Genomic DNA, 72,089 nt, shown 5'->3' on the forward strand with positions numbered 1-72,089 from the left:
ATTTTTCCTTGTTGAAACTAGCAGAAATTAAATTATGTATGAGATATTTTCCTTACTTTCTCAGTAATCTTATTTAACTTTCAGGTTTCTGCCTTCGACTGCCAAATTCAGATGATGTCATCTCCAGCTGAATCCATTGAGAAACATCAAAAAATAACCACCTATGTCATCCTAAAGAACCCTAGAATAATCAGAAAAACGTACAAGTGGAACAAAAATTCATTGGCAAACTTAACTTCAGAGAGATTCGCCTGTTCCAGCAAAGATGATCGTACTTCAAAAGGAATTCGTCAGAGAAGGAGGGAAGAGAAACATTTTCTTGTAAAAGAGATCTATTAATAAGGAAAAGTCTCCGGAGCCTTCCAAAACATTATGTTAAAACCTAGAATATTAATATTGTTCTTTGAGTTATTATGTTGTTTATATTTATGTAATCCAAATGCATACATACAAACAAAGTTAAGAACAAACGAAGAATAAATTTAAAATTATTCTTTGTCTGTTCTAATCTTTCAGACTTCCCTTCCTCGCTAAAGCGGTGTTGAAGTCGAGGAAGAAACTTCGAGAATAAAACTACGTTGATTGGAAGAATAATCGAAGTTCATTTGATTGGGGTTTGTTGGACTGGTCCACGAACGAAATGTAATTAATGCGAGGGTGTTATGCAGAATTACATAGTGAGCATCGCTCTTCATTTACCCTCCTAGCTGCTGGTTGCGAGAGCGGGTTGTCTCGTGCTGACTGGGGTGAAACATTCACTTGGTTGAATGGACGTCTCACCGTTATAAGTTGAATTCCGCTGTGGAATGGAAGTTTGTGAACTCCGTGATGATGTGTTGATTTTCGTCGTCTCGTTGTGAGATTTTTGCCACTGCTCATCCGATTACAGTCATGAAATGGATTGAGAAAGTTCTATATTCGATTTTTTGAGAGTCATCGTATTAGTTAACCCTGAACCTGCCTAGAGTACTAATGCATTCGATGTTTACACTTTTCCGAGGATCGGGGTTAACATAAAGTATTAACATCTCCTACTAGCGCTTTATTCCAAATCACATTATTTTTTATTGAACTATTTTCGGTTTTTTACATAGGATTGTTATTTCCGGTGTTCCTTTTTTGTTATTTATTAACCATTTTCTAATCGTTTAAATAAAATGTTATAATTAGAGCGCATTAAAAATGTGTCTTATTTTGTGCTTGAAGTGAGTTTCTTGTATTTAATGTCTAAAAACGGGAAAAACTGCAGAATTCAAGATGTTCAATGGATACAAAATTTATTCCTCCGAAAATAGCCACTCCCTTAGAATATGCATTAATCGAATTCCATTGGATACTCGCGCTGATAAATGTCATGTGATTGTGGATGATATTAACACACGATCGGAGAAACATCCGGAGGAGACAACGAACACGTACCTCTCTCTCTCTCTCTCTCTTTCCACTCCCTCTTCCTCCCCCCTGACCCCAACACACAACCAAGAACCACTGGCGGGCAACGAACACTTCACCGAAACAACATCACCTGACCTCCTCAGGCAAAACAGCTGTGGACCAGAAGAGCTCTTCTGAGAGGACATGTTTGAACATATCTCGTCAGAAGTGTCCACATCTCCTTAAATTAAGGAAACCTCCGCCGACAGGGAGCCTAAGCTCTGAATCAATCAAGAGTTTTCAGGAAGAGAGGGGGAGAGAGAATATAGCAAGACAACTGCCACTATCTCTGATCACTAACGCTTAACACTTTATTATTATCTGAAATAGTGTGAGTTCTACGACCGATTTTCTTGCCTATAAATACGAGTTTTTCGGAGAGAGGAATACCCTACTTACTCATACTAGCGATCGGCCAACTCTGGAAGCAGTCACAGAAAGTTTGAAAAGTGATCATCTGCTAATTCTTTGCTGTCCTACTACATACGGGAAGACTGCTTTGAAAAAAATATTGACTAACATTTACCAAATCGTAGAATGACCGAAGTATATGAACGTATCCTTCCATCCTCCTCGGAGATGTGTGTGTGATGAATTCGGCGGGTGATTCCACCAATATACAAAAAATTGTCAAAAACGGTAGAGGGAGTTGAAGCATTAGAGGATATTTCATCATATCCTCTAATGTAGTCAGCATATTCTGACGCAGCGTACTCGGAAAGTGGCAACTTGATTCACATGTGGCGGAGCGAGCTGATCTGCGGGTTTGGAATAAATATACTCCTAATCAATGATTTCTAACCATACTAAGAATATGATTTCTTCATTGCTCCCAATTTTTATTCATCTTACTAATCAAAATACTTTTATAATTTCATATTCTTCTTACTTTCCTATATTCTCTCATCATATATTAGCACGTGATGCTAGTAATCATATTTCCCAATTTCATCTGTCTACTAAATTACATCCAAACATATTGCTCAGAGGCACTGTTCATTAAAGAATATTGAGTATGCACTATATATTGCATTAAATAATATATATTCAAGAACATTCCTGCAGAAATAATCACACAAATCACGAGGGTAATTCTTCCACTTACTCTGTTATGCCTACGGATAAATTCTGTCCAGAATATTGTGATTCTCGAATTCTTACAATAAAAAGTATTTTTTTAAGAACAAATGGATCGGGATATGTTCGTAGAGTGATGATATCAAATAATTAAAAAATCAGTTGCTATCAATTTTAATGGAAAATGTATTTAATAAATGAATTATCGTAAATCCATAATTATATATATATATCCACTTGAGTTTTACATAGCTTACTGTTAGATTTAAGAAAAAAACATTGAAAATGATATACAAATCTGATATTGAAAAAACTCTGAGATCATCCGCATGTTTCCATAAAGGAAAACGAAAACTTAAATTTGTTGTCCAGTGATCCATTATAGCAAAGCAACAGTTGACTGCGAAGGAAAAACAAACCTTCTGCAATAAATTTGAATCAATTTCTACAATGAACCGGTTTTATAGGTGATGTTAAGAAAACTTGTTCCAGGTGAATTCTCCAGACGTGTAAAACTCTCAGTGGCTTTTCTTTTTAATAGTGTGTTGCATTTTATCCAGAAACTGATATTAAATCCATCACTTCGTTAACACCACGAATCAACAAAGAAACGGTGTGGTTTAGGTAAGCGATTTTGTCTTAATTTTCATCTGTGGAGTCATTTTTCAATTGGTATCTTCGATCATTTTCATTATGCCACGTGTTAGTGCGGAAGATTAATAATGTTGCTCTTTCTTCTTTTTTTCAGATGCCCATTTAGATTTCAGTCGAGTTTATATCTGCAAAAACCAACCTCAAACATCATTCTTGAAGTGACCACAGATCTCCCCACCAAAGTATCTGCAAACAGTAACCGAAATAGTTTATGAAGATTCTTGTGCAGCTTGCTACTTACGAACTTGAATTCCTGTTTCCCGTAATGTAATCTCACACGGAAGCAAACATGTAAGAGAGTGAAAGAAATATTTCTTGGCGGCACAGGAACTGTGACAAGAAAAATGAGTTCCGGAAGAGACCTCTTCTCATATTAAACTATTAATAATAATACTTAAAAATTAAGTAAATGTACATAATTTGTAAGTATATTTACTTCGTGTCAAGAATGAAGTATCATTTTACGTGAGTCTTTTCCTTTTAAAGCGTTTAGTCATTGTTTTAATTTACGCTCTTTACCAACCCCATCCATTTATTGCTTTTAATTTGTCTTGCACAATATTCATACCAGAGACTACAAATCCTTGAATCCCCGCTGTTTGATCTTCTTTGGCTCAAAATTTCTCTACCACATCAACCTGCCCTTTTCATGTGCTCCCTCAGTCGCTCTCCAAAGTCCGTCAACCACTCTGACTTCACCTCTCTCTCTAAAGCTTGACTTTTTGCAGTCTAAATACCCAAATAGCGAGGTCATTCTTCGGAAATTTAATGTCCACAACTCATATTAGATCCCCCTTCTCCAGTTTCGCCGATCAAGCAGGCAGGGAAGCGCTGAGGTGTTCATCATCAATATTGACCTGTCTCAGATTATTAGTCTTTCCACCAGAATATCAAACAACCCCCTCCAGTTTGCCAATAAACTTGACCTCTATCAATACAATACAATAAGCCAAGAGCAACTATGAAGCCAGGTAAAGCTTCATAGTTGCTCTTGGCTTAAATCTCAAAAACAGCCGAGCAACCCAATTAATGTTCATCCTACTGAGGCTGAAAACTTGTTTTGTGACAAGACGATTCTTATAAGTGCCTAATCACTCTGGTAAAAACAGTGACAAAAAAAATTAAGACAGTTCTTTGAACGATGCATGTTTCATTTTACTTCAAAATGCTTTATATTTCTTAATGTAGTGATGAGGAGTTTTGGACTGTTATAAGAAAATCTGCTGTCTTTTGCAGTAAGCAACGGGTATGGATCTTGTTAACTGTTTGTGTTTTGTCGACAGGCTACAGTATTAACTTTATAGCAGATTTTTTTCTCCCGGAAACTCGGGATTTTCAGCCCGTATGCAGACAAATCTGCTCTTCAGAACACACGAAATTTACAGACAAAAAATACTAGCTGTGATGGTGGTGGGTAGCAGAAGACGATGACGTTGATGATTAGTAGTAGAGGTTCAGTGTCGTGGTGGAGACAGAGAGTTGTACAATAGGTGTCCTCCTGCGATGATTCTTCGGACTGCTTGGAGGTGTCACGAGAATATTGCAAGCTATGGAAGATCCCGCGAAATGTTCGTTAAACGATAAATCCATTCAATAATTACGTCAAACATCATCTATGAGCTCTTGTAAAAAAAAATAAGCTAATGCCTTTTTATTCCCTTATGGGAGTAGGTGAGGCCTTTATACTCTATCTAGGTTTTGGAGACTGAGTGGGCAGTTCAATCTCCACCAGTAGCCAATCAGAGATAGCTGGCCCATGCCTGTCACTAATTATAGGCGAATCAATGAACAGACGAGCAAACAAGTGCTGCCATCTCTTGGTATCTAACCCTAACAGGATATGTTACTGTCTGAAATAATGTCGGTTCTGCGGTTGATTATCTTGAGTTTACGGGATGAAACACCCGAGTTTTCGGGAGAAACAAAACGCTCGCCCCTGCCAGAGATCGACTAACTCGATAAAAACGCTTAGAAGAAAGTTCCTCCAGTCGGCGACTAGACTCGACCTTATGGGTCTATTTTCGTGGCCAAGCGCAGAGGATGCAAGCACCACTTCCACTGAGCTACCTTGAACTCTTGTAAGGATGTATTAATTTACGTCTCACTTCTGTCGATTTATGTCGGTAACAAATTACTTTTTTTAGCTTTTTTTTTTAAATATCTCATGCACATAACCATATAATTTTGAACAAGCTCTATGAAAATATTATAACCATGTTTCATTGATAGGGGATGGTCCAGTTTCCTCCAATAAGCAATTCAGTCTATTTCGTCGTCGGCAGACGCCTTGGGCAAAGCATCGCTGTAATATCTGTCAACGACTTTACACCCAAAAGGACAGTCTGAAAGAACACTTAAAACTGCATAAGAGTGACAGAAAAGTATTTCTTTGCAAAGTTTGCCAGCGAGATTTCTCCACTGCTGGTAACCTCAAGGCCCACATGAAACTACATGAGAAAGTACGTGAAACGTTTCGTTGTAGCACGTGCTGTAAAGAATTTACTACCAAGGGTAATCTTGTCCGCCATCGGAAGATATTTCACGGTAAGTTAGGAAATTTGTTCGTTTATTTTATTTCAAAAATTGTTTCATTGCCTTTCTGCTCTGATTTTATCCTTCCCTAGATTGGTCAGAAAGTTCATAGACTTCGTGTTTTCCCCCTGAAATATAACCCCATAAATGATTTTCTCTTTGCTTTCGAGATCGCCTCTGAAATATTTATTATTTAGACGCACTGCAGTGGAAAGTTTGTTATTTTTTTTTCTTTTTAGCGTTTAGGTTGTTGATTGATACGAATTGTTTAATTCTTTTTTGGAAATAATATACAGTATATCATTCAGAGCTTGCAATCATAATGTTGCAATGAAAAAGTCATAAATGTCACTCACTAATGACTCTGAATAATACATTTAAAACAGTTCCGTGGAACGACCATAATGACAACATAAAAAAAAATCAGTAAAAACTATTTGTTGAATTTTTTTTTTTTTAATCTACTGCAGACCTTCAAGAAGGCTTCATCTGGCAATGGAATTAAGTTCCTGTCCACGTAATAACATTCGCAAATATCCGTGCAATCTCTTGAATTTAAACTTAACGGCCTGTTGTTTGGAGAATGGATACAAAACGATGCGACCAACCTGACGAAAAACATCATTCGACTTACGTGTGCGGCATTTTTTCATCAAGCTCTTCAGAGATGTTAAGAAAAAAGAAAAGTTCTTAGTGCTTAACAAAGGATTAGTGACCAAGCTTTCTTATTTACATAGCAAGACGCGATAGAGCAAATTGGCCTTTGTGGGTGAAGGATAAAGCAGCGCAATCCGCTATTTTTTTTTCTGCAGTCAAAACTAACTACAGGAGATTTGAGGCTTTATCTTATGCTTCTTGATGTTTTCATTTTTATCCTGCGGAAGGAGCGTTTTTTTTTTTTTTTTTTACAAAGACACAGAAATTATGAGCATCATAATTTTCAAACCGTAAAAAGAAATAAAAAAAATCAAACATAACCAGTGGATTATTCGTGTTATTTAAATGTCCACAATTTTCTTACGTTTATTTCAGTGGTATTTTGGTTCTGTGCATTACGCTAACTAATCACAGATGCCCTTCGTGAGGATCCGATTAAGAACAAAAAAGAAAGGGGAAAACAGAACGGAATGAAAATAACAAAAGACATTTAAAGGTCCATATTCATACATTCCTCATTCACTTTTGAGAACCGGTATCTTGATACCGTTTCTCAAAAGTGAATGCAGTATCTTGACACCTGACCAGTATGTAACTTACCAGCTAATATTTCATTCTCTTAATGTAGCGTTGAATGATCTCTAACCATTCCATTGTCTTCTCTTTTGCGGTATAAATGGGTCTCTATCAACTCCGAGCATATTCCTAAATCTTCTTTCGATATCTCTTTCACATTTGAAATCTCCCGTAATAACGTTTGGTTTTTCTCACAGTAGAAACAGTAATTCGTAGTTCTGTCGATTTCGACGATGTCCTTTGGTCGGAATCGCTTAAGGTATGAATCACGTCTATGATTCAAGGAACAATTCTTAGTGATTATCAACAGGAAGGAGTTGGTTAATGTGGTACGGAGGTGGGGATTTTTCCTCCAGAAAATTGTAATGTTTATCGCACACTCAGATAAACGGTACAGTAGAATGCATTCGTGGAATTCTTATAGGCATATGATTGACCTCTTCATCCTATAATAATGGTTACCAAATTTAGGAATACTAAGAGGTCAGGGGCTTTTAATGATAATAATAATTATTATGAGAACCAAATATTGCTGAATTTCATCAAAAAAGGTCGTTTTAAGTTTACTTTTAAAATTCAAGGAAGTGTCTGAAGAAAACCGATATTCATACCACAATTACCGAGGCAATTCATTTATAGGATGAAAGCTGATGGTACTCGTATAAGTGGACCAATAAATGAGAAAGCCTCTGTTTTACTACAGAAATGAAGTGTTATTTGATAATAAGAAACTTGAATAATTCTCACGAAATTTTATTTATTTATTTATTTTTATCTTTTAGGTTCCGATTCTGTACTTTCGATAACTCCAGGCACAACAACCGATCCCCAGCCGAGGTTGCGAAAGAGCTTTCGCTGTGAAATTTGTCCTCGAAGATACTCAAGGAAGGATGGACTCAGACAGCACTTGCAGTTACATGTGAAGAAAGATCTTTTCCGTTGCAAAGCTTGTCAAAGAGATTTCTCAACTGCTGGTAGCCTTAAACTTCACATGGAAACCCACAAGGATGTGCGGAAAATATTTCGCTGCAACACATGTTCCAGTGAATTTTTGTCCAAGCAAGGTCTTTCATACCACCAAAGAACATTTTCTCACTGTTAGTTATGAAAGTGATGAAGACGTTACTTATGTTAAGTTCAATTTATGTTTGAAATTTTTTACTGTTTGTTAAAATAACTTTCTGTATTGTCACATAAAATTCAATGCATAACCCATTTCAGTTATATAATTTAAAACGTATATTATTGTTTGTTTACTTGCACGTTGGTTTAACTGCATGTTCGAGCTGAAATAAACTAGAAAGGAAGTGATCAGTGAGAATCACAAATCATGTAGTACGTATTCACTTTTTTGTTTATCTCATTTACGAGAGAGATAAAAACAATATATCAAATATCAAATAGTGTGGGTTATAATTTTTAACGATGCGCACGAAGTAAACACTGAATTAAACAACTACAGTTTATGGGATGTAATCTTTCTTCTCTGTTTTAGCAGAACCTTATCGAGTATGCTTTCCAGGTGATTCTACTCCGTCATCTATGCGAGAGGAGAAAACACGGCGGAAAAGAGGAAATCAAGGGGAGGGAAGGAATATCGAATCGCGATGTGAAAAGTGGTTTTGTGTACGAAAACGAACAGCTGAAGCAGTAGGTGAGACAATTCCACTGTCATCATTTTGAAAGAAAAGAAGATTTCAGTACACATTCGACTGTTCACTATGCAGGGATAAATAGCGAAAAATTCTGTAACTTTTAGGACATTTCAAAGAAAAATATCAGTAATTCCTGTACTCGCTTGTAAGTCATAGGGTTCCCATAATGTTTTACTAAAATCTGGGACATTCTGAAATTTTTACTTAAAACCCCGGGACATTTTGTAAAAAAACGAGACGTTAAAATTAAGAAAACCCAAAATAAAACTATTATATATGTTACACTTTAAATTAAATACTGCTATAAACATATATTAACATTAAATCCACTTTTAAAAAAGGATTACTAATCACAAACATTTAATTAGGAAACTATTTATCAGATTTATGGACCTGTTCAAGAATTTTGTTTCTTTTGATATATGATCATAGAACTCAACACAAGAGAAATTCTTAAAATATGTGTTTACAATGATTAAAGCTTTTACAGTCTCAATGTTAAGTCTGTTTTTTTTTTTTTTTCATCTGTCTAGAGCGCATTTATTAATGAAAAAACACATTCAACAGCTGCATTATTTTCTGTCAGTGCTAAACAAAAACTAACTAGGCATTTAATACTCTTACAATTTATACCCTGCTTTGTAAAATGAGCAAACATTTCACACCATTTATCACTGACACTTTGATCTTCCTGTTCACTCCACACTTCAAATTTGCTTTCACGATATTTTTTCAAACAAAGTCATAAAATAAGTCCTCTTCATTCACGGTAAAACTTGGTGATACTGTCTGAAGAAGATGAACATACTTCTTCCAACTCACAGGATCCATTCCCTTAAAATTAATCCAATCCATAGACTGAAGAGGTGTGAGAAATGGTGTACACCACTCCTGAAGATATTCAATACAGGTGCAGTGGAAATCTACTGCATAGCTTTAAAACATTTCAACTGTTGTGTGTCCTTCTTTTTCTAATTCTTGCAACTGGTTTCTCACAGTAGTTGTAAGAAACGTTTCTGCCTTCCTACAATTTAACCTTTCCACCAGTTTGTTTGTTTCATCCTTCACTTCAATTACTGTTATATCTTGCTTTTGAATACATTTAATGGTATTAAAAAGGTTTTTAACTGACTAGCAAGGAAATGCAAGAGTGTAATTAAAAGTGGATTTTCAAAGAAATTTTTGAGACTGATAGGACATTTGTAAAGAGAAAGAAAATATGACTTCAATGAAGGGAACAGGTCAATAACCTCTGGATTGCAGGCAAAAGAGAGAGTCATCTTGCCTTGCTGCTACCAAAAACAGTTTATTATTATTATTATTATTATTATTATTATTATTATCCGTGACACCTCCAAGGAGTCCGAGGACTCATCGCGGGGGGACACCCAGTATACAACTGTCTCCACCAATACTCTGTGTTTGTGAATTCACAAAATGATTTAAGTTCCTCAACTCGTACACAATATATGTGGAAATGTTGAAAAATCTTGTTAATTATTAACTGAAGATCGATAGGTAAACAATCTGAAGCAGTCTGCACAGCATTATATATCAGATGTGCAGGGCAACCAATTCCAATTAAATTGTTCACAGTGTTTTCTTGCATTTTGAAGTACAGATTATTCCTTTCCTTTCTCTTCTTTCCACCAAAGTTTGTATTTGTGTTATCTTTTAATATAGCAATGACCTTTTTTAGGAGATCTAACTTCCGTAACACTTCCAGCACATAAAATAAAAGATCGAAAGTTTCACCACCTAAATTAACGAACTCCAACACATTCACACCTTTTTTCTGGATGAGTATCTAATGACCAGAGGCACTTATTTCATGCCAAAGTGGTTTGATGAATCGACTAGTACTGATATACATTTTTTAAATGTTGGGCCCATATACGAGAGATTGGCTGGTCAACCTATAGTACTTTAGTACCTTATATGGGTAGTGGGATGGGAAAGGAGGAACTTGTTAACATTCGATTTGAAAGCCTGTCTATTGTATTCCTTGGGAAATACCTCATGGGGAAGACTGCTCCACAGTACAGCAGCAGCAGCGATGAAGGAGGAAGAAAAGAAATTTGTTCTGTGGGTTTCAAGGTGTACTATGAAGGGATGTTGGGAGGTGGCTGTACATGTTCCGATGGGTTTAGTACAGAGTGGGGGAATTATTGATGTTGTTTCAGATGAGACCTTTCCATGAAAATATTTGTAGAATATACAAATTGCAGAGACTAAACGTCTATGTGAAAGTTGGGGAGGAGTGAGTCAGTAAGAGATGGAGCATTTATCAGTCTAATTACTCTCATCTGTATTGAGGCGAGCATTTTGATGGAGCTTTTAGGAGCCCCACTCCAAATGTGAGAACAGTATTCGATAGCTGGACGGATTTACGATTTGTATAAGGCTAACAGCTGTTTTGAAGTGAAGTAACGTCTTGAGGAAAAAGAGAAAGCCTAGATTTTGGAAGCTGATGATGCATACCAGTATTCATCTGTTTCTTGAAGACTTTAATTCCATTAAAGAGTCAACAACCTAGTGATTAGAAGGTTATGTTTTTCTACTAGAAGATTTTTTACACCTTTCATCACAAACCGAGAACCATTTGTCATTAATTTAGAAACATGCTTACAGTTTTAGTTCCTCCTCCACCATATTGGCTTGCTGTTAATGACATTTTGCTGTAACTCTTCCATCTCCTCATATATTGAACAGCATCTAGACTACATCCAGCATCCTGTGGAGCAGCAGCATACTGGTCCACTTCTACCTCTGTCATTGAAGGATTACATATAAAAATAATGAGGAATAATCTTAATTTATCTACTGAAGTTCCAGCTTCAGAATCGGTTATCAGACTGTTAAAATCTGTTAAAAGACTTTTCCAAAGTTGTTTTGCCTAATATGTTGTCTTCTATTTCAAAATAAATATCTAACGTTCGACTTTTTATATGATCCAATATAGCTGTGGAGATAGTCATTATGCATGGCAGTCTTTTTTTCTCTAATAATTCTGGAAGTGAACTAACAGCAGATGTCACCTTTACAGTATTATCAGATACCATACTGATTACCTCATCTGTATTGTCCCCTTACCCATAGCAGCTTTCAATCTCTTAAATTCCTCTACTGATGTTCGATCTGATTCTAGTTCTTCTTGTACAGCTTCTGCAACTGTAGGAAAGGGACTTCCTTTATGCTGTTGCCAGAATTTATCAGAAGCGCTAAGATCAAACATTTTAGTTCTTTTCCTAGGTTTTGTTCCAACATGACCAGGTTTGTCTGCTTCTTTAATAATTACTCTGTTCAACTACAGATCTAAAACATCATGGGCTAAAGCTTGATAGGTCCATGTATGGTGAAGGGGAGTAGCCATAACCAGATTTCTATCTAGGATCACCAAACGTGGACGCTGAAAACTGATCTGTCCTGTTTGTAGGGTATCTGAAGTAAATAAACTGTTTCTGGAATCTGTTAAATTTTCTGCTGCATTTTCTCTTGGACTTCTAATTATAGGAACACTTCCTAATGTGACAAACTCTGAAAATAAGCTGTCTACTACTATATCAATAACAGATTCCATTTCTGTATCCTTTACATCACCTCTATTGATAGAATAGTAAGAAATAGAATCTTTATCTTGATGCTTTAAAATAAAGAGATCTTTCTCTAGTGTGATAAAGTTCAAATACTGGTCAAACACCTTACTAATACTGGATACACAGTTAGCTTGCAGAGCAGCACTTGCTAAATCCTCAAGTATTTGTCTTGATACAGGAGAAATGAAATTTAAATAGTAATTGTCATAAAGCTGATTTCTGAAATCCTGTGATATCCTTGTAACATTTTCTTCTGTAGCCATCACAAATTACACAGCCCGCACATTTGGAATTGGCTCTCTATCTGAATGAAGAAGCTTTCCATACAGGCTCCATTACAGATGACTTTGTAGGAGTACCGTTAAAATTCAACATACGCTTCAGGGCCAGTGTCTGCTTTTCACGTAGTGTAATGCCCATTTTTAATTTTTTTCAGGTAAATAAATATAAATAATTGTATATGTACAATATGATCTTAATTAATACATATCTTAATTAATACAATCTGATCTTAATATATATATATATTTCTCGTTTCTCATCGTGGAAGACCCAAATTAGCTATTATAAACACAAAACCTATCATACCTCTCCTAAAAAGTCATTCATTATCAGGGTACTCACAATTATTTCTGGCAATCCATTCCCCTCAATCACCACTCTCGGTGTAAAAAATCTGATCTGCACACCTCTACTAAACAAACTCTTACTCAACTTCCATGACGGCCATCTACTTCTCTGACTACTTGTGATTTATTGAAATTTTTTTTTCTGCAGCAAACCTTCAACCTATCCTCATAGGAAGTATTCCACAGACCTGTTACAGCATTGCCACTTGTCTCAGAATCTTCTCTACTAATTCCTAGTGCCCAAAAAATCCAGGTTGAATAAATCTGTGCGCAGTAGTCAAGACGTGGTCGAAATCATAGTCTTATAAAAATGGATAATCACTTCATAATTTTTAGTTGTTAGCATGTTATCCAACACCCAAGTAAACCTTTGGGGCATTTTTACCAACTTCTGCAATATGCTCTGACTTCAATTCTACATTATCCCCAAGTCCTTAGCCTCATAAGTTTCCTGCAATCCAGTACCATCAATATGATACAACGTTTTAATCAATAGATTCAAATGGTTGCAATCAATATGCACCCTGTTGAATCCAACCTTACATTTTTTAATTTACATTTTTTTTTACATTTAATGCAACATTAAATTGACAATCATTATCCTTCGCCCACAATGTCAATTTGTTTAAATCATCCTGCAGGATATCTATATCACCTTTATCAACTATTGTTCTCGTAAGTTTTGCATCATCAGCAATCAACTGAATATTCCACTCCTTAAATCTTTCCCTATGTCATTGATATACAAATTAATTAGTACTGGCCCTAGTACAGAACCCCGAAGTATTCCACTAGTCACCCTCATTCTCCTAGATTCAACTCTACCATATACTACTCTCTGGTATCTGTCTGTCATCCATGCCTATCCATCTATATCCAGCTTTTGTAATAGACTTCAACATGGTATTCTGTCAAATGTCTTTGAAAAGTCGAGCAGTATCATGGTGTATTCGTTTCCTTTATGCAATTCTGCATAAAGGAAATTTATAATAAGGTTATAAAATGTGAATAAATTATTAATACAGGACCAGCCTTTTGCAGAACTGTGCTGTCAACTATAGAGTAGCATATCCCTATCCACTTAATGTTAGATTTTACCTTTAACCAACTTTTCAAATACATTAACAACCACTCCCAGCATATTAATTAATTGGTCTCTAATTTGCTGCTTCTGTCTTGGAGCCACCCTTATGCTGCGGTGCAATAATTATCATCATTACATATTCCCAATATTTAATTCAATTGATCTCTCAAAAAAGAATCAGCACCAATTCTGATTTTTAAAAATGATTATAATTTTTTTTTTCATTCTCATTGCAAATTTAAAAAGAAATGATCATTTCATAAAAAATACATTCAGTTATATGTGTTTATAAAAAAAAATTCCAACAGTTATATGTGTATTTAGTGCGCATTATGTATAAGGCTCAGGGCCGCATTTATGCTTTTGGAGGCCCGAGGCGCAACATCATTATGAAGCCTCAAAAATCAGCATTTTTTTTAGTTTATTGAAAATAAAAGTCAACATTTCCATAATAACTCATTTTAAAGCTCAGTGGATGTGGCGTTTGCACACCACGCACTTGACCGCTCGAAGGAACACTTTGTTTCGAATCTAGTCGTCGACTAGAGGAAATTTTTCTAAATCTTTTTTCGACCGGTTCCCGAGTTAGTCGATCTCTGGCACGAAAAATGTTTTTTTTCTCCCGGAAACTTTTCGTGTTTCGTTTTTCGGGTTTTTCGTCCCGTAAACTCAAGAAAATCGACCGTAGAACCCACATTATTTCAGAAATTAAATATATTGTGGTAGGGTTAGGGACACGAGATGGCGGCACTTGTTGAGCCATTCTCTTCAATGCTTGCCGCTTAATTAGTGATAGCCTTGGGCCATCTCTGATTGGGTACCAGTGGAGATGTATTGAACTGCCCACTCGGTCTCCAAAAAGTTAGATAGGGATAAACGGCCTCGCCTACTCCCTATACGGGAATAAAAAGGAGTCAGCTGATTTTTTTATTTATTTTTATTTTTTATTTTTTTTTACAACATTGGTATACATATATATTTTAAACATTTAAAAAAAGTTTAAATTAAAAAAAAATTAATAACTAAAAGTTTTGATTTTCTGGCTTTGGTTTTAGCAAATATATATATAATGTCATCATAATTAATCGAGTCCATTACATCTGATTCTATGCATAATAACAGGTCACTTGTTTTATTTTGGTGCAAGTTGCTTCTTAAATAATTTTTTATTCGTTTCAACACTGAAAATGAGCGTTCAACACTTGCATTTGAAATAGGCATCGTCAAAAATATTTTTAAAATTGTTTCTACGTTCGGAAAAGTAGACCTTAACCCATCGTTTATAAATTAGTACATATTTTTAATTGAAGAATTTTCTTCCTTTATCATTATTAAAAATTGCTTAACTTCATCAGTAAAATATTCTGGATCAATATCAGTTGCATAAATTTGTAAAAGTTTATTAATACTAGTCTTGTACTTGTCTTAATCTATATCTTTCTTCAAAAAAATGTCAAACATATTTAATATGTCGAAATAGCTTTTTGTTCTTTCATTAATTTCCAAAATTAGCTTATCACAAATGACATTAAAAGTGTTCACAGCGAAATTTTCTTTCTCGTGTAATATAATCTCATTGTTAGATTGTGAAACTTCGTCACTCATTTTTTTCGTTATTAACGCTTTCCTTTTCATCTTTAAATTTTGTCTCATCTGTTAATAAATTCGCTACTTCATTTACAGTAGCAAAACTATTTCTTATATCTAAAATAAAACCAGCTAAAGAGTGTAACAAATTATTAGCTAAAAACAAATCCATATCGGGATCTTGAAGAGATTTACTAGTAGCATGTATTCGTTGTAAAATTTTGTCCCACACAATTGTTAAAATTGCTCTTTCTGGTTTGTCAAAATGTTCAGCCAATGATGAGCTCTCTAATTTAGAAATTGGATAGGACAAATGGATAGTTCAAGTAATCCGTCTTTAATTTTTTTATATCGTTTCAAAGCCAATATATTGTCAACTCTTGCAGACCACCTCGTTTCACTTAGTCTTTTAGCTGTTAAAATTTTTTTTTCTAAATGTTTAAGGAGTATACCCCATCTTCTTGTTGAAGATGAAAAGTAATTATATACATTTTGAATAAAGCAAAAATATTGCACTGCTTCTGGACAAGATTCCGCGGCATAATTGCCAATTAAATTTAAGGAATAACTACAGAACGGTATATAATGTGCAGAGAGACAATGTTTTTTCAGCGTAGCTTGTAAACCTGTATAGATACCTTTCATATTGGCCGCGTTATCATAGCTTTGCCCTCTGCACATTTTTATATCCAAAGATCATCATCATCATCATACGTATCAAGGATTTAGGTCTGGCATGGCCTGTTCCGGCCTTAGAAGTCATCGTTGAATCGTTTAAGAGAGCGTCCTGGTTTTCTTTTTCCTAATGGCTTGTACTTTAAGGCTTGTTTTGGTAATCTTTCTGTTTTCATTCTTTGAACGTGTTCCATCCATTTATGTTTATATTTTTTAAATATTAAATAAAATAAAATAAGAATTAAATTTCGACTGTGAGATGCGGTGATTAATACCATTGGAGGGTAATGGATGGCAATGCTGCACCAATGAAGTTTAACTGAAGTTCGGCTGTTACTGTTACCCCGCCAGGGCGTTGAGATTCCAGTTTTTTAAGCGCCTCCGTAGCGCAATTGGAAGAACGACGGTACATTGCGCCCTTCGATTGGAATAGGCCTAAGTTCGATTCTCGTCGCGACGGGAGGAATCTTTATCTGGTCGATTTCAATCGATGGTGAGTTAGCCGATCTCATACGGAGGTAGCAGGGTTTTTTCTCCCGGAAACTCGGGTTTTTCATCCCGCATACATACAAATCGGCCCTTCAGAACACACGCAATTTACAGACAAAAATTACTAGTTGTGGTGGTGTTGGAGGTGGGCGGTAGATGGCGTTGATTCGTAGTAGAGGTAAGGTGTAGAGACAGTTGAAGATGTCCTCCCGCGATGAGTCTTCGGACTCCTTGGAGGTATCAGGAATAATAATAATAATAATAATAATATCTTCGTTTCTTTTGTGATCAAATAGGGTATACTTTGCAGTTTTTCTCATAAACTTCATTTCTGCTTTTGTTAATCTTTGTTTGTCTTTTTGTTTTATTGTCCAGATTTCGCTTATTGTATACTTTTAGCCTGGTTTGTTTTTGAATTAGGTTTGGTTTAAATATAGAGTTAATTACACCTGTTATTTTTAAATATTTTGCAATTTTTACGTTTATATCTTTTTCATTTTCATATGTGATCATACATCCTAGGTAGTTAAATGAATTCACCTGTTCTAAGATCTTGTTATCTATTACTATTCCAAAGATAATTCTTCTAATTTTTTTTAACACTACCTCTTCTAAATATAAGGAATTATGTTGTGTAATTCTGATGAACCCGATAAATGTTTCTCTAATGTCAGAATTTGTGGCAACATACCTAAATATCATAGCTAGTTGGTCATTATGGGCAATGTCTGGCACTGAATCGAGTATTATTGCAAAATAAGCAGCTTCCTTAATTTCTGATATTAATATTTCTCGTGTTTTTTTTAGCTGTTAACGCCATGAATTCATCACAAGTGTGGTAAGAAAGATGTGCCAGAACCACATAATTTATACTTTTTTTTCAATAAGTTGAAGGTAATAACTCCGATTTTTTTTTTATTCATTGGCTTATCCAAATGGACACACTTAAAAAATTACGCGACCAAAAACCATTCGTTCTGCTTTTATTTTTTATCTTACGGCACGCGAAAACTAATTACAAAATTCTACGGCACACCATTCAAGTATTAAGAAATATATCGATTGTTTCAAATAACGATGAAACCCATCGTAACCCTCTTTATGAATTAACCTTCTGGAGGAAAGAGGAAACCTTACACACACACAACAATGCATATCTATAAAAACAGGTATAATAAATATATAATTATACCAATATAATCATAAATTTTATTCCTTCTTAACAATTCCGTTCGATGCAATATAAACATTACGACTCCTCATATACTTTGTAGGTAAAATGCGCAAAAAAAAAAAAAAAATTCTTTACATGAATTTTTATTCCTTTATATCAAAATATTACGGCACACTTATTAACCTATCGCAGCGAACCGGTTGAAAATCGCTGATTTATATGATAAAGAATCTTAATAATATTAAAAATAAAAAAAAAACTGTTGAAATTCGAATAGTGATCTTTCGAAATTACTTTGAAATTAACCAGATAATGTATATATATATATTATATTATTATTACGTGCACCTGCAAGGAATCCAAGGTATTAACGCGAGAGGACACTCTACTCCATTCCTCAAATTCTCTATATGCAACTAGTATCAGCGCCATCTACTGCCCACCACCAACAACAAAAGCAATTTTGTCTGTGAATTGGGGGGTTTTATGAATATGAAAAAAAAAATCCAAAAAACTGTAGATCCTATTTTCTTAATTTCACTTTTTTAGTCTGAAGGTATGACACCACACAAAGTATAGTATAAACTACTGGAATTGATAAACCCATAAGTTAATAGGTTTATTTGTCCAATGAATATCAGAAAGAGAAAGGAGTAGACATAAGCAGATGTCAAAATTATTATATATTCATGTATAATTTCAGTCATTATACTTGAAAAGTTTAAAAAATATGTGGCTAACAGCAGATTTAATGCTGGAAATGAAATAGTTTTGGATATAATTCCTTTCTGATAAGCAACTCCAATCCTTTCCATGAGTAGTCTACCCCCTCCCCTCCCCCACAAACACACATACATATCCAGGAAACACTTCAATCTCTCCAGCACATACCGGCAGTATGTCTGTCAGGAATGAATAGAAACCAGCTATGATTTTGTTGATTTTCACTTTACTAATCGAATTAAAGCATTCGACAAATAAAAAGAAAATTCTTCAGCCTTTGTAATAATTAATGAAAGTCAAATACATTTGCACCACTGATTGACAAAACTTTATTGAAGCTTTTTCTCTCTCTCTCTTTGGTGCATTTTTTTCTCAATAGTTAATCTATGTGTGTTTTTTTACATTTGGATTTTCTTCCATCATTATGTGAAATAGCATTAAAGGAAAAAAAAAAAGAAAGAAATATCTTGCAGAGTGCTAAAGTAGGCAGTGCTCTCTTTAAGAACTACTACTACAATAAAATGAATAAAAGTATATCCTAAAAATAAAGAAAGGAATTGTACTATCCCTTTCAGGGCTCTTTGAAATTTGGGGATCCAGAGTTTAGATATTTGAGAATATTTTGCATAAGAGAATTGCAAGTGCATTGAGAGTGAATGAGTTTAAGGAGAGGTGTGGCAGGTACTATGAACTACAGTGGCCTTCCACTACTGAGTCTTAACTCCGTGGAAGTTACCAAGTAATAACAGTAATACAGTCCAATTTTATAACAGAGTTAAGAATTTGATTACATATGAAAAAACTTAATGTGGGATGCTTAAGGGTCAAAGCTGTATAACTGAGAGGAGACATCCACATAGCCTTTATAGGAATGCAGAGAACCAACTAGGGCTTCTGACTTAATGTCCATTGCTGGAACAAATCCTAAAACCCACCCCAACCCAATATCACCAGAGTTCAAGATCGGTACTATCAACATAAGAAGCCCGAATGGCAAAGAAATGTAACTTGGGCTTCTGACTTAATGTCCATTGCTGGAACAAATCCTAAAACCCACCCCAACCCAATATCACCAGAGTTCAAGATCGGTACTATCAACATAAGAAGCCCGAATGGCAAAGAAATGTAACTTGCTTAGGAACTTGGATAAGTACCAGATCAACGTAATAGGGTGACTGAAACAATAAAAGACAAAAAATCTGGTAAGATCTTTCTGATCAATAAATACAACATGTTATATTCAGGCAATGACATTCAAGGAAAAGGAGTAGCCATAGTATTCAACACTAAATACGAGGCTAATCTTCTTGAATGACAAGCCATATCATGAAGAGTGATGTGGACAAATATCAAAATGGCAAGATAGTTGTGCCGATGGTCCCATAGAAGGTTCTTCTAAGGTAGAAGTGGGGGAATTTTTTGAGGCTTTAGAGAAAGCAACTGATACAATGAAATATTAAAAGTTGGTCCTTGTTGGGGATCTACATAGCAGAGTAGGAAATGATTGTCGATCCCTAACAAGGACCAGATTTTCATTTTTCATTGCATAAGTTGCTGAAATATTCCTAAAAATATTTTGGGAAAATTTCTAGAAAAGAGCAAAGCTAATAATAATGGCAAATACCTGTTGGATTTCTGCTCATGACTGGTTATTACTAATACAATGTTCCAACATAAAAATGTGCACAAATTCACATGGAGAGAAGAAGCAAGGAATAAAAAAAGTCTCATTGACTATGTTATTGTTCAGATGCTTTCTCCCTGGTGCAGACACTAGAATATACAGAGGATTTGCAATTGGAAGTGACCACCATTTAGTCTTGAGTAGGATTAAATTGAATTTCTTATTGAAAAGAAGAATATGTAAGAAAGCTTTAAAGTGATTAAAAGTTGAGCAACTCTCAGATGTAAACTGTAGACTAAAATACATAAACATTATTCAAAAAAAAAAAAGTTTGAGAACAGGAAACAAACCATGGAGTTTCAGTTGCAAGCCCTGAAAAAAAAAAAAAAAACATTGATCGATTCAGCCAGAGAAGCTTGTGGTGAGGTTGTCTGAAAGGATAGAAAAATCAGAACTCCACGGTGGACACAGGATGTTAAAGAAGCAGTGAAGGAAAGAAGAAAGCATATCAAAAGTTCCTATCAAATAAGTCAGCTTGTGCTCTTAGAGAATACAGAGACAAATGTAAGAAAGCTAAACACTGTGTAAAACTAGTCACGGGAGGACTTTAGTAAGAACATAGAAATTAAATATCAAGAAGGTTGCAAGATATTCTGGAGGTTATTAAAGAAGCTCAGAAATGGAGGAAAGAGTGTTGTAAAAGGAATTAGAGATAATTTTATGGTATTTACATACTTCCAGTAAGGATGATCTTCCTACAGCTAGTGATGAAAATCATTTATCTGTTTCCACCTCCCTTAGAAAATTCTAATAAATAAGGTGTGCACTATACTTTGAATGTAACAAACACCTAATAGAACTTATAGGTTAGAAAATAAACAATAAAAAGTATGAAAATATGCAACAAGTACAAGTTTGCTAGTCTATGACAGGTTTTCTTTTGTTTTTAATCTAAGTTTATGTAAAATAATAATAATATATTAAATTTAAAAAAAAATGAAAAGGATAACCAGATTTTAATTCTTTTGTGTCTTAATACTTCAGAGTCAATTTAGATATATTTCTGTACTTATTGGATTGGTTTGATTTGAGAAACCCAAAAATTATTTTCTTAGCAGACAGAATCAGAAGTGTTATGATTGAGACATAAATTAATGAGGGTTTTTCACCAAATTAATGTAGAGGATTTCTCACAGCTTTAGAACAAGAGGTTTTCTATGTAGTTGTAGCTATGTAAGGGGGGGGGGGAATGCAAGCAAGAGAGAGAGTGAAATGTAGGCTTTTTGGTTTGTGTGAGGTGAAATATATTGTTGTGTTGTGGTGAATGCAGAAATAATGAAATGAATAGATTTAATGTATTTTTTTTTAAGCATTGTATTTGGCACTGTGGACTTCCCAGTATGATTTCACTCTGTTATTATTACTCTGATTATTATTATTATTAATAATGTACGATATATATATATATATATATATATATATATATATATATATATATATATATGATTAATAATGATAATGTATGGGTGTAATAGACATATTAATCTAGCATTTAATATTTATTAATATTTAAGTATACTTAATTAAAATTTCACATCTAAAGGAATGCAATTTGCACAATACTTCCAAAAAAATTCCAACAATTTAATGACCTGTACCTACTTCTATTATTATTTCTATTATTACTATTATATCATATGGTCATCTCCATGGAGTCCAAATATCAACAATTGAAGTGCATGCTAAACATCAAGAATGCAGTGCCCATCAGTCCTTTTCTAAAATTCATTCATTGATAGTGCACTCACATCCACCTACAACAAATCCATTCCACTCATTTACCACTCTCCAAAGCAAAAAGGTGTAATTGTTACCCTTTGTTAACATACTCTCTTATACAACCCTTTGTTCTCTTATTTCTCATGTTTTGAAAATTTTATTCTGCATTAATCTTATAACACCTGTTTAGTAACTTATAAGTGTGTATCGTGTCTCCTACTATTTGTTTGTCAATTAAACCTTTCAGCCCACCACCTTCAATCTGTCCTCATTAAGAACATTCCACAGAACTGTTCTATCTTGGTTACTCACTCTCTTGGTTATCCTCTCTACCATTTCTTCATACCCAATAAATCTAGGTGATACCCTCTACAGTGTACTAAAGATATTATCCTGTCACATCTTTACTCCTATTAACTGATTGACTACTATGCAGAATGTTGGTCACCTGGTTTTCTATCCAAGTGACCAACATTATGCATGTCTCTACTTCTCAGTGTGTTCTTATCTCTGCCTACCATTACTCACTCAATCCCTAGTCTCATAAGTTTCTTGCAGTCCAGTGCTATTAATATAATACCCAGCAGGTAATAGTTTTCATTGCAAAGTGAAGAACTGTTTCCATGGAGAACTGATAACCATTATACTTTCCCATCCTGCCAATATATTTATCATTAATTATTCCCTTCCCAGCTTGACGCTGTTAGCAAACAAGTTAATATTCTCCCTTTCATCATTTAAACTTCAAACTGTTTCATTTATGGTCCTAGTAGAAAGTGATGTGGCAATCCCCTAGTTACTCTTATTCTCTTGAGCTATACTAAATCATATAATGCTCTGTAATATTTGTCTGCCAGATATTACAGTTCTATCAATTCCACCAGCTTCATATTCATTCCTATTTGTTCCAGTTTAAATAACAGATTTCTGTCTGGTTTGTTGTTTAGATATTTTAACAAATTCCTTCGAAAAATACAGCACTATCATGAAGTAACCATTTCCTTTATCCAACTTTGCAGTCAGCAAAAATAAGCTGAATAAATTACTAAGTCAGGACCAAATATAGACAAAGCTGTACAAACTCCCATAGAGCATTATGTTCCTGTGTACCCATTCTTCAATTCAATCTATATTATATAGTAAAATATCAAGATTCATTTTAAATAAAATCTAAATTAATATTGATCTTTTGATTAATTTGAAAACACAGTCTCATAAAGTAGATATTATTATTATTATTATACGACACCTCTAGGGAGTCCAAGGAATCATCGTGGGAGGGCACACTACTCTACTTCGCTAAATATATCCCATCCTCTCCACTACTACTTAATTCTCCAACTACAACACTACTGCCATCAACGCCATCTAACACCCATCATCACCAACAACAGTATTTTTTGTCTAAATAAATATTTATTTTTGATATTTTTTTTCAAATTAATGAACAAGAATGTGCATAAGGAAATATGAGCTGGAAAAAAATTAAAAAAGAAAGAAAGTAAAAAGGAAATTGTGTTGTTGTTGTATGGTTAGGTTATCTTTTAGCATACAATATATTATTTACAAATGTGACTTGTGTTTTGTCATATCTAGATAGCAAGTTAATCCTAAGCAGATCACCATTGGGCATAGTTAATCAGAAATACTCTATAATTTATCATTCAAAACTGCATTCACCCCACCTTTTTTTTTGCTAGTACATGTATACGTCAATTCTTCCATTCACTCCCCACATGTATAAATATCTGCTCCATGACTTACAGTTTCTTAACCCTTACCAGGGCCGCATTTACCATTAGGCACAAGCTGGGGGCCTCACTCTCTATGGAGGCCACATTTTAAAACCTTACTCCTCACAAAGAACAATAAAAAACAGCATAGTTATAGTTGCAAAATAAAATACTTAATTTTAAATATTAAATTCATAATATAAAAACCAGAGGCAGCTAAAAATTTTGTGAGGCCTCCCACTTCCATTTGAAATACATTGTTCTTTCCTTAGAATATAAAATTAACAGGAACTCCTGTATTGCATAAAATTCATGTATGTAAGCGTATCATTTCCTTGCTGGACGTATATACACGTCCATCCAGCAAACCTGGATAATATTCTCTCCACCTGCTGAAAGAACATGGATAAGAAGTGCAGTTTGAACGTCATGTCCATTAGAAGGGGTAATAATCCTTCACGCTGAAGAGAACACTTGACTAGATTACCTCGCGTACGTAGTAGCTAAGTTCAATTGCCTACAGCAAGAAACGAAGTTGCTTGCCGTTTGCTTGGTAACCGGAATCTAAGTTATATGAGACTAAATACCTATGAGTTATATTCATGTTTTGCTGCTTGTTTTTATCGTATAATTAGTTTTTAATGCCAGCGCAAAATAAGAAATCCTTTCATACTTTCTTCACTTCATATTGTATCACTTTGGAAGATCAATGTCACTATCAATTTTTTGCTAATTATTATTATTATTATTATTACGGGCAACTCCAGGGAGTCCTTAGACTCATTGAGGGAGGCCCAAATCATTTTAATCGCCAATACATTTTAAAATTCTCCCAGAACTTGATTGAAGATAATTATTTTTGTCAAACAATTATTTTATAAATTCATGAAAATCCGAATCTAAAAATGAATACAGCCTCCATCTGCTCGAAATTAAGTTTTCTTTTTTATTAATAATCTTAGTTCAAAGGTTAGTTCACAGATTGCGCGAAGGTTCACACTTTTAAATTTTGCTTTATAGAGAATCATACATAAATCTTGAATCATATCATGTAATGCATAATTTTTATAACATAATCTGTAGGTTTTTGCATTTCAACTTTCTTGGTTTCTCCCTAATCACTCACTACAAATCGAAATAAATGGCAGTTATGAAGTCAACTACTATGTACATATTTTCGGGTAATTTCGATATTATGCGCAGTTTTGAAGTAGCGAAATTTTCCCTACAGTTTATCTTTCGAAACATATGTATGCATGTGTAAAAAAAATTGAAAATTTATTTCCAAAATTTTCATAACAGAATTAATTCGCCTTTAATGGCTAATTCTCCCCCCCCCTCCCAAAATTATCAACACACACACACACAAAATACTGCTAGATAACATGTGCACTTTCGTTTTGTTTGAATTCGTTATTTTTCCAAGGTAATTGTACTGCTGCAGTTTTAAGCAAAAACAAAGGCGAAGAGTCTGATAAAATACCATTCGATATAGATTTTTGATATTAAAAAGACTCACAATCGAAAACCTCGAGTAATGCAGTTTAGCATCATTTGTTGTTCAAAAAAGAAAAAAAGCGTTCTTAAAATTGAAATGTGCGACCCATATAATCTTATTTTGCAAGGAAAGAAAGCAAAATGTTTATTTCAATAAATGTTATTTAAAAAATATAAATATTTGACATAATATTTCCAATGCAAACAAACATTTTGATTATTTATTTTCGCACATGTGAAATTCGTTTTTATTTTGGGAAGAGACACAATAAATAAATTGTGCAGCAAAAAGAGTCAAATATCGTAGGACAGTGAAGGAAATGAGCAGTAATACAGTGCACATAAAGCCAATAATCCGTTAACGGTGAGAGGATTTTATCGATGATTGCATTTTAACAAATAGAATGCTGATGAAGTTTCATCATCATTCTAACTTTTTATTAGATCAAAGGGATTTTTAGTATATTTGCGAACAGATGTATTCAACATGGCTTAGCCAGTTTTGTTGTGAAAAGTGCCGCATTTGAAGAAATATTAGCGGCATAATAATTAAATAGCAAAATTCATAATGCTTCGGAATAACTTGATAATACCAAAATATGATGAGACACATCTGTAGAAATCTATTATTATTATTATTATTAGAGTCCTTCTAATTGTGAACTCTATAAAGATATATTTAATAAATTTGTTGTATTTTTGTGTTTTTAATTAAATAAACTAGTTTCGTTTTGTCACATGGTTTTTGCTTCTGGACCACCTCGACTTTTATACTATTGTTCTTATCAATATTACTAAATTCCAATCTCCTTCTCTGGAAATTTTCTGTTAGTAAATGTTTGACTTGTGTTGACCAACTACTGAGTGACTTAGCAGTTTAATCCAGAGATTAAATATATGGTCAGTGTAATCCATAACATTCTTATTATTATCTGAAATATTAAGACTATTTCACCCTGTGATTTCCCAGAATCCTGTAAAGAAAGAACAGATCTCTGAGTATTGAACTTGCGATCATTTTGAAACACGTTCCTGAGACAATCGAGGCTTTTTTTGTGTCCTGCTGCTGCTGCTATTTGTATTAATTAGTGGGTAAGAGCAGTTTCTATATCACACAAATAGAGCATTTGATTTTGAAGTTTATTATTATTTATAAATTAAATTGATTTTTCAGTTCATTTTTTGTGCATCAAGATTCTAGTTATTTTAGGGTAAAATGTCGAGTAAAAAAGTGGATGTTAGCGAGCATAACAAGTTATCGTTACTATTTATTTCCTCTACGTTTTAACTAAAGCTGGAATTATTATGCTTATTACTGCAACTTAAAAAAATCAAAGCTGGAATTGAATAAATCTTAATAATTGTACAATAAAGTTAGAACTGAATCTCTGGCATGGCAAGCAGGTTTTTTCTCTCCCGGAAACTGGGTTTTCATCCCGTAAACTCAAAAAAATCGACCATAGAACACACTATTTCAGACATTAAATATATTGTGTTATAAAGTGTAAATAATATATATATTTAGAATTACATTCAAATATTTTAAACTGTTTAGAAAATTTAATATTAAATATAAAGTATCGCAGAAGTTGCATAATTATTTATAATTCATCGATGTAAATTAGTCATTTATTTATATAAAATGACTTACAACGTTGCTGGTTTAATATTACCAAGATTTTTTTAATATTAATATTTATTGTATACATGTGAAATTTGTTTTTATTTTTGGGAAGAGACACAATAAATAAATTGTGCACCAAAAACGGTCAAATATCGTAGAACAGTAAAGGAAATTCCAAATAACTGTAATTAAACTGATAGTTTAGTTACCGTTATTTGGCTAGTATTGGTAAAGCAGTATACTGTGTTATATTACTATTAATGAACAGTTTATCGAGCATATTTTAATAAATATGCCTCAGAATGTTGGTAAAATCGAAAATTTAAAAAAAAGAATACACAGAACGCAATAGAATATATATGTCAGAAATGTAAATGAATCATATTTTTACGGTAAAAAGGCGAATGGAACAAAGGAGAAACGAGGGTGGCTAATTTTTTTCAGAAACCAGCAAAGCAATTTACTGCTTTGTTTGTAAATTGTTTTCTAAATCAAATAATAGCTTAATGAAGGGGTTTAATGACTGGGGAAATATAACACGAACCTTATGTGATCACAAGCATTCTACCGAGCATATACGAGCGATGTGCACATATCGCAAAAGAAAATCAAGTTCTGTAAATAGTGGAATTGATTCTGAATTGATCAAACAAATACAATCTGACGAAAATTATTGATTTAAAAAGAATATAATAGCTGCCGTTAAATTGCTGAGTAAACTAGGACTGGCATTTCAAGGAAATACAAATGATATTTTTTCTGATTCTTGCGGAAATTATTTATCGTGTTTACATTATTTAAGTGAATTTGATGATTTTTTAAAACATCACATGAAAATGTATGCCACCTGTGGTTCTGGCACATCAAAAATTAATTATTCAGATGAAAAATTAATTATTCAGCAGAAATTGGTCCACCAACAAAGAAAAAATTGAAAAAGAATTTATATGTATTTAAATGCACCTTTATGTACAAAACCTCACCCATTTTTATAACAACCTAAGAGAATATTGTTTGATACGCCAAGTGATTTGTTTTATGTTAATTAGCTAACAGAGACCATTAGGTGCTTCAAGATATTGTTTGTTTCAATAGAATTCCTTACCTTCGTGATTAAAAAACAAACAAGCAAAATATCGATCTCACGAGCGAGTACAGGATTATCATTTATCTTTGAAACCTCCTCATAGTTACGGGATGATTTTCCACTATTTATTCCTGCATAGTGAACAGTCAATTGTGAAATCTTGTATTCTTTCAAAACTGATGATAGAAATTGTCTGACCTACAGTGGGTGATCATATTATTAGAGTCACCTCCATAAATTACAGTAACAATTTTACACTTCAACCAGTTATAATAAACAAAAACCTGGCTACACGGAGTTCTTTATAATTTTTTTATTAAATAATTATGTTTACTGATTTTAAAAATAGAGTTGGCAATACTGTCCTGTTGGTTTCATAACCTGCCATATGGACGCAATTTTGTGTTTAGATTCTCAGCCCCCGCTTGACAGCCATCTTGTTCAGTTGCGTTTATTTATAAGTTATTGAGGTTATTGAAGCGTTTTAATTACTTTTCGAGTGTTCTTATAATATTTTGACGGTAAGTAGTTTATATCAAGATTTGTATATGGTTTATAAGTGTTGTATGTATTATTTTGTCATCATCATGCGTATCAAGAATTTAGGCCTAGCATGACCTGTTCCGGCCAGTCATGGTTGAATGGTTTGGTTCCGGCCTTAGAAGTCATCGTTGAATCGTTTGAGAGGACGTCCTGGTTTTCTTTTTCCTAATGACTTATATATACTTAAGGCTTGTTTTGGTAATCTTATTTTATGTGTTATTTTATGATTTTTTTATTCTTTTCTTGCCAGATTGTATTTTTACTATAAGCAAGGCCAAAGATCTTTCTCCAATGAAAATTTCAGAAATAAAAACGCTCTTAATGAATACTAAACATTCTTAAAGGAAGATAGCATCAATTGCTAATGTTCCACGAGCATCAGTGGGCCGAATAATAATAAAAAAAAGATGCAAATATTGAATTGGCACTGAAGCGTTTGAAGAAATGTGACCGAAAAAAAATTGCCACCGCACGGGACGAAAGACAAATTAGAGATATTTGCGTGGAAAACAAGAAGGCACCTAGGAGGGTTCTTACAAAAATGATTCAGGATGGTGGCATTAAGATCTTCAATGACAGCTCGTCAACGCCTCAAGGACTTGGGCTTGAACAATGAAGCAGGATCAATACACCAAGGTACTGGAGAACAAGATGCTACCCCAGGTACAGGAGTGGTTCCCGAATAACGATTTCATATTTATGCATGATTCTGCTCATTGCCATAAGGCAAAAAAAGTAACAAATTTCCTGAATGATAAAAAAGTCAAGGTTCTTGACTGGACTGGAAATTCATCGGATCTCATCCCCATCGAGAACCTTTGAGAAATGATGAAGCGGAAAATTTCCAGGAACTTGTGACCAACAAACGCCAATTAATAGAGCGTTTGATTGATGTGTGACACAGGAATGAATCGATAAAATTAAACTGCGCCAAATGCATAGAAAATATGCCCCAAAGAATCGAAGCAGTAATTGCAGCAAAAGGCGGCGTTATCAAATATTAACCTCATAATTATTTCTACATACATTTTTCTTTAATTATATAAGCATACTTTACTTTTTCAAATGTATCATTAGAGGGCTAATTTTAATGAAAACAATTTGATGTAAAAACATTGACAATGTGGCTTTATTTCTACTCGAAACTCACAAAATACCTTTTTCGCAGTGTGGTTCTAATAATTTGGTCACCCACTGTACTGTTTGAGCTGTTAGTTTTCGTATAGAAAAGTACTTTCCACCCAGCGACTTGATATTCCTTCCCTCCCCCTTGATTTCATCATTTCCACTCTCCCATAGATGGCGCAGTAGAATCACCTGGAAAGCATACTCGATAAGGTTCTAGTTTGAAAAAATAGAAGAAAGATTACATCCCATAAACTGCAGTTGTTTAATTCAGCTTTCTTCATGTTCTTCGTTAAAAATTATAAATCCACCAGAAAAGCATGTCATTCTCATTTTCGTGAAAGCCATTTTAAATACAATCATCTTTTTTTTTTTTTAATCACATAATAACAATATAAACACACAGCGCTGTATATTTTATTAAATCCAATAAAACTGAAAATTGAAAAAATCAAACACTCAATAGTCATTTAGAGTCATTTCTATGAAACATATGAGAAAACACGTCATTATGTTTCGCAGTATTATTCTTCGTGAAAGGAGTAAAATAAGAACCATTTAAAGGTGAAAGAAATATTTATTTCACGATTTATTTTATTGTTCCCAAAATTGCAAAAATAATTCTACATCAAGGGCACATGGAAAAAATCACTTTTAACATTTTATAGCCATGCTAAAATTTGCACAGTAAAAAGTAATCAAGTACCGTGCAATCGCTTCTATTTGTGTAGCATAAACTGAAGCGAAATTTGATACTTAAATGTGGAAAAACAAACAAGGGAACTCAAACTAAATGATCTGTGATTCCCACCAATCACTTCCTTTCTAGATTATTTCAGCTTGAAAATGCAGTTAAACCAACATGCAAGTAAACATATAATGAAATGCGTCCTTTAAATTATATAACTGAAAATTACTATGTATTGAAGGTTATTAAGTAATTCGGTAAAATAATTAAGGTTATCAGGTAAAGTAATTTAAACAAATGTCAAACAAATTCAAACAAATCTTGGCCTTAACATTAGTAACGTGTTCATTACTTTCATCAACTAACAGTGAGATGATGTTCTTTGGTGGTATACAAGATTTTGTTTGGACAAATATTCATTGGAACATGTGTTGCAGCGAAACATTTTCCGCACATCCTTGTGGGTTTCCATGTGAAGTTTAAGGCGACAAGCAGCCGATAAATCTTTGTGGCAAAGTTTGCAACGGAAAAGATCTTTCTTCACATGCAACTGCAAGTGCTGTCTGAGTCCATCCTTCCTTGAGTATATTCGAAAACAAATTTCACAGCGAAAACTCTTTTGCAACTTCTGCTGATCGGCTGATCTGCCTGGTGTTATCGGAAGTGCAGAATCGGAACCTAAAAATTAAAAAAAAAAAAATCGTGAGGGCAAATAATTATTCCACATTAAAACATTAATGTTCAATTCACAATAACGTTTCTTATTATTAAATAAAACTTCATTTCTCTAGTAAAACAGAGACTTTGTCACTTTACGGGTCGCCATATGCCATCAGCGTTTACTCTGTAAATGAGTTGCCTCGGTAATTGCCTTGACACTTCCTTGAATCTCACAACTAAACTTAAAACGATACGTTTTTGATGAAATTCAACAATAGTTGATTTTCATCATCATCATCATTATCCTTAATGATTGTAACAGGCCCTTAAGTGCCTTTGACCTCCAAGTATTCTTAGATTTCGTAACCATTATTATATGGTTTAAGTGGTTAATCCTACGCCTATAAACATGTATTTTGCTAGTCCGTTTACCTGATTGTGGGATAAACATTACGAGTTTCCGGAGGAAAAAAAATCCCTCCAGACGACATTAACCAACTTGCCTTCATTCGAAAAAGCACTGATAATTATCAGTGCTTTTTCGAATGAAGATTCGTCTAAGATGCAAGGAACAATTATAATTGTTCCTTGCATCTTAGACGGAAGCAACTCTTCGGTCAATCCGACCTAAGGCAATCCTCGAAAACGATTGAAACACGACTTATAGTTTCTACTGTGACATAAATCAACCGTTACAACGGGAGGTATCAAATGTGAAGAAATATTGAAAGACGATTTAGGCAAATCCCCTGAGTTGATAAAGAGCCATTTATTCCACAACAAAGACAGCAGAATGGTTAGAGATGAACGGGGCGATCATTTAACGCTACCTTAAGGGAATGCAATGTTGGCTGTTCATCTACATACTAGTCGGAAATCAAATCCGTTTGAAAAGTCAATGAAGAATGCTGGTACGAATATGAAGCTTTAAATGTATTTTTTTATTTTCATTCCGTGCGGTTTTCTCCCTTTTTTGTGTTGTTCATAATTGGATCCTCATGAAGATGTCCCTGATAGGAGGAGTAATGCAGAGAACCGAAATACCACTGAAATAAAATTGTGGACATTTATATAACGAGAATAATCCACCGGTTATGTTTGATATTTTATTTCTTTTTGCGGGTTTTAAATTCTTATTCTCACAATATGTGTTTCTTTGAAAGCAACAAAAAACTCCTTCCGTAGGTTAAAAATGAAAACATATTGTGCAACAAGCATAAGATAAAGCCTCAAATCTCCTGTAGGTTTGACAGCGTGGGGGAAAAAAGTAGCAGAGTGGACTTCTTCATCCCTCACCCCATAGGCCAATTTGCTCTGTGATGCTATGTTAGTAAGAAAGTCTGGCTATCCCCTTTATAAAGCACTAAGAGCGTGAAGAAAAACTGCGGCATACGTAAGCTGAATGAGTTTTCGGTGAGTTTGTTTGGACGAATCGCTTTGTATCCGCTCTCCAACTAACAAGTCGCAAATTTCAATCCCAGAAAAAAAAAAAGCGAGAGTGGATATTCGTGAATGCCATTAGGTCGTTTAACACTACCACCTTTCTTGAAGGTCTGTACCGGATTGAAAACAATTCCAAACACTTGTATTTTAGATTCGTACTTAAATATGTCATACGGAATAAAATCAGAATAGTTTTTCGTGTTAGAAAGTTCTTCTCTTATTACTTAAATTAAGGGGATATTAAATCCCACATAGTTTTAAAACCGAATAAGAAACTCAAAGAATGGAATCAGAGAGTTTCTTGCCGAATATAGTAAACTATAAAGTAACGGCGACACTAGCGTTAGCCAATGCAAGTGATCCTGGTACGTAGTACAATACCGGACGACTCGTTGCAAAGGTGGGGGGAAGTTCAGATCGCTATTCTTAGGTATGGAAAATATGGTGGGCGGTAATGGCGTTGATTCGTAGTAGAGGTAAGGTGTAGAGACAGTTGTAGATGTCCTTCCGCGATGAGCCTTCGGACTCCTTGGAGGTATCAGGAATAATAATAATAAAAGAAAACCAACTCTATGAACATTGTTATCAATCCATGATAAAATCAGGGCACAAAAGCAGTGAAATGATTAAAATAAACGAAAACATTTCCTAACTTACTGTGAAATATCTTCTGATGGCGTGTGAAACTCGACTTGGCTCTAAACTCTATACAGCAAGCGCTACAACGAAATGTTTCGCGAACTTTCTCGTGTAATTTCATGTGGACCTTAAGGTTAGTGGCACTGGAGTAATCTCGGTGGCAAACCTTGCAAGGAAATACTTCTCTATCACTCTTATGCAGTTTTAAGTGTTCTTTCAGAATGCTCTTTGTGGTGTAAAATCGTTGGCAGACATCACAGCGATGCTTTGCCCAAGGCTTCTGTCGACGACGAAATAGACTAAATTGTTTCTTGGAGGAAACCGGATCATCCCCTATAAATAAAACGAAGTTATGTAAGAAGAATGAACATTTTTATAGAACATATTTGTATTAAACGTTAAAAATTAGGTCGATACATGAATGAAATTACAAAAAGCTAAAAAATGGTAACTTCTTACAGAAGTAGATCGACCGAAGTAAGTATGGAGTAAAATCATACATCTTTACAAAGTTGAAAGTTGATTTTTGAGGCTATTATTGGATGAATTTATTGTTTAAGGAACATTTCGCGGAAATCTTTAATAGCTGGCCAATATTCATGCTCAGAAATGTGAATAATGCAACCTGTCGACAGAAAACAAACCGTCAAGATGATCCACCCCTTTCTTATTGCAACAGACACCCGTTTCTTATTACAGCTCACAACTCCTCATCACTACAGTAAGAAAGAGAAAATATTTTCTAAGTTAAAAAACTTGCTTCGTTCAAAGGACTGTCTTCATTTTTTTTTCGTCACGTGGTTTTCCTAAAGGGGCAAAACATTACAAGAATCGTCTTCTCCAGCCGCTGTTAAGCAAGTTATTCAGTCTCTTTAGAATGAACATTAAATTTCATGAGCTGGTTGCTCGACTGTTTTAGATTTAAATCAGAAGCAACTAAGCCTTTGAAGCCAAGTCGCATTGGTAAAATTATGGGGCCGTTAACGCAGTGTAAATTATCATTATAATTATCCCCGTTAACTGCATATTCTTTGCTTTTCATGTTTCGGGGAATGAAGATTTAGGACGGAAGGAGGACAAATAATTCTGATCCTCCACCATATGAGACCGGCTAACACTCCTCTTCACCTGAAATTCTCCTGTATTGGCGATAGCGAAGTGCTACAGATGCTTCTCTATATTTAGTATTCGGAATCTAAACAAAATTTTGCTGATGCATTCTGGATGTCTTCCGGGTGTAGATTGCAGGAACACAACGTGCTGAAAATAATAACTCTGCTCTGACTGATTGGAATTTGAACGTTTTTGGGGACTGCGCACGCACACATAGCGAAGTTTATTGTGCCGCTGGAGTGAAGTTTGACCTAAATCGTTGCCTATTTTTTAAATGTCCGAATGATTTATTACTGATAATTCGCACTGAAATCCGGAATCCATACTTTCCATTAAAAATCTGCGAGTTTCTTTTCAGAGGCTTATTCTCGCGAAGAAATAAGTTAAAAACAAAATGGTATTGCTAGTTTATGTAAAACAGAGTCGAATTTTAAAACGAAATTAAGGAATAATTTCGAAACAAGTCGAACGTTAGCGACTGCTTAAGGAAATATTTTCCCCATTATTCCTTTTTCTTTATTTTTCCTACAAAAGAATTTGAAATAATCATATTATTCTTACACGTGAGACCTTCAGAGTCCAAAGACTCATCCCGGGAGGGTACTCTACTCCGCACCGCGACATCTCACCTTCTTTCCTATTACTTAATTCTACTACTACACGCATCTGTCATCAACGCCATCTACCGCCCATCACTAACAGGGTGTTCTGTGTGTACAGTGCATTTGTTCTCAAGGCCGTTTTGCCTGTAAGAAGGATGAAAAACCAAACTTTCCGGGAGAAAAATACCTGCTAGCTACGTATAAGATCGGAAAACTCGCCTCCAATTGAAAATGCCCATATAAAGAATCCTCTCGTCAAGACGAGAATCGACCTGACTGACCTTCCCTGTACTGTGTTCTTCCAATTGCGCTACGGAGATGCTAATCATCTAATAACCATATTTCAGCCGCATGATTAGATATAAATAATCCTACACACCCTCTGTCAAGCAATTTGATAATGATGATTACATTTAATTAATATTGGTATTAAGGATGACTAATAAACTCTGTCGAGGTCTTGTTATTTTAGCAACTTCAACATTATAAAAACAAACTTAGACGCACAGCACAACTGAATTAAAAAAAAATCAACCAGCAGTTATGAGATGAAATCTAAATTCTTATTTAATAATATCTTTAATCAGTATGAATTAAATCACTAGAAAAATCAAACAGAGAATGCAATGAGAAATGGTTACTGGGCGATTAATTTACAGCACGATACAAAAACAAGCACTTTATAATGCAATAACGTTGATTTAATGCTGTGTGTGTGTGTGTGTGTGTGTGTGTGTGTGTGTGTGTGTGTGTGTGTGTGTGTGTGTGTGAATGATATAATTATTATATGATATTTTGATAATGTGATGAATATGAAGGAATTAACAAAACGGAAAAGAATTTCCCGATTAAAAAAAAATGAAATAAGGTGAAAGGTTAATTTAATGCAATAGATGGTACGGTGGCTAGAAATACAGTACACTGAAACCTTGAAAAGCAGAAGACTAACGTAAAGTGACAACAACATAAAAATTAAAATAATGTTCGTCAGATCCCTTAGGTAAATTTTTCTTTTCTGTCACGGTTCTCGTGTCGCACGAAATATTTCTTTCACTCTCTTACAGGTGTCAGTGTGGGATTATCCTTGAAGGAAGAGAAGTTCCTGATAGCAAATTGCACAAGAAGATTCGCAAGCTATTTCGGTTACTATTTGCAGATACCTTAGTGAGGAGATCTGTGGTTACTTCAAGAGTGATGTTTGAGGTTCAGAGATAAACTGGACTGTAATCTAAATGAGCATCTAAAAAAAAAAAAACGAGTACTATTATTAATTCTGAGCACTAACATGTGATATAAAGAAATTATCAAGAATGCCGATTTCTAAATGACTTAAAGGATTTAAAATATAACCACCTACCTAAAGCATTCCTGGTGTAAAAGATGTGATAGGTTTAATGTCAATTTCCGGATAAAAAGCAACAAAAAAATAAAAACCAAAACCACTGACAGTTTTGCACGTATCGAGAAGTCGCATGCAATACGAATTTTTAACATCGCCATTTTTATTTACTTTAGCGCCATCTATTAAACCAGTGTTTAATAGATGGCACTAAAGTTTTCTCAAACTTCAGATATCCGTGTGCCTCTTCTTAAATTTTAATTATTACCAAGTATCCTCTTATCAAAATAATAATAATTAATAAATAAATAAAAATAGTATATTTCAATGTAAATGTCTATTTTATTTAAATTTAAATAATTTATCTATCTATAAATTATTTAATATTTATCTTAATTTTATCTTTATCCCTATTTGATCACAAAAGAAACGAAGAAATTATGAAAGAATTAAACCAAGAATCAGTAATAGAAAAAATTAAAAAAATATAAACATAAATGGATGGAACACGTTCAAAGAATGCAAACGGAAAGATTACCAAAACAAGTAATCTTTCTGTTTGCATTTGCGAACTTAGAAGTCAACGATTCAACGATGACTTCTAAGGCCGGAACAGGCTATGCTAGGCCAAAATCTTTGATACGCATGATGATGATGATTTATCTTAATTTAAATAATTTATCATCGAGAGGAGTGAAATTGCTTATGGTGGGATAACATTTCAGCAAAATATGGCCCTATAGTTATTAATTTCAATCTCAGATTCAGTTCTTCTTTTTCATCTTAATATTTACAATGGCCAAAAATCCAACTTCGAATAGATATGAACTTGGAAATGGAAAAATGAACCTTAGAGCTTTATCTGCTTTTAATTCAAGTAATTCATTCTGCATTTGTAGCCAAAATGATGATAACGTAATCTCGTTGTATTTATTTTTTAGGAAACCACCAGAATCTAGTTCGAAAAGTTGTTCTTCTATTGGCAACAGACCCTTTTTCTATACATTTACTGATATTGAAACAGTATCTCATCCATTCAATATTAATGTCCAATTCAGGGAAATACTTTTCTAGATTCATTTGTAAGCTTTGTAAAGTCTGCATGATAGTCATTTTCACATTATCATCAGTTTGTTCATTTGAACTTGCGAGCAATTCATGAAGAAATGGAAATGCGTCAAATACTCCATTACCAACCCCCCTTTTCGCACAACTTCATCTTTGCCAATTTCGCGTTCACTTTATCTTGGACATGAAAATAGAAATTTTATTGCCTTGTAAAGACAAATTAAGATTATTAATACAGTAAATATATCTGCCACTTATGCTAATTGACTGAGCCATTTCGAATTGTGTAATTTCTCAATTCAAAATTTTCATCAAGAAAAATTTGTAGTTCATTCCGAAGTTCAAATAAACGAGTAAGATCTTTTCCACGAAAAAGCCAACGAAAACTGGTATGGAAAAGAAGTTGTTTATGATTACTTCTCATTTCTTTGCAAAGTCGAGAGAAAAGTCTTGCATTTAGAGGACGGCCTTTAAATGTTCTGTACCAATTCCTGGGAGATCATCTGCTATTGGTTTAAGAATTCGTAGTATTGTTTTAAAGAGTTTAGTTCTTGTCATAGTTCCGTTGTCTCTTTAATTAAATTATGCTTTCTTTCTGTTAGCTCTTTAACACTGTTTTTAATTTCTCTAATGGTCTGTAATACGTCTTCTACCAAGCTATCTCATCTCATCTTCTTTTTACCCTCTTTTACTTTCGGTGTCGAGGGTTTATTAGTCATCGGACTTGAAACCGTTCATAGGATAAGGTGGCCAGTCTACGCCTCGGTGTATCCTATGTCCGTAGTGTTGAATTCTTAAAGGCCGGTTCCTGCTTTGCAGGATGAAAAAACCCCAGGATAAACTGGGGTTTACCCCAGGAAAAAACCCTGCTGTCCACGCCCAAGACCGGGTAACTTGGCTATGGCTAAGGAAGATTCTTCAGCTCCTGACGTCACCGACGGGAATCGAACCTAGGACACTCCTTCTCCAGGCATATGGTTGCGAAACGCACAGCCACTGGCTAACCGCGCAGACACTGGGCTACTGTTAAATTTAACAAATTCCTCATATTGGTTGAATTTTTTGGTAATTTGTACAGTATATTATTCAAATAGTTCTTCAACAAAATTGATTAAACAGTCTTTTAGGTTTTGTAATCTATTTTCTAGTAATGCATTCAAAGTTGGCTCATCTGGGTTTCCGTTATTGTATTCTTTTTTCATTTCTTCTGCCGTTGATTGCCGCGTTAGCTGTTTACCACCTGCGGTAGTTTTCTGCGTTGCCTGTTTCCCGCCTGAAGTTGAAGGCGACATTCCTTTGTTTTCTCTAGAATGTGGGCACTTCCACTCATCACGCTTGACATTCGATTTTCGCTGCCAAGTCACCTCGGACAATCACGAACATAAAAAATGTATATTTTTCTGGCAGTTCCTGCATGTTATGAGGTTTTCTAGTGCCGTTAAGTCTTCCTGGCATCTGTAGCACTTCATATTTCTGGTTTTGACGATCTTGCTGTGACTGCTAAAATGGCGACTTCCTTTGTTCTCCTCTGGCGTAGTTGACAAACGTATACTTCGAACTTATGCTTATAATTTACTTATTACTTAATAGATACCTAGTTTTTACGTCAATATGTTCAGCTTAAAGAACGGAATTCACCGATACACTTCAAATTTTAATTCATAAGAAAAAACCTACTTTTCAACTCAGTGGTGGAGCTAGAGTTTTTGCCGCCAGGGATGGTCCCTGAGTTTGCCGCCCCCTCAATGCACACTCAAAATACTACAAAAAGTCAAAACGACGTATAGGGAAATAAATTAAAACACTATGTTTATTTTTGAAGTAAAACTTTAATTTCAACATTCTAAAATGCTTTTTTCTTGCTTTTCTGTTACCAAAATCGTCAATGACATTGGCGAAGTCTAGTTCATAGTAATTCTTAATCAATTTTATTTAAAAACCTCCTCTCACAACAAGTAACATTTACAGCAATTGCGAGGAAAAGTCGCAGTAGTATTACAATATTTGCAACTGAGTTCTCGAGATTGCATATTTTAGAATTAACTGCAAAAGTTCAAAAAGGTTCAACGTGCCGCTCCATCCGCTTCCCCTAGATACGCCTCTGTTACAACTTAAAATATGCGAGCATCGAAATAGAGCGCTTGCCACCGCTTGTTGCTAAAGCGCCTATAATAATAATAATAATAATAATAATAATAATAATAATTTGAAATTAAAATATTTAGTGAGATTGCCTGGCTTCTTTTTCAGCAATAAAGTTTTAAGATGTGAATTTGACGATTATATTGCTACTCCCAATTCCTTGGAATAAAACATTTTTCAAATCTAATCAGTGAAATTATGAACAGAATTTATCTGTGGAGCAGTGGACTAGCAATAATAGAATTACGATATAAACCCACATGTGCAGAACCAGTGAGCAGCGGAGAATTTGCTAGCAATTTTAGGCGTTAAACAAAATCAATTTTGACAATGTAGAGACCACTGTTGGTCATAAACGCAACGTAACTTACAATGCAGTAAAGTTAACGACAAAATATGGATGTTGCAAGTGTTTTAACGCTGTATTGTATTGAAATAAGTGATTGTGAAATGGTGTATTTGCGGGAGTTGTGTTTAAAACAAACTATGACACCGACCATTGCTTCGTGCCCACAATTTAAAGCCACTGATTATTCCGATAGTTCTACACGTTGTGCCCTGTTGTTACGTAAGCATTTATTTAATAAACTAAACTTACATACCTTCAATATAATTTTGATTCTGCCTTATTGCAGTTGCCCAATGTTTGAGAAAGTTTTACATTCATATCGGCAAGCGCTTTGCTGTTTATATGTTTGGTAAGTTGGATCGCTTCTGCAGAAAACTGGTCAACATTAGCGAAGCATTTTCAAACGAGTGGTTCTTTCACCTTGCGGGAGAATCCAAGTCTGGTGGGGCTCATGTCAGGAGTATTCAGGGGTAAGGAAGATCAGAGTTCACCTCATTTTGCATTGTCATGGAAAAAGTCAATCGTGATTGAGCTCTATCTGCATTCACGTCTTTCCTGCGAATATTCGGAAACACAGTCTTGTGGAAACTCCGTGTAGCGTGCTGCGGTCACAGTCGATGTTTTGAGTATTCTCTCTGTCGTTATCATTTCATTCTTTGCGTAACCTTTAATATCATTAGTTTTACCACTTAAGCTTCGATTGTTAACTCCGACTTTTTTTTTTTTTTTTGAGAGTGGAAGTGGAACCACCAACTTTTAAAGTGGTATTTCGCATAACTACAACCAGAATACACATAACATCTGAAATAGAATAGGCGCACATAACCTTTTTACTCAATGTATGATGCAACGTTTGGTGGAAAGTAATGGCACACCACGCATGCGTGGTATGCAGAACTTGAAATACGTCCATTTGCTCAAATGGACGTCTCGCCGTCGTAAACTGAACTCCTCTGTGGAATGGAAGTTTGAGAACGGAGAGATGATATGCTGATTTGTCACTGCTCAGATTAATGCTGTCTTCAAATGAATTGAAAAAGTTTTATATTCGGTTTTTGAGAGTCTTCGTATTAGTGAACCGTGAAAAAGCCTACAGTACTAATGCATTCGCAGTTACACATTTTCGAGGATCGCAAGCATATAAAATATCGATGCAAAATTAATAACGGAAAACTCACGTACAAAGATTATTTAATAGTATAATTTCGCCTGTGTGTCACAGGTATCTTCAGTACATTTTAAGCTCAAATTAAACAATAACTGACAATTCCAAAAAAGCGCCACCTAAAGTAGCTGGTGTAAGATAACTAAAAAGGTAAATAACTTTCCTAAAAAATGTATACAATAAAAAGTTAGGAAAGATTAGCTGATTTGTAAAGTATTATCTCCCATAAAGGGGATAGACCTAAGCCGTCGGATCTGTTTAAGTTAAGAGAATGAAGTAGAGTTTCACATGTTTCTTTATAAAGGCGTTCCATGAGAAACCGACTTTTGTGAAGGACTCTTGTCTTTCTCCGATGAACTCTATGTCTAGTAAAGATAGCATGTTCTGCAAGTCCAGACATTTCAGGTTTAAAGTATTCAACATAAGATTGGATTTTCTTCTAGCCGAATACAGGCAGATCTTCCTGTTTGTCCGAAATAAGATAATCCACAAGAGCACGGAATCTGGTAGACACCTGGATAATTAAGATGTGGAAACTTGTCCTTAGGAGAAGTGAGAAATGTGATGTTTCTAAACGGTCTAAAGGCAACAAAAATATTCAGTGGTTTTAAAACTTTTGCTATACGTTCACTAATGCCTTGTTCATAAGGGATAGGAATGCGTGTTATTTCTTCTGTATTTGAAGAGAAAGCCATATTAAAACTACTCAAAGATCTTTTAATGAAGCAATTCTTATAACCATTAGATAGAAAGGAAGAAGTCATATATTGCAATTCTTTCTGTAATAGATCATCTGAAGAACAACGCTTTTAAAACTTATATAAAATATTATCATCTCTTACTTACAACAGAAATGCTTTATTAAAAATCACATTATTTTTTGCTGAAGTATTTTCGGCTTCTCACGTGTTTTTTATTTATTTATTTTTATTTTATTTTTAAATTCAGGTGTGCTTTTTTTGTATTATTTATTAAACGTTTTCTAACCGTTAAATTAAGATGTTATAATTAGAGCATGTTAAAATACGTGTCGTGTTTCGTGATTAAAGTGAGTTTTGCTTGTGTAATGTCTAAAAGCGGGAGAAACGGGAAAACACGAAGAAGTCAAGATGTCCAATGGATACAAAATTTATTCCTTCGAAAACAGCTGATGCAAAGAACATGCATTAATCAAATTCTGTTGGATACTCGCGCTGAGATATGTCACGTGATTGTTGATGCTATTAATTTTTATGGATGCTTATTATTTACAATAAGCGAATTTATGTCCTCTGTTGTTTGAATAGCAGTTCACGCTGGCTTTCACAGGTCGATGCAGAAATTATTCAAGAAAAGATTAAGATGGGTTGAATTACAGAAGTAAAAAACATAATTGAAAGAGAGAGAGAGCGAGAGAGAGAGAGAGAATAGCAGCCATATAGGATATATGTCCTCCCGCGATGAGTCTTCGGACTTCTTGGAGGTGTCACGAATAATAATTATTATTATTCGTGAATACATCAGGATATGCAGAGAAACATTATTATTATTATGTTTCTCTGCATATCCTGATGTAGCGTACTCCAAAAGTGGCAACTTGATTCAGTTGTGACGGAGTGAGCTGATCTACAGCGTTGGAATAAATATACTCATAATCAATCATTTCTTACTATAATATTGTTTCTTCATTGCTCCCACATTTTTATTCACATTACTGATCAAAATTCTTTTATAATTACATATTTATTTTAATTTCCTATATTCTCTCATCTCATCATGAATTAGTACGTCATGCTAGTAAGCATGTTTCCCAATTTCCCTATTACTTCTTAGAAATGTGAACCGTCAATGATATTTTCCACTGAAGAGAAATCCCATATTGACATTAGCTTGTTTTTATTTCAAAAATGTTTATTATAACCAACCACAATAACTGCAAGAAACCTACAAATCGTGTTTTAATTTTCAAACCAAGCTATAAATCTTTGTATAAACCAAATAAATAAATAATAAAATCGCAGTTTATCGTTCTATTATCAGTTGAAAACATAATTTATGCCAACTCATTTCTACAGTTATGAAAATATTTAAAAAAAAACACTACCGTCTGGTTATATATTTTTAAATAATTTAAAATCAATAATATTCGATAAATCAAGAATATTCAAAAATCAATAATAGCGAACAAATTCTGTTTAAAAGGATTTCAATTACCTTATATGTTCCAAAAACATTTATACTCAGGGAAACTATATGTTCTTGCCCGGAATTTTCCTTCAAGCTAATTTGCATAACATAAGAAATAATGTGAGAATTGAATTGACGGTACGTTGCGCCCTTCGATTAGAAAAGGCCTAAATTCGATTCTCGTCATGACGGGAGGAATCTTTATATGGACTTTTTCAATTGAAGGTGAGTTAGCCGATCTCATACGGGGGTAGCAGGGTTTTTTCTTCCGGAAACTCGGGTTTTTCATCCCGCATACAGACAAATCGGCCCTTCAGAACACATGCAATTTACAGACAAAAAAATATACTAGCTGTGGTGGTAGTGGGCAGTAGATGGCGTTGATGTAGGCGATTGGTAGTAGAGGTTCTGTGTAATAGTGGAGACGGAGAGTTGTACAGTAGGTGTCCTCCCGCAATAAGTCTTAGGCCTCCTTGGAGGTGTCACGAATAATAATAATAATAATTGAATAACTTAAATAGTAAACCAGGAAGTTCAGGATGATCTGCAGATTCATTCGTAATGCTTTACATTTTGGAAATAATTTATTAAACGTTAAACTGAGAAGGAAAGCCAAACTGCTTTCCTTCTCAGTAAATGCATAGTAAAGAGATCGCAAGTAAATTCTAACATTTATTTATTTTTTTGCAAACATAAACATAAGTTAAGCGTATATTGGGATTCATTCCATTAAAATAATTCCTAATTTTTGGGCTTTCTGATGTACAGAAGACTTGAGGTATTTGTCATTACGGGGTGGTTTGGTGATGATATAGATGTTTTATTTTCCACACGCTACATATACTTCAAAATTTAAGAAAGAAAGCGAACCATCAGACACTAGATGCCTGGTGAACCTAAAGTTGGAATGCCGATTTCTGAGATGCGTAAAAAATCAAAAACGGATTGTTTTCGACTTTCCCAAAGGTTTCGATATAAAAGTGTGTTAATATTGTAGAAAGAGGAATGCCCATGATTAGTTCCGAGTTCTCTTTTGTAAGAAATCAGAAATCATGGTGGTTAAATGTGTCAAAAGATGTTTAAGAACTCTGTGATGACATTTCACAATATAATATATATATATAACATAAAGCAGGCTGAGTTAGCTTTCTGATATTGCCATACTAAAAGCATTGGTAATACGTTTCAGCAGCTTTATTTGGTTATCTTATATGTGTAAGTTTAAGTTAAAACTGTAAAGTAAAGGATCAAAAAGTAAAATATTGTGCTTGTGTTCCTGTTCTAAAATTTATAACACTACAATGGACAGTGAACGACCATTATACGATCGAAACCGGTTGCCATTTACAGAAATTTTTTCTATTTTTTTTCTTTTTTTCTTTCAGACGTATTGCCATTTCAGCCACTTTTATCTTAAAAAGATGTTCAGGGCAGACAATAAAATAGCAATTGTTTACTCCACAAAAAACACGAACTTCTAACTTTGCCACTTAGGAAATAGAATGCAGAACTCACATTTTTGTTTGCTGTAAAACCACTTGGGAACACTAATTGATGTCACTTCCGGGTCTACATATTGTAGGTAGACAACACTTATACAATTAGCGTGATTACTAAAGATATAGACCGGTTGACTTCCGATTTCCCGAATATTAGAATTAAACCAGTTCCGAGGAGATCGCTGAGGAAATGAGAAAAGAGTGAGAGAATTATTTTTATTTCATTTAAATGTGTGGAACATACAGAAAGCTATCTTTTATTAGTATTTGATAAAATGCTGAATTACTCTTGGGAAATAAAATACGGATAGTTCTTAAAAGATTTATTTCGCATTTCTGTTCATTGCTTACACGCTTTTGACAATGAAATATCAAGCAAGATCATTAGAAAATCAATTTTCTTTCTTACCATCTCAACTGAACCTATTGAGTTCAGTGTTTGCTTGGGCACAACTGTTTCTTATACACTAAGAAACAAAACTAAACTGTGACGGATATTTCCTCACAGAACAGCATTATGCAATATCAATATAACAGTGCTAAACAAAAACTCAAACTTGGATAATTCAAAAACCATAAGGTAAATAAAAAATTAATTTTTAGCTTGTCACTATGCTTCAAGCGACCACAAGAGTGGACCTAACGCCAATTACCTTTGAAAGAGATGTTCTATACCTCTCGTGACACATGAATATTAACGCCTCAATTCTATATAACAACTGTAAACAGAAAACAAGATTAGTCATGTCTGCGTTCTTCTACTTTCATAACTAACAATGTGATGTTTTTTGATGATATTCAAAATTATGCTTCGACAAATATTCTCGTGAACACGTGCAACATCGAAATGTTTTCCGTACATATTCGTGTGTCTCAATATGCGCTTTAAGAGCGCTTGAAGACGATAAATCTTTGTGGCAAATTTTACAACGAAAAATATCTTTCTTCACATGCTGCATCAAGTGTTGTCTGAGACGTTGCTTGCGTGAATAGCTTCGTGGGCAAATTTCGCAACAAAAACCCTTCCGTGACTTCTGGGGTAATCCAAGAGGGGAATTTTGAAGAGCCAACTTTAAACCTGAAAATGAAAACATACTTGTTATCAGCAGTCTATGATATATCAAAATACGTTTGTCTAAAAGACAGAAAGCACAGGAGGAAGAATAGTAATCAAACGCCGCTGAAAAAAAAAACAAAAAAAAACATTAAGTTATAGATAAGTATTCAGTAAAAACTTCATTTATAAAATACGATGCTTTTAGTCGATGCCTTTCGTAGCACAATTACCTTCAAACGTCGTCACGATTGTAACCAATATTGCTTACAAGCATGAAGAGACAAGCCTCAGTAGTTGTATTCTCCATAAACTCGAGCAATCGCTAGCTTATACCAGTGAATGAAGCACGTAAGTACGTGATGTATTTTATTTCTACTGGAAAACCTAGTTTTACCCCTTATCTAAAACCAAAACCACCATAAAACTCACACCTCTTAAACAATGAATATACACTGTTTGCAAAGACATCAACGGTCACCACACTGTAAGGAAAGAACAGCCATTGTGCCCATCTTAACAGTCCTGCACCTTCTTCTGACCAAACGAAAGAGGAGTCGGCATTGTGGCATTTATCAAAGAAAAGTGCAGCATGACGGGAAAAGGTTTGGAGCATACAGAATCACTAATTTTGGAAATCACGACTAATGAGAGACATCCACAAGTAGACGATAAAAATAATACACAGACGCCCAAATAACAATCCATACAGCTTCCTGCACGAATTATAAAAAAGACTAAGGGGCACTGACAACTGAACAACACATCCGTTCATTTAATAGGAGACGCTAACATACACGCCCTTAATCATGCCTCATCAACCACTAACACGCACCCTGATATTCTAAGTCTGTACGATATAAACCATACCAAAACCTTTTCAACATGAACAAAAATAAATAAATACTTAGAAATTCACTAACAAAGTCATGCGTGAATCATTTTAACGTACGTGTTCCCAGCAATACATACACGAGGACGCTAGCAGCATTGTGTTTACCACAGTGTCATATTGCTACGCGCGCAAGCATATGCACGTCATTGTGAGATGCGAGATATTAGCGTAATGCGGCACTCCCCTTCACGCAGTTCCTCTGTTGTTTATATGCAGTTCGTGCCAGTAGTAGAGTGTTCGTAATACTTATCGTGTCTCTTTAAATATTTGGACATTACAATTAAAGGCATAACATTTATTATAGTTTTTATTTGAGAACATTATTGGGGTTATTGGCAATTATGACTTCAGAAATAAGTTCTGTGACAGTAGTCACAGAACTTATTTCGATGAATTCAACGGAGAAAAAATTCTTCAACAGTCATACAAACATCAAGGACAAAGTTATTGACCTTTTCGCTCGAAACAAAACAAGAATGGATTTTATTTTTAAGTAATTTTGAATTATACCAAACTGTATAATTTTATCGATAATAAACAATATTTTTTGAGCTTTATTTATTTTTTTAATTTTTATTAAAATTTTGATATTTTATTCAAACACGTATACGCTGTATTTATAGTGTGTATGTATATTTCGAAATTGCAGCACCCCCACGATTTCAAGCCACGAGCCACCCCTCCAGATGAAGCACTAACAACTGAGTCAGGCAACGCAATCCATTCATTCACCGCTCTCTCCAAACGAAAAGTCTAGTTCTAACGCCCTTGTTCGCCATACTCTTACTTAATTTCCTGTGATGACCTCTCGTTCTTCCACCACTGCTGAAATATTTCCTCTGCAAATTTAATTTTTAGATTTGACAAATGCATATGAAAAGGAACTAAGGGAAAAGCTCCACCTACACGGGGGAAATGTGACATCATCCAATCACTGCATAGTCTATGTTTAAGTCGTAAATCATGAGTTAGGCTGCAATAAGTTATACGAAGAAGTTGGGAAGCGCAATCAGATTTAACACCGAAGTGCACTCCATCTCTACTTTTTATTCATCGTCCACATGAATCCAATTACGAAGGAGAGCGACATTGAGTCTGATATGGAATTTAGATAAGTTAATCTCGGCTCCTTACTTTATACAGATGTCATGCGCTTCAGTAAATTCAATCCAGAGGTGCAGGATTCAGTAACTAAATCAGCGCCTGATGTCATAGATGTTGCAAGAAAATCGGTAAAAAAGCCATAGGTAAACCGATCGAACATTAAAACATCATCTGCATTGAATATCAGCATCACGAATGACGAAAGAGTAAAATATGCAAAATATTTCAGCTGTTTCGATTCATCATTATCGAAGATGAAAATTAAATATGGAAATTCGTAAATTTATATACAGTAATAGACACGTTAGTCAAAACTACAAATTAGCTGTACATCATTCAAATCATTTGTGAATATATATATATATATATATATATATATATATATATATATATATATATATATATATATATATATATATATATATATATATATTAGAGAGATAGAGAGAGAGAGAGAGAGATCAGAGATCTGGGTTAGAAAGAAATCCTTTCATGAAAAACTGGAAACCACAGATATGACAATTCTCTTAAAAACTGACGAGTAATCAAATGAAATCAATCTCATAATCACATTAAAGTGAACAAATTAAGAAAGAAATTGAGTTTATTCACATCCAAGACAGTGCGAGTAGGGTTAATCTCAAGTGGGTGGTCACTTGAACAGAACGGGACAAGAAAGGTTAGCAAATCACATGTGTGAGGAGAGGGAAAATACCCAAAGGAATGCGGAAATCTGGTGGATTGATGCAGCTAGAAGTGTGCCTTGGCAGACAAAAAGATAGGATTGGACGATATCAGATTCCTGACAGACAGCAAACTAATTTGGGGAAAAATAGTGGACAGGAAATTAGTAATAATATAAGCTTGTCACGAAATGCCACCATCATATCCTGTATCCTTTAATGATGCACAGGTTTGATGTGTGATGATAAATCAATTTTTTTTTTAATTTCTTCAATGACATACACAACTTCTGCAATTTGCCAAAGAACAATACTTTACATTGCTGAGAGTATTGAGTGCGTTAAAGGAGTACTAAATTTTAAACAATAACTTTAAATAAAAACTGGTTACTAATATCTGAATCAGTTTTTAACTAAACGTGAGATAATCTTCCCTGATAGTCTACAAGAGTTCTCTTCTGTTTAAATTCGTACAAACAACAATGATAGCCATTTTACTTTAAACACAAAGACATCTGATAAATCTCAGTGACAGACTTTTGAAATGCAAAGGTCTTTTTTCACGTGCAGCATTAAGTGTTGTCGCAGCGAATTCTTCGTTGAGTATATTCGGTAACAAATTTCACAGAGAAAACTTCCTTCAGTCTTCAACTGGAGATCAGATAGTTCTTGAAGTATTCTTTTTAGCGAAAAATCAGAACCTGAAAGAAAAGAGTCCTCAACTTTTCAATATAAGATACATTGAAGAAAGTATTTTGTCTAAGAAATCTAAAACAATAATGGGAAGTAATAAATAAATAGTTAGCTCATTGCTTTAACCAATATGTCTTTTATCCGCTCATTAAAACAAATCCCAAAATTATTTTGAATTTGATTTATTTCACGGAGGATTGTTTTATATTCCCTCACATGATGGAAACATAAAACAATGGATTTCACCTCCAAGACGCTGTAAATTAAATATTACTCAATGGTAATTGCTAAACATGTTATAAACTAAAGATTTATTTACTTCAGTGTTTACAAGGAGAGATAAAGTAATGCCCTTTCTAAATCCACTTTGGATTTAGGACTGTGCGTGCGCAGTAAACAATATTATTTATCACTCATTTGATTTCTTCAAATTGGACTCCATACCGATAGAACAATATTAAACAAGAAATTGAAACATCGATAAATGAAAAACGATAATTAATAACCATTAAATTTGACTTTCTATTGAAGGCAATGTATTAAATCATCCACATGAATATAGCTGGGCACTGAGCAAGGAGAGCTGTACTGGTAAGCTTCGAATGCAAATAACTTACATTTTTTCAAGAGAGTACACAAATCTGTTGCATGCTCTCTTGACATATTCGGTTTAATTATATGAAATGTTCACACAGAGATTATTAACTTTAACATTAAAATATTAATTGCAAATAAGAATCTGGAATGGAGAATAACATCAGTAAGACGAATTAAACAAAATGTGTGATTGGTAATAATCAATGCTTTGATTATTAACAATCACACATTTTTTCATGATATGCTAGAGTGTGCTTTTACAAAAATTCACGCGAGCATGTGTTACAGGGGAATGTCTTCCGAACGTTGTCGTGCGTCTCCATATGTCTTTCAAGAGGTCCTGAAGAGGAGAAATCTTTCTGCAAACTTTGAAACGGAAAAGATCATTCTTGACATGCATCTTAAAGTGCTCTCTGAGCAATCTCTTACGTGAGTATCTTCGGGGACAAATTTCACAGTGAAAGCTCTTCCGCTATTTCCGCTGAATATCGGATGATCCACGTGAAATGAAAGCAGAACCTGAAAACGAACATATCATTGGTTAGAAAGAAATATACGCAAGTCTATTGAAGTATTTTTTCTATCAAGGAGAAGACAAGGAAGTCAAAATAATAACAAACAGATATTGTAGTAAAAAGAAATTAGAAATTAAATTACAAATTAAATTCATCTAAAAAATATTTACTAAAATAAACAGCCGAAAGGCTTCAGTTCGGTGATGCAAAATTATATTAATCAAGTGGATACCAAATATATGGACACTTGGGCAAGCTATCATGTCTTCGGTGTGGACCGCACTGGGACAACTCCTGGGTGCCGGCCGTCGTATTCCCGTGGGATCTCTGGTCAAATTTCGTGATAGGTTGATGGTTTCTACATTCGGCGTTGAGGTGGTGCTGGATTTGCTATCCACTTTATTTATATAATTTATAAAATCCTGAGATTTTACTGAATCGGTTTCAAAAGCTAAACTCGATTTCAGCTTGTTAAATCTACGAATCAGGCTTAAGGAATATAATGTTATACTTCCGCAGTTATCGCTTATAATAACGTTTTATGAAAAACGAATCTGCAAAATGCAATAAGAAGTCATCTCATCTCACACTAAGCCTACTTAGCAAGAAACATATTGGAAATTCTGAATTTAATATCTTCAGAAACTTCTGTCTGACCAGTGTTGGGGAAAAATAATTTCATGCGGAACAGAGCCTTCTCATCTCCTACTGGAAACAACAGTTTTCTTTAGATGGAAAGTCCTGTGTTCGAAGCGAAGAACGTTTACGTGCGCTTTTACCTGCAGGTTCGTTAGCTGGTGTCATAGGGTAGAGGAAGAGTTTTCCTCTATTAGAGTTGGATTTTCTTTCTGCAAAGTAGAAATACTAGTCAGCAGAGAACACACAATCAACACCGATAATAGATTGGCCTCATAGCCATCTGCTACTTTGCATAATTCAAAACAATCCAACTGATCCTGAATAATATAATGTAAATGATCTTCCACTTTTTGTGTTTTTCTAGTAACAGCTAGTGAACGATAGCAAACTATCATTTATTAGCATGCCAGTAAAACAAAAAAAAACCCTTTCTCTCTTTCTCTTCAAAATACAATTTTAATTTTTATAAGTAAGCTCTTATTTCTCTCCGAACTCAACTATTGAAACAATAACAGATGATTTACCAAAGTTTTCCCAGGAAGCATACATCTGACTGATATAGCGTGGAATGGTTTGGACTTAGAAATCACCAGAAAGAGAGTGGGCATCAGGAAACACTAAGGGAAACTGAACAGATGAGCAGAAAAAGAGATCTCATAAAGGAAAAAAAGGTGTGGCTGGTGTTTTTTAATTTCAAGCCAGAACTGTGTTTTAATCTTAGAAAAGAGGAGTCCATTACCCATCAAAATTATACGCGGAATAGTACGCTTTATGAAAAGACTAATTTTCTCGGTCTATAACGGAACTAATATCATAGTAAAATGATAGGATATATGATGTACTTGGCATTCGTCCATTAATTTTAAAGTAATCAATGGATCTTGATATTATTTTTAAGAATTTGTACGATCCCTTGAAGGACACTGACACAGCTAACTCCCCTGTTCTCTTGAAAGAATCATTTTAATTTTGGAAAGTAGTGCTCGTTGAAGGTCGTCTTGGCGTTTGTACGAGAGGCTGCATGTACATAATGCCATGGCATTATGTACATAATGCCGTGTTTGGCAGCAAAAGTCACGAGCTATTAAAAAAAGAATTTTTGCGCTTGTTGGGTAACTATTAAGATAACACGCGTGATGTCCGCCAAACTGTTATTATATGTGACAGATTTTCCTATACAAGTCACATCGCTTAAGTACCATACACTGTCAAGAGCCACAGTAAAATAATTCTTCTCGTTGACTTTATTTACAGACGTTAAAGATTTCCCAAAATAATAAATACGTTTCTCTTATTTTTCCTCTTTTAGCTTGAAAAGTCTGCAAGCAATTCAACAACCGCTATGTAGTCAACCAGAGAACATATTGTTTACTTTAGTGCAAACAAATGTTTTCATACCCTGTATAAAGTATACATTTAAAACGATAAATTATATGCTTGAGAAATTTCTACGATTTTTTAAAGTTTTTTTGGAAACAAATCGCAAACCAGCGCGAAAAAAAAAATAAACCTTCTAAATTCGGATAACTTCCGATGTCATGACAGACTGATCTTCGTTATGAATTCCTTCACACACGTGCTGCAGTGGAATTTTCCCGCACTTTCACGCGTATTTTCATATGCTCACGAAGATAGTAGATATTCGCACAAGAGTGGCACATTATGCTTTGTACTTTCAGGAAAGTCACACAAACTTCATGTTCGCACACAATTCCACAAATCCAAGATTTGCAGTCAGAAACAACAAGCAACAAGAAAAGAAGAAAAAAAAATCAGAAATGGCTTTTTATTTTCTTAACTAATAGCGGTACGAATTTGTAGTAACATACACGACAATTCTTGGTGAGAAATTCTTTGGAATGTGTTTCCATGTATATTTTACTAAGCATACTGTATTGTTGGGTGCAACTGACCACGTCCCCTGGACATACTTTGCAAAGAAAAATTTTAGACTTCACATGCATCCTCAGGCATTGTTTCAGAAAGCTCTTCGGAAGTAAATTTCGCAGGCAAACCCGCTTATTATTTTTCGACTTTAGTGACATCTAAAACCTTCAGAATATAAAACTAACCTAAAGTGAAACAGCATTACGCGAAACACAATGTAGCAAATGGCATGAAAGAAATTTTCTAAAAAAAAATAAAACTGGTTAAACATTACTCAAAGAAACAAAACTGAGCAATGATATTATTAAGTTTTTATGTACTATACTAGTAAGACATTGGAGACACACGGTAAATGGCTATACCCAATTAACAAAGGCACTAATATAGACACAGTACTGTTGCAGATGATCCGGCTATACTTGCAACTTCTGAAACTGATCTGCAATACTCTGTCCATCCTCTTAATCTAATAGTAAAAAAACTAATATGGAAATTTCAAAAGAGTTTTTGTTTTTACTTGCGTTTAGGAGAAGAAAATCAATAAGTAAAAATGTTTCGACAATACAGTTATTGAACAAGTCAATAATTTGGATATAACCTAACCTACAGACAAGAAAAAGACAAGTAAATGAAAATTACAAATTTCAATTAAGTTATAAATATTACAAATCATGTTTGTAAACCCTCAAAGGTACAAAAACATATTCTGATTAGAGTTTATAAAACATTGGCAAGACCAGTGATGACTTATGGAAGTGTGACATGGACGATCAAAAAGGAGATGAGAGAAAAATAACTGCAGCAGAAATTAGATTTATGAAGAGAAATGCAGGATACACCTTGTTAGATCATAAAATAAATAAAGAAATCATGGAAGAAATGAACGAACAACCAATATCAGAAAATATCCACAACTCTAGACGGAAACAGCACATTGGAAGAATAGACAATAGTACAATGACCAAACAAATCCTTGAATACAAACCCGTGGGGAAGAGATCAGTTGGGAGACAGCATAAAAGATGAAATGAGACCTAATACAAGAAAGCAAGATGATGATAATGATGATGAAGCAAATTGTTATACACAATGTAATGATATTTGAAAATTCATCATTAGTAATTAACGTCAAATTGCCGATCACTACTTTGTCTCAACTTCGTTTTATTACGTTACCTACCCCCTCTCTCCCACAAAAGTCGACAAAACTCGATCATACTAAAGAACATTGTCGATAATCAAGTAAAAAATACAGACTGGAATTGCCTACTTAAAATAAAAGATCCTGTAACATTATACGAGAATTTTCAACTAAAGTTCACAGAAATATACAAAAAAGCAACAAAGTCTAAACAAACAAGGCGACAAACAGACAACAATCCATGGATAAATGACGACATATTAAATACTATTACTGTAAAAGAAAATATATGGAAAAAACTTATAAAGTTACCCAGTAACACACATTTACAAACCTTATACAAAAATACAAGAAATCAACTAACAACAAAAATTAGTAGGGCAAAAAGACGCTACTACTTCCAAAAATTCATGGAATACAACGGCAACATGAAGCAAACATGGGCTACATTCAACGAATTAGTAACTTGAAAAAAGAGCACTTCAGCACAAGATTTTATTGCAAAAAGCTTCGGTCAGGACAAAAACCAAGAAGATCTAGCAAACTCATTCAACCATGCCTTCACAAACAAAATCACACAACTCAAAAGAGACAAACTACCAATGATCAATAAAAAACTACCGATACAAAGTCAACAACAGTGGTTGTATTTTCCACCCGTAACAAAACAAGAATTGAAAGAAGCACTCCTACAACTAAAACCAAAGACCACTCCAGGAATAGACAAAAGAAGACTCACAGACATCATAACACACTTTGAACAAATAAATCCAATACTTCTGAGACTCGTGAACATAATATTCGACACAAGCATTATTCCACAACAACTAAAAACTGCAGTAATTACGCCAATATACAAACACGGTAAAAGAAACGATACTCAGAACTACAGACTAATAGCTACTCTACCAGTTATCTCAAAAATTCTAGAAAAAATAACACACACACCAGACTACAGAACTATTTACAGACGTACAACATCCTCTCACAAAACCAATACGGCTATCAGAAAACAAAAAGCACCATCACTTTATTAGAAGACATCACCGACACAATAAACAAAGCTCTAGACAAAAACAGTACGCAGTCCTGATACTGCTCGACTTAAACAAATCATTTGATACACTTGAACATGACATACTACTCACCAAACTATACTCAATAGGTATAAGAGGAACACTACATACATGGTTCAGGAACTACCTCTCAAACAGAACAAAAGTAACAAAAATAGGTACATGTCACAGCCGGGGTATACAAATAAAAGACGGTGTTCCTCAAGGTGCCATATTATCACCCACTCTATTCAACATATATATTAAGGATATTCAGAACATGGCCATAAAAAGTCAAATATTTCAGTCCACACAGCAATCACACTAGCAATCCACACAGACATCAACACGGCTCTCTGCAAAGCACAACAAGCCTAAATGAAATCACAACATACTTCTACCAAAACGCAATTCTAATCAACGGCACCAAAACACAGATGTTGATAATACACAACCCAAGAATCATGCGCCCCGCACGACTATCGATACGCTGTCACACATACCGCTGCATTAACAACAAAAATCCCTGCCAATGTCCCGAAATCAAAACTTGTAATACATGCAAAATACCTTGGTCTCTATATAGATTGCCACCTTAAATGGACAAAACATATAGAATACCTACATATCAAACTCCGGATCATCGCAGCAAAACTCTTCCAAGTGAAAGACATTATTCCATCCAACATAAAAAAATCTCCTATATCACGGTATCTGCGAATCCCTACTCAGATACGGTATAACAGTCTATGCAAACACATCAAACAGCCACCTAACAAAATTAGAAATATTTCAGAGGAAAATTGTGTCAACAGTGATTTGGACACCTTACACGCAACAACCAATATCCGACCAGCACCTGGCGACACAGAATCCTGAGCATTAAAAACCTGAAACACCACATGACATTAACAAGGTATTTCTTCAACATCGCCTATCGAAACAACAGAGACACATATCGTATAAGGCGAGCTACAACAACTCTCTACATCCCTACACCCTTCAACAACTCATACGGTTCTTTTGTGAGATCACATCAGATACCAACGTAACTCAACAGCCTACCAAGAAATTTAAAACACATAGATAACTACAGAACATTAAAAAACAAACTGTGGAAAATATACTAACAGAGTTAAGAAACCATTAACACTAATATACACATCACAAATCACCAGCATCCAATGCCTACAGTCCATGCATAAACAGTAACAACAACATAAATAGTGAAGGCAAAATCCCACTCTCTTCATAAAAGCTAACCCAAGCTTCGAAGTAGGTGGGATCAACTTGCCTCACTCATCTACACGTAATCTTGTAATCAAATGCAGAAAAATAACAAAATAGTCAGTAAAGTAAATAAAAATAAAAAGATACTGATTATTATGTGATAATATCATTAATATAATATTACTATATAACATGAAAAAATAATGTAATAAGTTATTCTTATTATAAAAAATTATGTAAATAATGAATTTACATTGTACATTTGTGAGAAATAGGAAATATCATATTTTAATTGCACGTGTGTAAATACTGTTGTATAATCACTCTTTCTCAAACTTTGAAAAAAAAATAGCAAACTACATGTAATATTATATAAGTTGTGTAACCCTGAACTATATAACTGTAAATTATTACTGTGATTGTTATTTTAAAAAATAGCAAAAAAACTATGTTATCATGATTGAAATCTCATTATATGTAGCACTTATTGCTGAACCTTGTAAAATAATATACTCAAGATGATTATTGTATATTTGTAAATATTTGAGAGATCAAAAAATTATTATTATTATTATTATTAATGTACATATGTATTAATATAATTATTAAATCTTTTTAACAGAATAATTAAAAAATAAAATAACAAATAATCAGATAACGCCTTTTATTTCTTTATACGGAGTAGGCGAGGACTTTTAACCCTATCTAGCTTTTGGAAACTGAGTGGGCAGTTCAATCTCCATTGGTAGTCAGAGATAGCTGGCACATGACTGTCAGTAATTATAAGCAGCAACTGAGAAAGAGACAGTGAAACAAGTTCTGCCATCTCTTGGTATCTAACCCTAACTGGATATGTTCATGTCTTAAATAATGTGTGTTCCACGGTCGATTTTCTTGTTTACAAGCCGAAAAACTCGAGTTTCGGGAATGGAAGAACCCGCTTGTCTATGCCAGAGATCGTCTAACTAGGGAACCGGTATAAGTAAGCCTTATAAAAAGTTCCTCCAATCGGCGACTAGACTTGAACTGAAGTCTATCTTCGGGCTAGCTTAGTACAAAATATGGAAGCGTCAATTCCACTGAGCTACAGAAGCCTTAAAAATATTAACAAGTAAACATTGAGAACAAAGCAAGCATCAAACTACATATGATGACGTATTATACTGAAACTTCCAAAAAATTCCTCAAAGCACGTGCTACAACGAAATATTTCTGCCTGTCACCTTTATTTTCCAATGTGCTTATTGAAATAACCGGCGAAAGAATGAAACATTCACGTGGGAAACTGAGAACCATTTCGCTGGCATTCCTTTGCTGCTTCATGAGAGTTCTCAAGATCCTTTTTTTTTTTGGTATAAATTCGCGAGACAGAAACTAAAATGAAACATGATTGTCAGCAAATATAAAAACAGAAAATAATTTATATAGAACTACGTTATAAAAACTCAAAATTGAACGAAGAGATAAAATATCATAAATTTCTCATTACGCCAAACTGATCGAAGTATAAACAACAATAATAGAAAAATTTGATAACGAATGAAGTTTATTATAATTATTATTATCAATAACTGGCAAACTCTACAGGTTAAAAGACATAATTTCCACACGCCTGAAAACACCAATATATAAAGCACTATGGCAAAATATACCAGGGGCGAATTCTCCATGCTTGCTATGCTTGATGCGCAAGCTCATTAATTGAGAAAGTAATATTTATTTGTAAATAAATGCATGCATTTATAAGCATTAAATTTAGGCTTTTATTTTTGTAGACAGGAGACGTCTTAAGCTTGGGGGGCAATAAATTAGCTTTGCGTTGTGTATCGAAGGCTGATGCTTGTTCGTCTAGTCAAAGCTATCTTGGCTTGTTCAGTTGTAGGAGCTTTCAGGTCCTTGGAGCAGCACTGTGATTTCACGCGCGCGCGCGCATAGCCATTTCCGCTCCCTTCACGTCATCTTAAACACAGGCCATACGCAGTCAAAGTAGCTCTAGCCAGTGAGTTTCAGCCAGCCTTTACAAGTGTGTGTGTGTTGCTTGGGAAAATTAAGTTACAACCAACTTTTCATGACGATGTTATTGATCAGTTCATAAAGAAGAACTGTGGGATAGAATTTGTATTCAAGTAGCTAAATTGAAAAAGACAGAATATCATTTGTAAAATAAATGTTGTATTCGTATGAGTAAGTGTACATAAATTTCTAAATATATAGTTTTAAATGGTCAGTAATTAATTATTCCGCTAATCAGACTTCAATCACACCTCTCACTCCCTGAATGATAAAAAGAGCAAGAGTGAATTTCAAGACCAGCATTCACCCCTGAAATATATTAAGATATGCTATAACAATGTATGCTTTCTGTGCACCCTACTAACTAAATAGATTAATGGCATTACAGTACAAAATGCTAAAACTGATATTTTGGGAACAAAGAGACAATAGTGACTTTATACGCACTGCAAGACCACAAACACAAAATTTAGAACATAAAATACTAACAACAACAAGCTTATGTCACTATCCAGCTTTGCTAAAACATTATTTCGATGCTAACGACAGGACAGCCAGAAATACATACCTCATAACAAGACCTCAGACAACAAATTATATCATATTTAAATATAATATTTAAATGAGAGAGAGAGAGGAGTGTTCAAACTCACGCAAATCGGGAAAACCAATCAATGCATACAAGAAGGAAACACACACACCCATTCTCTTTTGCATGGGATGACATATCTGCCAAAATCACATTGAAAAGTGTGTAGAAGTGTCGGGACTTTGATTCGATTGCGTTTAAACCTTCTTCTAATGGATTTATGTCTCACATAAGTAGGTTGTGGCAAATTTGTATGTTTCTGTAAAGCTTTGATACTTCCAAAACTAACTACTGTATTAGGATTATAGTAATCTGCTAACTTTTCCATTACTATCAATGATTTTTTTTCTTTGCAGGTGAAAATCAAGAACCATCGCAAAAGTGGCAGATACTTGCTTTTATAGCAGTACTGCTAATATTAGTGACCGCAGAAATTGCCATAATCATTTGGGAAGTAGTTAGTATCAAAACCAGGCAATCAAACTTGCCTCATCAAAGAAATGTTACGCCAAGAAAAACACCATTTGCATTGGCGATATACGTAAATTCCTATTTCTGCATATTGCATTGTAAATAATATCTGTGAAATAAATATGTAAACTTAAAAGAACAAACAGTGTCTTTGATGTGTTATGTATGCTTATCTTTTGAAATCACAGTGAATTCACACACGATTTGTTTATTTATTTATTTATTGAACTTTAACATCTCAATTTTAGACAATTCAAAATATTCGGATGAATTATGAATAATCATTCAAAACAATAACGTCACGATTCTTATCTCTAAATATCACCACGTGATGTCCATGATAGACGAGAGCCCCAGCGAAATTCCAAACATTCCAAACTCTATAACAACAAACATTCTCGTCACGATTCCTTATCTCTAATATATCTCCCTTTTCCATTCAAAACAATACCGTCACTTATTTACAACTAACAAATGACGTCACTGATTTACAAATAACAAATGACGTCACTTATCTTCATCTGATAACAACAAACATCACGTCACGATTCCTTATCTTATCTTGATCTTCATCTGGTTCAAAGTGTCCCACCAATCACAACACGAATCCTTATCTCTACCATCACCCATAATTTCATACGAACCAAAACACAAGAACTCACGTCATTGACACATATGCCCCCAGGGAAATTCCAAACATTCCAATCTCATGACGTCACACACAATGACGTCATCATCTCAATCACGTCACGATTCCTTATCTTATCTTGATCTGGTCAGAAGAGCCTACTCTACTACTGACCTTGTTTGTAGCTAGTGGCCAGCAAGGACTCTTACCTCTTACACCTAGAGCAGTGTTTCTCAACGTAGGGCGCACGCCCCACAGGGGGAAATTTGAATATTTTTGGGGCAATTAGAAAATGTACATGCACATATTTATACATATTTATATTATACTTTTTCAGAACTTAGCTGACTATTATGCTAGAGGGGGAGGCATCAAAAACTTTGAGACGTTGAGGTGGGGCATCAAGATCTTTGAGACGTTGAGAAACACTGACCTAGAGTAAAGCACTCGATCGAGTTAATGGGACAACCTGGCGAGACAAAGAGAGCTAACCCAGTGACAGAAGCCCGTCTTATTTACTTATTCAAATAGCAAAAATCACGTGTCACCATAGTCTTACAATCGTTTACATCAGATCCAAATGTAGCATTTCCTCCTTCTATCCCACTGGATTCAGTGGTAAAAGTTTAGCGAAGCAGGAAACTTTTTAACAATAATATGCTTAAATTTAAAAACTATAACAGAATGATTTCTAGGCCTGCATTGTGGAAATGTGGTCATTAGCATATATATTTCAAAGAATTTCAGTTGCAGTTAGTTAATAAAATTGATTTTATTCAAAATAAGTGCAGGAGTTCTCCCCCCCCCCCCCCTTACCCAACGGAACATGCATACCGGCTAGAGAGTATTTCATGAGATTAATTGTGTAGATTAATTATTGGCATGATTGAGTCAGGGATTCCATATGATTATCATTATAATCCTAATAATAACAACGAACCAAACTGTAATCAAATCTCTACAGAATTTAGAAAACAAAATTAATTCTGTTCCTTTTTTATATATAAAATGGGCTTATATTACATGTTATTCTAGCGCTTCTGATTGTAAGTTATTCTAATTGTATGCACCGAATAAATTTTGATCAGGCGATTTATGTCTGACATAATTCATATTCTTCGGCACGGAAACATGGCATAACATACAACGATTATATATAATCAGTTTCAAAAATTGAACGAATTAACAAGTCCTTCATATACCTGAGATCCTCTAATCAATCGCCAACAAAAAGTACATAATCTAGTTTAAAGAGTTTCCTCGTAAAACCAAATGAAGCAAATATATCTATTTGTATACTTCAAACTTGTCACACGCTTCTGCCATAGAAACACAATTTTAGTTTTTGAAGCGCCACCTATCCTATTAACTCATTTTAATACACGTTTAAAAAATCTTATCGAAGAAACTTGTGGTCACATGTTTGTTGACTTCAAAAAGGGATTGCCTCACAGGCAAATTTTAGGAAAATCTTTGCCTGTGATTTTCCTAAACTTTGTATGAAAATGCTTCATATGAAAACAGCGACGCTTGGGTTGAAGCTGATAAAGCATGTGGTGAATGCTTTGAAATAACAGCAGAAGTAAGAGATGAGTATGCAATTTCACATTTTCTATTTAATCTTGTAGTTTCATTTGTGATGAACAAAACTTTTCAAGAAAATGACTGGAAATTGAAGTGGTCTAAGAATCTCAGAGTATCTGATCGCGATTATGCTTATGATTTGGTCTTATACAAAAATAAGTGGTGAGAAACGAACTATTTTTTACTGTAGTTGATGATATTTGTCAGCTGTCTTTAAGAATTATCTGGAGCTAAATTGGTTTCACTTTTTGAATAATGACCAGATTTTTCAGAAGAGTGATCATTTACCTCTCAGCTGATAAATTCTTTTCTTATATATTTCCTATATAAGAAAAGATTACGGTAGTATGGCTCGACTATGTTCTCAAAATGCATGATAATCGATTGGTCAACAAGTTTATGATAAGAGATCCAGGTCTTATGAACAGAGGTAGGTTGCAAATGAGGCGATCAAAATGATCAAATAAGACCTTATTCAATCAGGCCCCTGCGATTGCTGGCATCTTGAGGAACTTGCATGTATGTAAAATTTCATTGCAGTGTAATAGACTATCAGATGAACAAGCAGACTATCAGATTATCAGACTATCAGACTATAACAGACTATCAGATGAACAAGCAGGTTTCCGGAAGTCCAGAAGTACAATTGACCATATTTTTACAATACACATACTAGGCGAAAAATACATAGAACATAACAAAATAAACTGTCGCAAATTTTTAGACCTTCAAAAGGCTTTTGACTCAATATGGCACGAGGCATTATGGAAAATTTTAGATCATTATGGTATTGAAAACAAAATCGTTAGGATTATTAAATCTCTTTATTCCTCATCTGATATGAGAATTGAAATTTAAAATTACAGCAGTGAACCATTCCGGGCAGAACGGGGGGTAAGACAGGGATGCATCTTGTCCCCTCTTTTTAATTGTCTTCTGGAAAATGTCATAGATGAAACTCTTTATGAATATGACACTGGAATAGTAGTTGGCGGGCTAAGAAAAAATAACTTACGTTTTGCTGACGAAATCGATCTTCTGGCAGAGAGTAAAGAAGAATTACAAGAGATAATCAGCTGTGTTTTCGGAATATTAAAAAATATGGATTATACATAATCCTACAAAAAACAAAAACAATAATAACATCAAAATCAGACATTCAATTCTTAAATATACAAATTAGCAATAAGCAAATTGAGAATGTAGAGAAGTTCATTTATCTAGGAAGCACGTTGAGTCAAGGTGGTCGTTCAAAAACCGACATTAATGAGGCGATCAAAATGATCAAATAAGACCTGAATTGCTAAGGCAACCGTGGCCCTACAGAAGTTAAAATCCTTCTGTAGGTTTTTAACTTCTGTTAAAACCCTACTGTTGTCTTCCCTTTGTGGAGAGATAACAGAATAACAATCACAACCAGACTAAGACTAATAGACACCTTGGTGAATTCTGTCCTCTTGTATGGTTGCGAGGCTTGGACTTTATTGAAGGAAGATGAGAGGAGACTCCTGTCTTTCGAAATTAAAACTTACAGAAGACTTTTGAGAATTCCCTATACCGCTCACGAAACCAATGAAAATGTCCGAAAACTGATTGATACAATAGACGGGAGAAAAAGGGAAAGTATTCTGACAGTCATCAGAAGAAGACAGATGAAATGGTTCGGACAAGTGGAGAGGGCTAATGGCATTCCAAAGCAAGCACTAGAAGGAATCATTCCGGGACCTAGGATGAGGGGCCGACCTCTATTAAAATGGACTGATAACGTCAAAAAATGGACAAATTCCTCCCTTTCTCAACTGACATCAAGAACAAGAGACCGAGACGACTGGAGGAGGCTAGAAAACAGTATCACCTACCAGCCATGAATGACACAACGGTTCATTTAGGACTACGGGAGAAGAAGTAATAGATGAGGAATATGGATTCCATTTTCAAATGTTTCGGTTGCTAAAGCAGTGGAGTAAACGTCTATTCATATATTCTTTATATTATAATTAATGAGCTTCAGAGTTCCAAATATGTTTTATTTCCTGCAATGATTATTATTATTAGTAGTATTAGTAGTATTGCGTGATACCTTTAAGGGGCATATGGGCTCATCGTGAAAGACACACCATACAATCCACAATCTACACTACGCTCTCAACAGCTGACTAATACAATATATATATAATCCTCTAGATATACAGGAAAACATCGCTTAACGCGAATTCGATATGCGCGATAATCAGTTAGCCCGATTGAGTGAAATGATACCATTTCCTCCTTAAGCGAGTGATTAATCGGTTAGCTCGATTTTTTTACGTTATGCGAAATTTTTGTCGCCAATCTGCATTGAGCGGAAAAGCTGGAAGTCATGAAGAGACATGAAAGTAGCGCTAGTAATACAATGATTGTGCGAGACCTGGGATACAGCGAGTTTACGGTTTGGACTATATGAAATAAGAGCAAAGAATACAAAGAACAAGGAAGAGTTGCTACTGCTTCTTTAAGCATGCAGATCATCCGAAATAGAAGCCATTTAATTATCGAGATGGAGCGTCATCTATCACTCTAGATTGAGGATTATAACCAAAAAAGTATACCTCTTAGTACAGGAAATATTCAGGCAAAGGCTCTCGATATTTTACCTCATTGAAAGAGACCGAATTTCAAGAGGAATGTAAACGCTTTACTGCGAGTTTAAGATCGTTTGATCGTTTTAAAAATCTAATTGGACTGCATAACGTAAGAATAACTGGGGAAATCTGCTGTTGCTGATAAAGATTCTGCGATCAAGATTCCTGAAGAATTGCAAAGGATAATTCAGGAGGGTGATTAGGACGATCGGCAAATATTTAACGTCGACGAAATTGGTCTCTTTAGGAAGCGTATGTCAACAAAAACTTTCCTACTTAAAACCGAAGCATCTCAACCAGAACACAAAGTATCTAAAGATCGTCTTATGCTTTTCTTAGGAGAAACTTGCTCGATTCCTATTAAGAAGAGCAGCGTGCACATGAAGAAGAAGACAAGGGGTGCGAGCAAGAAAAGAATCTTACGACTAAGAAGCTAACTTCGAAAGAACTTAAGCTAGTTTTCAATTACATTGAGTATGTTAAGATAATTTTATTTGATGTTGATCCTGATATGGAACGAAGCTTTGAAGTCCGCCTAAATCTTGATAAAGTGATCGTCAGCTATCGTAAATTGCATGACAAGATGAAAAAGTCGAGCATGATTCAAATATCTTTACTTAATTTTTTTTTAAATGTAGCTCAATCAAATGTTTAGACATTAAATAAAAATTTAAGAAACTGATTTTTATTAACTTTGACGATTTTATTCTCTAATGTAGCTTATACTTTTAACATTTTTCCAAATTTATGCTAACTGATAAATGAATTATAATTATTCCTATTGTTTATTGTATTCTCTTAACGCGATTTCGCTTAACGCGCATTAATTGATGCATTAATTAATCGCTTTTAGCGAGGTTTTCCTGTACATCTCTGTCTACCACTCAATAATAGTATTTTTTATCTTTTCTGTGAAATACTTGTGGCTAATTTCCTGTATTATGAAATCATCTGACCTTCTCACTGAAGTGCAGCGTCTGATATATCTTAGCATTGAAATTGCGCAAATCAGTCTGAACTTTTCAGGCCGAATTAATTTGCAATTTTTTGAGGACTTATCAGTGTCCATGGTCGTCACTAGCCCAATCTTATCAATGATTTCAATATCATTAAAGAGAGAGAGAGAGAGAGAGAGAGTATTGAAAATAACTGACGCCGTCTCATGGCGGCAGTTATTTTCCATAGGTGAAAGACGATGCACTATTACCCTAAATAGTATGAGTTATAGGGTTGATTTTTTCTTGAGCTACGCAATGCAGTCAAAATCTCGTGTTTCTCCGATAGAAAACCGTATTTCCCTGTGCCAAGGATTGAATAAATCAGAATATCGCTAAAACAAAACCTACAAACATTTTCTCTAGTCGGTGACTAAAACCGAACGTATGCAAATCTTTCCTCTGAATGTCTAGCGTTACGGAAACGCAGATGTCATTTGCTCAGGGCACCCATTGATGAATTTAAGAAGCATAATTAGATTCTTCTCCTCTTTTTCTCTTCAAGGATTAGGCATTTGCCTGTTCGTCCTTCACTGGTCTTTCCATCTTGTCGCTGGTCTTCCTCGCTCTCCCTACCTTTGGCCTATACCTATCCACGTTTTTTGTAGCACATATCTCTCCATCCTAAACAGATGCTCTTTCCCTCTCTCTCAATATTCCTTGATATTTTCATTGATGTTATAATTATCTAGAACTTTTCGGACGTCTTCATTTCTTATATGGGCCAATTTTGTGCATCTTTTAAATGTTGTTAAAATTTAATGTCTGCAGCTTGAATTGTGCTTTCATTTTTCTTTATATCCATCCATGTTTCTTAACCAGATAACAGACTGGGAGTTGCCATCACATTATAAAATTTTAGCTGAGTTTCTTGTCTTGTTTTATATTCAGTTTCCTTTTAATTGTTTCGCGGATTTTCTGAAATTTCTTTATTTCTTTTCATCTTTATCTTTTAGATGTCTGCGCGGTTAGTCTAGTGGTTATGCGCTTCGCAACCATATGCCTCGGAAAAGAGTGTCCTGGTTTCGATTCCCGTCGCCGACGTGAAGATCTTAAAGATCTTTCTTAGACATAGCCAAGTTAGCCGTGTTTGTGCGTGGACAGCAAGGTTTTTCTCCCAGTTAATCTGGGTTTTTTCCTCCCGCAAGGCAGTCAAACCCGCCCCGTAAACACACGAGATACAGCCATAGGATATACCGGAACGCATAGGGCTAGTCACCTTATCCTCGGGACCGGTACGACTTCGAAGGGCTAATCAGCATTGTGACAAGCGAGTAGGCCTAATACGTAGTAGGGAGAAGAAGAATCTTTTAGATATATTATTATGCAGCCTAAATAATTAAACTGTTATCTGTTCGATTATATATTTTTCTATAACTATTTTTGGTCTAACATGAACCCGAGCTTTAAATGCCATGACTTTCGCTTTCTTTTGCGAAATTTTTAAAATATATTTTTGACTCCTTGCTTTGTAATGTAACCTGATCATCTGCATACAGCATTATATTGATAACAGTTATTCTGGTTAACTGGGTACCTTGTTTTATTGTTGTTTTCCATATTTTAATAATTTGATCAATATAAAAAAAAAAAAAAATCAGCTAACGCCTTTTTATTCCCGTATACGGGGAGTAGGCGAGGCCATTTAGCCCTATCTAACTTTTGGAGACTGAGTGGGCAGTTCAATCTCCACTGGTACCAATCAGAGATAGATGGCCCAAGGCTAATTAAGCGGTACTCAGTGAAGAGAGACGGCTCAAATGTGCCGCCATCTCGTGGTCCCTAACCCTAACACAATATATTTAATGTCTGAAATAATGTAGGTTCTACGGTTGATTTTCTTGAGTTTACAGGACGAAAAACCCGCTTGCCCGTGCCAGAGATCGACTAACTCGGGAACCGGTCGAAAAAAGGCTTAGAAAAATTTCCTCTAGGCGCCGACTAGACTCGAAACCAAGTCTTCCTTCGTGCGGCCAAGCGCCGTGGTTGGCAAACACCACATCCACTGAGCTACACAGGCTCCTTTGATCAATATATGTATATTAATTAATTTATTTATTTATTACCAACTAATAGTAATTGAAAATAATAACTATTGTGTGCATGTAATTTATATTAGAGATAATGAACCTTAAAATAGTAACAATAATAATTATAAATATTATTATTACTGCATGTGACCTCCACGGAGTCCCAGGACTCACCGGGGGATGCTACCTTAGGCTGTAAAATTTAAATAAATTAAAATCGCAAGTTTTCATATAGATTGCCGAAATATGCCTCAGCATTTATTTTTGATAAAATACACTCTCTCCTCATTCCGATAGGTGGCGCGCTATTAATTAAATATGGCTTTGTCTTAGAAACTATAAAGTAGGAGTATTTCAAAATTATGGTGTAATTATATGAAACCTTTGTGCAATAATTTTAAAGTAAGTTTTCCTGTTCGATTTGTTATTTAATCAGTTATTAAACAATTCATCAGCGATATATTTAGGGAAGTTCTGACAGCACCAAATGTCCTGCGTATATCAGATTAGAAATGAAGGTTTCAAAATGTTCGTGTAAAAAATAATTAATAACATGACTGACCGATACGAAAATGGGAATCGTTTACGGAGTGTGCCACGTTTGTTCCATTTATTTGGGCAGCAAGCAGCTATACAATTCATAACCTGAAGGCTATAGTATTTCAGCTCTCCATATTTAGCGCTCTGCCTCGTATATTAAGATAATACTTTAACTTTTATATGTTTTTTTTCAAAAAAATACAAAAAAAACGAACATATTTATCGGAAGCATGTGTTTCTTGCAAGTGGGATTTTCTCTCCTCTCAGTACGTATTTATATAATTTCTCTGATAATTTTAAACTCTCTCTCTCTCTCTCTCTCTCTCTCTCTCTCTGGGTGTCTCTCTCTCTCTCTCTCTCTCTGGGTGTCTCTCTCGATAAAGAATGCCGCTTCATCGAATCCTTGGATCCCCCCATGGAGGTATTACATAATTATAATAATACCTCATTTAAAGAAATGTTATTTAAAAATTTCTAAATAAAAGATTGATAGACTGTAATTATTTGTGAAAATCACCACAACACCATTTCAATATGTTTAAGTTAACTGTTAATTATAGAAGCAATTTCAAAGGTGGTGTTCAGAATTTATATTATTACAGATTGACAACTATTCCTAAATTACGTTCATTTAACTTTAACTTGTGAGGATTCCCCTGTTTATTAAGAAAATATGTGATGTAAAAGGCAATATTTATTAAAGATATCAATAACATGTTTTCTGTGTAAATTAAAACAATTTACGAAATAAAACTGTGCTGATTTTGTCACTCAAAAATGTATAACTTAACGTTATGTTCGACTTGCATTTTCTCTATTGCTAATCTCTCTGGAGATTGCTTTCTAAAACCTGAAATGTTGGAATGCATTCGGGTAAGAGAAGCGACAGAAATAGGAAATGTGGGCAGATAGTAAGGGATTGGCGCTCAGGATAAAGAAACACTTAGCTTTAATCAACCTTCTTTACATTAGATTTCTTTATACGACATCTGATATAACGATTTTTTTCTTTCAGATTCTCAGTTTGCCGACCAGCACGTAAAATCTGAAATGAGGTCATCGTCTGTCAGACGTCAAGGCTAAATGCCACTGAAGTATCATCGATGCACAGTTACAGGATATAATTTGAAACAACAGCCGGACGTGATGGGAATGGGAGAAATATTTCCTCGAACAATTTCCTGTCAACATCAAGCAATGTGTACATGAAAATCGATGCAAATGCAAGCGACTCCCAAAATTTGCATAAGAGAAGCATCAATATTATATGACACGTTTATTAAACTTATGTTGATATTATATTTGAAAATGGACGATGTTGTTTTGTATATCTCATGAGGCATTTTGGAGAAATCACAAATCTCACAAGTCGATATTGTTTTCAAGAAAAAGAAATATGGTAACCCTACTCTCAGACACTTGTTAAGTTTAAAGTCTTAATTTCTGTTTAGTTATGAATGCGAAAAAATATTACGAGTACAAATTACCAAGACTTAGTACAATCTGTCACACTACATTGTGAAAATTAACAGAAGAGGATATCGGTAATAACTTTACTTTGCTTCCAATCCTTGTTTGTCTCATTTCCTTTCATTCAACACTTACTAAAGCAAAAGAAAATACGGGAGTCTAAAGTATAATCTTTGGAAGATGTAACAGAGGAATTAAGTTGAAAACTATAATACCAGACCTAATATTCAGTTGAAATAAGAATAAGTAATTATTTATTTGTGTTGGAAAAAATACTTAACATAATAAATGAGTTAAAAAAAATCACTACTGTGAAATTAATGCCGGGAACAAAAAAAAACAACAACACACGAACAAAAAAAACAAAAATAACTCATCTCACTTGTCAGAATTCCATACTCTAACCATCACCCAGAATTCTACACAGAGGATGTCATACATGCCTACGATAATAACGTATATTTGCACTTCAACTCAAACAATAATTGAGTGCATTTCAGTCTATTTACTACTACAATTCGTTATTTCAAGCCGCAGATTGTGTGTGTGTGTGTGTGTGTGTGTGTGTGTGTGTGTGTGTGTGTGTGTGTGTGTGTGTGTGTGTGTGTGTGTGTGTGTGTGTGTGTGTGTGTGTGTGTGTGTGTGTGTGTGTGTGTGTGTGTGTGTGTGTGTGTGTGTGTGTGTGTGTGTGTGTGTGTGTGTGCGCGTGCGTGCGTGCGTCCGTGCGTGCGTGCGTGCGGTTCGTGTGTTGACTTGTGGGTAATGGTCAAAGCGTGGAATTCTGGGATGTGGCTGTGTTTGTCATTGACATGAGATGAGCTTTTTGTTCGGGTGTGGCATTATGGGCAATGATTAGAGACTAGGGGATATTTGGTCGAGTATTGGGGTCTTTGGCTCGAATGCGGAAGTAGGGGAGAATATTTGTCGATATACCAGTAGACATTTTCTAAAATAATTATTAATTGGATATCACTGGTGTACTCCTCACTCCCCCTCAAACACATTTTTTTTCTTCCATGTTTACATTTTCTAAAATAATTAGGTATTGAATATCAGTACTGTTCCTCTTGTCCCTCAAACAGTACCATCATCACCCAGAATTCCGTACGAGAACAATTACCCAGAATTTCATACGCGAACCAAAACACACAACGTGATGTCACTGACACATGTGTCCCCCAGCGAAATTCCAAGGATTCCATACTAGATCTTATCTCTAACCATCACCCACAATTCCATACGCGAACAATTACTCAGAATTCCATTCGCGAACCAAAACACACTACGTGATGTCACAGACAAATATGTTCCCTAGGGAAATTCCAAGGATTTCATACTCGATATTATCTCTAACCATCACCCACAATTCCATAGTGAACAATTACGCAGAATGCCATATGTGAACCAAAATACACAACGTGATGTCACTGAGAGATGTGGCCCCCAGCGACATTCCAAGCTTTCCATATTCATGATGTCACTGTTCTTATCACACAAAAACATCATGAAGCCTTATCTTGATCTCGTATAAAATATCTGACCAATCACGACACGAATCCTTATCTTATCTTGATCTTGTCCAAAGTGACTAGAGTATTACTAACCTAGTGTATCCTCTGCTCATCTTGAATTAAGAATGTTTCAATATTTATTCGTTTTAGAAGGTAGTGTTCATAACCGGGACAATTGTAAATAATTTGAAAAGGAGAATAACATCAATATCCTTAATTCATTCCTAAGTAACCATGACACTATGCATTCTGATATTCTGGATTCAGTGAAACTTCTTTCGAGAATGTAACAGCGAAAGTGTTCCGCATATATGTGGGTGTTTTCAAGTGATATTTAAAAAGGTGTTCAGCAGGTGAAAATTCGGATTTCTCAGCATTTTTGAGAAGTAAATATATTTCACGGAGAGAATGTATTTCCACGTTTCTAGTTCTCTTTAGCGTCTTTAAATGAAATTTCAAATGACACATTGCTGAATAAAATCAAATACATCATAAAAAAAAATAAAAACACGCAGAAGGATCTACATAGCAAATAAAAATAAAATAATGGCTGCGACGTATTCATGACTGTACTTCATGTGTGTTCAGGGAACCGTTTTGCCTGTTCTGGGGGATGAAAATCCCCAGTCTCGAGATGAAAAAACCCCCTACCTTCGTATGAGACCGGCTGACTTACCTTTGACGGGGAATCGAACCCAGGTCTTTTCCACCAAAGGGTTTCGTTTGTACTTACTGAGCTACAGAGGCTCAAGATCTACATAGCAAATAAAAAGCCAAATTTAATAAATGATATTTCACATGATGCAATAAGTGGCTTTATGAGTTGGAAACCCACTTGTAAAAGTGAGTAGGAAAGATCTCCAACTAACAAGATGAAATTCACTCAAGCGGTCATCAGTCTGTTAGCCATCTCTTTAAACAAACCCATAAATCTTGTTTTAACAGGATTGGAAGTGATTTATAAGTAACAGTTGAAGCAAATAAAGTTAAGAGTCCTGTTTTATTACATAATTAAACCGCTTATATTTCTCTGGATGGTATATATTTGAGAAACGAAAAATCGTATTACCAGTGTGGAAAATTTCGCTTACTCTTTATATGTCAATTAAAAAAAAAAAGCCATTAAATAGATTCTTCAGTACCCAGAAGAGATTCCAACCATATGGCAAATGCGAAATTCAAGAATGCCTTATGGGGACATTGTTTTAAATGAATGCATACTGCAGTAGGATTTGAATGGTTCCAAACTATGCAAATGAAATTTTGCCCCAACACTACACAGCGTTAAGAAACACAGACCAATTATTTACAATATTCAGCGTGACTGGTGATTAATATTTATTACGATATTGAATTAAATGTAAGAAAGTAATACGATATGAATTATTTCATTCGGTTTGGACTTTAGGGTATGAGCGATGGTTTCCAAGAACCATTATAAAGTATAGAAATCCGAATTCTGTTTTATTTCAGCGATAACAAGAAGCATAACGAAAATCGTTGAACACCAAAGGAATATCATTTCCCCATTGGAACAGATGACTTCAAATATCACGCGAATATTTCAATGAATACTGTTCATGTTTGAGTTTATATTTCGTAATGCAGCACCGGAGACACCATCAAAATTAGCGCGTGCTTTCTGACAGGTGAATTCTCTCTGACAGAGGTAATATGAAGGAGACGACACATCGTTCTCTCAGAAGTCATTAAGAAA

At 34.6% G+C, this 72,089-nt stretch overlaps 1 pseudogene; it reads right to left on the bottom strand.

The window, feature by feature from the left end:
- Positions 1-11,101: 11,101 nt before the first annotated feature.
- On the bottom strand, positions 11,102-12,601 carry LOC150109526 (sec1 family domain-containing protein 1 pseudogene; annotated as a pseudogene).
- Positions 12,602-72,089: the final 59,488 nt, after the last annotated feature.

The sequence above is a fragment of the Typopeltis vanoorti genome, chromosome 2 (assembly GCF_054136105.1).
Source record: "Typopeltis vanoorti isolate ZY-2024b chromosome 2, IOZ_Tvanoo_1.0, whole genome shotgun sequence".
NCBI lineage: Eukaryota > Metazoa > Arthropoda > Arachnida > Uropygi > Thelyphonidae > Typopeltis > Typopeltis vanoorti.